Source organism: Homalodisca vitripennis, chromosome 6 (assembly GCF_021130785.1).
Source record: "Homalodisca vitripennis isolate AUS2020 chromosome 6, UT_GWSS_2.1, whole genome shotgun sequence".
NCBI lineage: Eukaryota > Metazoa > Arthropoda > Insecta > Hemiptera > Cicadellidae > Homalodisca > Homalodisca vitripennis.
The window spans coordinates 1,609,131-1,673,792 of NC_060212.1; the positions used below are offsets into that span (position 1 = coordinate 1,609,131).

The following is a 64,662-nucleotide window of genomic DNA, read 5'->3' on the forward strand; positions in this document are numbered from 1 at the left end:
ATACTAGAACCAATCAAAAAGCCAGAAAGCCACAGAAACATCTAGAAATAGAACAACCATCTGGTAAAACAGATGGCTCGACCAGCTGTAAGGAAACAGCTCCCGGTCCGTCCAAAGAACCAACAAAATAAAGTGGCAAACGCCACATCCTCCCCCTCTACCCCGGGAGAGAAAAGAAAAAAACTCAAAAGGATAAGGTAGGAAGACAAGGACGGAAAGATTAGAGACTACAACTGGTACTGGCTGTCGTTAGCAAACAGCTAGAAAATAGCTCTAGTATGGATATCCTGCACGCTCGCGAGGCGCTCCCAAAAGCGTAACGGCTAGAATCCATTCCGACTGACCACACTACTCAAGATTAAATCTTTTTTGTTTAAAGAGGCTTGAGGAAAAGCCTAGTAGTAAAAAAAACTTGAACAAAATTAATTACTTTCTGTGGTAGCTACCAATAAATAAAGGTCTGAAGTGTTGACACAAGGATGGGTTTTTTCGTTTGTTTCTACATCACTAATACGCTTGGTGGTCAAAAGGCTACAAGAGGGTGTTCCAGTAAGGTTGGGAAGGAAATTAAATAAGTGTACACTTATTAGCCAAAGCTTATTAGCCAAAGCACTTCCTAAAGTCTCCACCATCCGGGTATCTCCACCCCGGAACCCAAGGGCCACTTAAGCACCCGAATGGAAACCCCGAACGGCTGGCGGAACTCCTTGGACACCGGGAGAGTATTACTCCAGACATAAGGTCTGTATTTTTTTTCTTCAAAGATGGGAGGAACAGAAGGGATGAAGAGACCAATTCCAAAGCGAAAATTAAAAATATGAGAAAATTACACCCATCATAATATCAACAGACCCAAGTTCGTGTTGTAAAGGCTAATTAGGTAAAAACCTGGTACTGGCAAAATTTAGCAAAAGTGGGCCAGTACTCTCCTCCCCCTACGGGACGGCTGAGAAAAAAAAATTGGTGGCCAGTGGGAAAAGACAAAATAAAGTTTTATTTTTCCATACTAGTTTTTTAAATTTAGAGACTTGGAGCAAATAAATTCAGGCTCTTAAAAGGCGCGAAAGAAAAAACTGTAGAGCTACGGGAAGAGCTTAACGGAGTAAGGAAATCATTTGGTCGTGGTAAAGTGGTTTAATTAGGAACTTTAAAAACAAAAAAACAACTAGTTTCTAAGTGTTGGCCAGGAAAGGCAAAAAAAAACCCTGAAACCTACGGAAAAGAGCCTCAAAAAAAACTAACTGGGCCAAAACCCAACAAAATTAGGTTAACAATCAATAAACCTCTAAAACAATAACAATAAAAAAGCCTTCAAAGGATAACAGTAACAACAGTAAAAAAAAACACTTCCAATATAAACACTAAACAGCAAATAAATAAGATAGCTGCTGGAACATTTAGCAGCTTCAGAGACAAAATTATAAAGTCTTAAAGACACAAAGAGATAACAACAACAACTAACTACAAAAAATATAGAGACAAACTACAATCTTCAAAAATATTTTCAACAATAAAAACTAAACCTATCCATCGCTGCTAACTTAGCTGAATAACAAAGAATTCCACCTACTGCCAAAAGACTGACCCTACTAAGCAAGAGAAAGACAAAGAAAAGGAAAAGGGAAAGAAAAAGTAAGCTTGTGTTGTAAAATGTAATGGGTTGGCCGAACCAAGGATAGCAGGCTGCGCGACTGCATTAGGGAATGTTAAAAAATAAATAAAACATAAAATTCACTCCCAATGTACAGCCTAGAAAAATTGCCGAAGCAAAAAAAAATTCTCTAAACAGCCAATGCTAACCCTGATCCCCCCGTGTATATGTACTGTAAAAGAAGAGGAGTAAAAGTATCAGAGTGTTAATGTGGTGTAAGGAAGAGAAGAAAGAAGAAGAAAGGGGAGGAGGGAAAAAACTAAACTAACATCACTATGGCCCTTAAACCATCCCTATAAACGTCCCGGCAGCGGCGCTTTGGTCTTAGATAGGCCCAAAATATTTCTTCAGGTGGGAAACATGGGCCGACCTAATAAGTTTCCCTGACTTGGGGACACCTCAATGTCACGGTGACTGGAGAGGTAAAATCATGAATAACCATAGGGCGTGACCACAGAGGTTGCAGTTTGGCTGAAATTAGATTAGCCGCATTACTCAAATTTACTCGTCGAAACATCGCCAAATCACCGATACGAAAATTAACTGGTAAACGACCTTGGTTGTACTGCCGAGCAACTTTTCGGTGTGCAACCTCCAACCGATCCAAGGCTTGAGACCATCTCCTCTGCATGTCTCTGGAATCTTGTGTTTGGAGGAGATCATCCAAATTCCAATTGTTTTCCAGGGGAGAAGTAATTTTGTAGCCAAGGAAAATTTCAGCAGGAGAGGTGCCAATTGACTCATGCTTAGCCGAATTAAAAGCGACTTGGAATAAATGGAGATTAGTGTCCCAGTCAGTATGATTTTGAGAATGGAAAATTCTCATAGGCAACGCCGAGGTTTTTATTAACTCTTTCAGCAATTGACGGCTTCGGATAATATGGCGAGGTCATAACGTGTTTGATACCAAGTTCCAGACACATGTTATCGAACTGTCTGGATTTGAAACAAACCACCACGGTCGGTGACGAGTTGTGAGGGGGAAGCCAAAATACGCGAACAAGCCCTTATGCAAAAGATTCACCGTAGTAGGAGCGGTAGCATTTTTAGCAGGCAAAATCACTGTATATTTTGAAAAGGCGTCAACGATTGTAAGAAGCCATTTGTGGCCTTTTTTTGTTCTAGGAAGAGGTCCCACGTAATCAACAAACACCCGTTGAAAAGGCCTGGTTGCTAATTGAGAAGCCAAAGGGCCTACCTTAGTATTTTGAGCCTGTTTGCATCTCTGACAGAAAGGACAAGCCTTTACCCTCTCTTGGATAGCCTGCTTCAGGTCGGTAGGAAAAGAAAATTTGACTAATCCGATCCCAAGTTTTCTTGAATCCCAGATGAGCTCCGAGAGGTGACTCATGGTAAACTTTAAACAATAGGTCGTAGAGTTTGCTAGGTACCACTACTCTAGGTTTGGATTGATTAGGCAATTGGTGAACTAAAATGCCTTGAATTACAGAATAATTTTGATTGGGATTAGTACCCTTCAAAGATTTCACAATATTGCGAATTTGAGCATCTTGCTCTTGGTGGCCTTTGATGTCTTTGAAGGCTTCCGGTACAGAAAAAAGAATAAAAGCCTGTGTGTGGTCGGTTTTATTTTGAATAGTAGAACTCTGTGATGAATCGGTTTGGGGCTCAAATAAACGCGAGAGGCAGTCGGCCACAACATTGTCTTTGCCCCTAACATGCTTGACAGTAAATTGAAAGGCATTGATGAGAGTGGTCCAACGTGCTATTTTTCCTACCTGGCGAGGATTGTTAAGTAACCATGAGAGTGAGGAATTGTCAGTCTCAAGCGTGAAGGAACGATGCTCTAAATATTGTCTAAATTTTGTAAAGGCATAGACTACTGCCAAAGCTTCTAAATGGAAAGTTGAATAGTTCCTCCTCGTGTACATTTAAAGGACGGCTCGCAAAAGCTATAGGGTTATATTTGGCCCTGGATTTCCTGAGACAGCACTGCACCTACAGCAGTAACCTGAAGCATCAAGTTGACAGAATAAACGGGGCATCAAAATTTGGTAAGCGTAGGACCGGAGCAGAGACTAAAGACCGTTTAAGTTTGTGAAAAGCATTCTGTTGCTCCTCACCCCATATGAAATTTACATCCTTTCTCTTTAACCTATTCAACGGCTCACAGATTGACGCGAAATTGGGAATAAATTTAGAATAAAAGGCACACATTCCAAGAAACCTGCTAAGCTGCTTAGTATTTTTGGGTTGAGGGTAGTTGTCGATAGGGCGAGTTCTATTTGGGTTGATGGTAACTTTCCCATCTTCGAAGACGTGGCCTAGGAAATTCTATTTTATGAGAGGCAATGACCATCTTTTCTGGGTTAACTGTTAACCCTGCCCTACTAAGTCGGTCAAGGACTAAATCGAGATGTCTTTGGTGATCTTCCAGATTTTCAGAAAAAATAACAAGGTCGTCGAAATAGCAGAACAAGAAATCAAATTTCACATCACCAAAGATTTTATTTATCAACTGAGTCAGTATCATGCTACCACTAGCTAGACCAAAAGGGAGGTAATTGTATTCCCATTGGCCAGTGCTTGTGACAAATGAAGTGTACTTCTTGGAAGCCTCATCAAGTGGTATCTGGTTGTAAGACACCAAGTCTAACATAGAAAAGATCTTAGCCTTGCCTAGAAATTGAAAAGAAAGACTCTACAATAGGCATCGGAGTAGTATCGAGCTCCAAGACATTGTTTAAGGCGCGGAAGTCAACCACCAGGCGTGAAGAACCTCCCTTTTTAGGTACTAAAAATGCTGGACTGGAGTAAGGGGGAAGTTGAAGGTCTAATAACGCCTTTCTCCAGAAGGCCTTCGATATGCTCACGAATTAAAGCCATTTTCGGGGGAGCATAATGATACGGACGGCACCTGAACGGCTTGTCTGACTTGACAGTGATAGAATAAGTCAAAAGGTTAGTTTTACCCAGCTGTTTGGTCACAGTTTCGGGAAAACACCGCAGAATATTTTTAAATGTCTGAACTTGGGAATTATCAAGCCTCTCTCCAAAGATAGGTCCCAAACTAACATCCTCTGCCTGTTCATCCTCTTGGTTTTCGGCTATAACTAGTGAAGTGTCAAAGGGAAAAGACACCTGGCGTTGAGCCGCATTAATGCTCATTTCAGAGGCCTGAATGAAGTCGAGTCCAATCAAAACAGGAACCGGTAAGTTGTTAGCAACAAGAAATGGGAAAGTCCAAGAGAAACAAGCTAATTTGAAATGAAATATGGGCCAAAAATTGAAAGGAGACATCTGAACCATTTGCAGCTGTAGCCGTCAATGAAGTTTCTTCAACTTTCTTCACGACACCCTTGAGTTTAGAGAGAGTATCAAATACGCCTTTTAGCTACGTTAGATCTGGTAGAACCAGTATCAATCACAGCAGAAGACTTAATGTTAGAAAAAGCAATAGGAATTTCTAGGGGTTTGACCTTGGGCAAAGCCGGAGCTAAAGGATTAATGGGCCTAGTCTTCTTGGGGAATGCCGGCCCTTTCAGCGAATTCCCCTTTTGGAGTTTAAATTAACCGCAGGATTAGCGGAACTATAATTATGGTTTTGATTATTCCTATTATAGGAAAACCTCCGTTCCTGGTTTGGCCTACTATTGTTCCCTGGTAGCATATTATCTTGCAATTGATTAGAATTACAAACTTGGGGGTTCAGCCGCTGATTGAAAGCATTATCATTAGCCATTTGCCCTTACTTGGCCCTGCCTAGAATTATTGGGTTGAGAATGAAAGTTCTGGTAAGGTCTACTATTATTGTAAGGCCCGCTTCCTTGCCTTTGGTTACCTCCAAACGAATGGTTTGGATAAAATGTGCTATAGGGGGTTCTTTTAGCGGCGTCTCGGTCGAAGTTTGTACCCGAACCACGGTAAAATGTTCTGTTATTATAACGATTATTTTGGAAAAGATGTCCAGCGTATTGTAAATTAGTATTATCATAAGTGACATTTTTATTAGAATCTATTGCAGCTTCCTGAGATTCAGAATTGCCATACCCTAACGGAGCTTGAACAGTGTTGACCGTCAAACTCTCAATCATGGAAACCATGTTTTTCAGTTTGTTGTACTGTGGTAGGGGGGTTGAAGACCTGCAAAAGCTGCCCTAGTATGAGGGTTGAGACCGGTAAAAATAGTTGTAAAAATCTCGCCATCACTTATTTCTGGTCCAAGAATTTGGAAAATGCTAACAATGTCAGTAAGATAATCAGCATAAGGTTCTGACAGTCGTTGTTGTCTATACATGAGTTTAGACTGAATGTCTCTAATGGCCCTAGATGAGAAAAAGGTAAACCTAATTGTCTGCAGAGCATTCGGCCAGGTAGAGTCAGCACTCACGAGACCCATCCACACATCACGAAGTCTGCCTTCAGTGCGTGCCACAGCGTTTAATAGAATAGTTTTATCTGAACCTAAATTTAACTCTACTATTTTTTGGATTTTTACGAGAAATTCTGTTAGCTGAAATAAATCTGTACCAGAAGTAATGGGTACCTCTCTAAGCATATCCCGCAAAATGTTAGGGAATGAGACATCGTCCCTGTTATATGGCCTATTTTGGGTTGCAATTTCTTGGGCTACCGTCTTAGCAGTCGCTTCAATAGCATTTAAGGTCATTGTATGCAGACTCTTCACTAAACCACCAAGATCCACCGGCACTACAGGGGGGGCAGCACAGTACAAGTTCCTACTTCGTCCTGTTTTAAACTGGGATTATCCACTAAATCATCCGTTACGGGTACCCTTGGTTCATCCGCAGATTCCTCCAAGTCACTCACGACCCCTTCGCTAGACCGAGCCACAAATTCACTTAGCCTGCACACGCATGGCATCAAGCTTATCCTTGGGTTTAATTCCCCATAGCTTGCATTGTTCGCGGGCTTCCTCAATAGTCAACTTTTTAATCCAAGACACAGTCTTTGGAACATTATTTAAATCGAAGAACTTCATCTCGTAAAAGGTTCAATAATCAACAATAAATAAACACAAATCACAACAAACAAGTTAAACAATAAATTAATCAAAGACACATGAGAGCGTGGACAGATATTCCACACAAACTAGAGAGCAGTAAAAAAAATTCAGAAAAACATTAGGGCAACTTTACTGTGGTGTGTGAAAAAGTACAAGTTGTAAAAAAAAACTACTATAAATTTATAGTATTACAAATAAATAAAAGCATAAAGTACATTTCATTATTATTACCATGAAACCAAAATTCCAGTATCACCAACAGGTGAAGGCAGAAAAATACAACAAGTTTGGCTTTCAGAACAAAAAAAAAGTCGGTTGCCATCAGTCGGGGGTAGACTCAATTTGTTTTCCTCTCAAAAGGTTGAGAAAGTTCAAAGTATTCAAAAAAAACTAACAACACCTTTCAAAACCTAAAAGAATAAGAGAGGGAAAACAAAGTAAACAAAAGAATTAATCAAAAGCAAGAGCAACTGTACCGTAGAAGAGCAAAAAAAATATGTGGGAGCAAGTCGTAAAGTAGCGCTACAGGTAACTACTACATAAAGTTCAACAAGTCCCAAGTGAATAAGACACAAGCCCAAATATGTAAACTCTCCCTTTAAACTGTAAATAATTTAGAACACCCCCAAAAAAAAAAATCTCTTTTGAGGCCAAGAATCCAAAAAAAACCCCAGTGAAAAATTAAAAATTAAGAAATTAAAGACCAAAGGAAAAAAAAAAATTATTTAAACCACTTAAGGCTTAAATTAGGCTAAACTGAAATTTAGGTAAGTTAAACACCCGAAGCTGAATCAAGCAAGCTGACATATCAATCAATCCAAAGAGTCCACTAGGGTTTGGTATATTATAAAATAGTGAACCCTCAAGGTGGCAAAACTATAGTTTTAAAAGTTTGTAAAAGAAAGGATGTTTCAACATTTTGGAAAGAAAGTTTAGTTTTGTAAGTAATTAAAGCACTTATATGTATGTCAGCACGTCAAATCCAACCCAAGCTGCAACTTCATAAAAATTACAAAACAAGCCTAGGCCCATGTTACTTTCAAGACTAGTTGAAACTAAAGGTGTACTCCATATTAACTTTAACTGTTTTAATTTAAACAGGCAACTAGTCAAAAGAATCAAAGGGCTTTTAATAATAGACTATGAAAGAATTATTATTTTTACAATAACATTAAAGTTTTGAAGAAGGTTTTAGGAAAAAAAATTGCAAACTGTTAGACTAAATCAACCCCTTAAGCTTGAAACTGCCCTGAAACAATCAAATAGCATAGGCCTACATAAAAGTTTGACATATTTCTAAGTAGAAAAAATTATCAGATAAATTTAACAAGTAACACTTCACTTACCTTGTGTATAAGACTAAGATTAATTAACAAAATTTTGTAAGACTCGAATAAATTCAACACAATAGACAAAAATCATCAAATTAGTGCTATTAAAAATTTAAAACTCTTATCAACTTATAACATGTACAAGTGGTGTAAATCTGCTGGAAGAATAAATAAATAACTAAATAATTAATTAAATCCTAGAATAACAACAATTAATAGCATTTGGAACTAAGGGTAGGTGTGGAAAGGTTAAAAAATTTTAATTAAATCAGATGTAGAGATGAAATATCAGAAGGAAAGCAAAAGTTATATAAAAAAGAACACTTTTAATTATAAGCCAACCCAAAGTAAATAATCTGGTGAAACTGAATGGGGGTTTCAAAATGATTAACCAGAAAAGCTAAGAACTTTAAAAACAAAAGGTAGGCTATACATAGGCGGCAGTACAATACGCAGTCACCAACAGCATCTATGAAATCCTTCGACTTTACTTGCACAGATCTGAGCCAAAGTTTAAATTAAAATACTAAAAGGTGCTAATTAAAGTTTAGAAAGCACAAGTAATTAAGTACCAGGTATGTTTAAGGCAACAGGCTACACTGTAGGTGGAAAGTAAAAGTTAGGTTAAGAGTTAACTTGGTGAGAGAAAAAAAATTTATTTAAAATTGGTTTAAAGTAAAAATTTTAAGCTAGAAAAAATCAACCAAATTACCTATGCCTAAATAATTAGTGAGAATAAGTTACTAAAGTTTAAGAAATACTGCCACTCACATGTTCAATTATTACACAACTAGGCTTAGGTAGCAGTTGGTTGCAAGAACTGCTTGGCTCAGACCTGCACATTTAAAAACAAGCTACTTCGAAAAAGTTTAACATTTTGAGTAAAAAAAAAGGCAGTGTAAGGAAAATTTAGAAAACTAAAAAAATTTAGAAAAACGTCTACCCCTTTAAAAAAACTTAAAACTAGGACTTAGCTCTCATAGCTGTGTAGAATTCCTCCGCTCCCACCGGCAAGCCTAGCCTTCCATTTCAAACCACGCTCCTGCTACCAATATGCGACGATATTCGAAAACCGAATTATGGAAAGACTGGGTCCTAAATATTAAACGAGGTCGTGAAACGTTGATTGGAAGGTAGGCATACGATATTAACACCAAAACACCGTGCCGGTTCGTAGAGGGAGCGGGCAGCCAGCTTTGATTTTGTAACTCCGACCACAGAAAACTCCAAGATGTCCTTGCCCTTTCGAAGTCCAGAAGAGAAGAGGACAAGAAACCTAATTCCCGATATCTAGAAAACCTGAAAATACTAGAACCAATCAAAAAAGCCAGAAAGCCACAGAAAACATCTAGAAAGAGAACAACCAATCTGGTAAAACAGATGGCTCGACCAGCTGTAAGGAAACAGCTCCCGGTCCGTCCAAAGACCAACAAAATTAAAGTGGCAAACGCCACAAGGTGATTATAGAAAAAGAATTTCCTGAATGCCAATAATTACTAAAAATGCTAAAAGTATTTGAGTTGAGTATTTATTGTGCTCCAAGGTGATAGTGAATTGTAAAAGAAAATCAGATTGATTTGTTATTTTGCCTGTAAGGTATGTTAGCTAAAACAGCGGTTCACGAAACTGTTTCCAAACCACAGGTTACCTACAAGTAGCCACAAAGATTTTTATGAATTGTGCATAGTAACAAAATTATAACTAGGCACTAGCCCTAAAACATATATAACATATGCTTTCAGGCTATAGAGTCAGGCATCCTTCTACAGGGTGGAGCGCGGTAATTTGCTTTTTTGCACTGCAGGCTGTGGCGGCACTGTTGGTCGAAGAGAGGGGAGAGTGGGCGTGGCTTATAGTAGCTGAACGGGAGATTTGTATTCCTCCGCGTTCCAGTTGCCATCATGCAGTGGATACGAGAGGAGAGGTCGTTTTATGTTGAAGCGTATTTTTCAGATGCCCACTCGATCATTGCAGTGCAGCGTGCTTTCCGTTTACGATTCGCTGTTCCCCCACGCGGACGTGTTCCTGGTCGGCAATCAATTGCAAATTGGGTAAACTGCATTCAGAACAGCAGGGAATGTGTCATGGTGTACGAAGGGGACCTCAGAGAAGGATTAAAACACCGGAAAACATCAATAGAGTTAGAGCAGCAGTACTGCAATCTCCAAAAACGCTCTACTCGGAAGCAATCACTTGCTCTTGGCATTTCAAGACGTTCTCCCCACCGGATTCTTTATGATGAAACTGAGATTTCACCCGTATAAAATGTGCGTGGGTCCATAATTGACAGCACGGGGACTATTTGACACGGCGTACTTCTTGTGAAGACATGCTTGCAACTATACCGCGTGACGCAATTGTGTTCTTTTCTGATGAGGCACACTTTCACCTCAGTGGGTGTGTCAACAAGCAAAACATGCGCTACTGGAGTGAAACAAACCACAGAGAAGTCCACCAGAGACCTCTGCATTCGGACCGCGTCACTTTGTGGTGCGCCATATCACGAGTAGGCATTATTGGCCCTTACTTTTTTCAGAATAACCGTCGTGCCATAACTGTGAACTCCGAACAGTACATGACTATGATACAGGATTTTTTTCAGCCGGCTCTTGAGGCAATGCAATTAGAGGATACATGGTTCCAACAGGATAGTGCCACTGCACACACAGCGGAGGGTTACCATGAAATTGTTTGAGGGCAAATGTTTCCTGGACGGCTTATCTCTTTGAGGGTGCTGTGAACTGGTCGGCACGCTCACCAGACTTAGCCCCATGCGATGTTTTCCTTTGGGGTTACCTGAAGTCGAAGGTGTGTATCAACCGTCCCAACACCTTGGAAGACCTAAGGGACAAAATTGAGGCTGAAATTGGCAGAATACCAGTCGAACATGCATTATTAGAGTTAATGTAAACTTCAGAAAACGTATGCAGCAGTGTGTGGATGCCGAAGGTCGACATTTGCCAGATATATTATTTAAAAACCATGTAATTTTAAAATTCCCTTTCTGATAAATATAATTATAATAAAATATAATTTTTTCTAATGTTCATAATTTTTTTATTTCATTTCCAAATCAGCAAACTACCGCACTCCACCCTGTAACAACTGATTTGTTAATTTAAACATCTTCAGTTTGGGAAACTCATTACTCCTTATCCTGATATGGTTGTCTTGTGACACGGTATCAGAAGCAATATTGGGATTCGCAATCCTGGCTCAAAGACTTATCTTCATATTCTTCACAGAATCCATACTCATTACACAGGAACCAGCAATTTTCATTATTTATTGAGTAGGTATTTTGGTTTTTATCCATTTTTCGATTGAAATAATTGTTACATTTATTTTTGAAAAAAAATATAACTAATCTAATTTCATTCATTCCGGTTTCAGGCTTACTATAGGTTGCATCGTTGCTTTTATAACTATGTAAAAGGTACTTACGATGCAACGGTTAAAGCTCACGAAGGAAGAATATTACACTTGCAAATATGTTTGTCATATTTCCACATTTCTGAGAGATAAATGTTCCATAAGCTGTGAATTTATGTCGACATACCTTGGTCAGAGAGACGCTTGTGCACATGCATTAGCTGCACACAGTAATTCTATCTTACGTGGTTTTGAACTTTTAATTACAATAGCATGACATGTTTATATTCCCAACATCACTGTTGTGGTAGTTTGTTAGTAAAAATCTGCACCTCATATTTAAAAATAACTATAACATATTATTCTGCTTAGGACATGTATCATTATTATAGTTATCTTAATTTCAGCTTAATAGCTTCACAGTGTTCCCTAAACCATCTTCTCGCCCGTAAAACCCAACGAGCATAGGGCTATTATGCAAGATCATAAACTAATATTGGGTTGTAAGGGTATAATTGAAGCTATGCATTCTGACCTGAAATATAATATATAATAACGAAAGGTATAAACTCAAAAAGGGACTAAAGGGAACAGCAGAGTGTATTTTAAAATAATTTAAAACTTTTTTAGAGTAACTTTCTTGAAGAATACAATGGAAATTACGATAAAAGTGCGTATTTTTATGGTTTAATAGACGATGTGAGTGAAATTATTTTTTTATACAATACACATGGGGTCGAAAATGTTCCGGTTTAGAGAAAAATTTAGATTTTATGAAAATCCTCCTTGTAGGCTATACGTGGTGGTTCCAATAATATTGGGACATAAAAAACTAAAATACTGAAACTAAAAGCATTTATTCATTGTTAAAAGTAAAATAAAACCACTTCTCATGCAAACAGAAAAGTAAAAAAATACTAACAATTTGTTCAGCCTCGAAAAAAAATGGGAGAAATTTAAAACATTTTCTGTTATAATTTTGTTTCACATCATGTGATTATCTAACGTGTTTATAGCGAAGTTTTTTTACCAGCTTTGCATGTTTGGACACTTGCCTACTAGGGAGGGTTCCAAAAGTTCTGAATTTTCTCGGAAACAATACATCTGCAAACCCGATGAGAATTCGACAAAAGACGTATTCACTTTCCTCTGTCAAACCTGAAATACGTATGAGCTTTTTATCGGAATCACCCTGTATATAAAAAACCTTTTTATCCTTTACTGTATGCTACAGTTAATAAAATATAAATTTATAAATATTTATCCATTATTTTATTGTGTATAAATAATTTTGACACATTTATAAAGATTACCTTTCCAGAAATATATATTAATTGAGAAGGAGAAGAATTCTCTCATTCAGTAGTCATTGCGGTGTCACGTGACAATATCAGCTGTTGGTGTGATGTCACAGCGAAAAGTTACCGAACCTCGCTTCAGTTGCTGCACGAGTAGAGTGGGTGTTGTTCATTTGTACTTTACTTAGGAAATGGCGTAAAATGTCTCCGAACTCATTGAACTTCTTGAAACTTCTTATTCGTTATTATGATCCAGGAATATTTCTCGGGATTATTGTTACTGTAAAGAACTACATGTTTGTAGTTTCTGATATTGCTGTATATGTATATCACTAGCACATTTTTAATGTGCATTTCGAAAAAATAGCAGATTACTAACTTACCGTCCCTTCCTTTCACATTTACATGATGAATCATAAGTAAGCAATTATATATTTTATGGAAACAACCCTATGGACTGAATATTGTGCATACAGTGTTTTTATTTACAGGCAACATTTGATATTTAAGGGAAACACTAGAGAATATTAATAGTAAAATAACCATGGTGGTATACAAAAACATTCAAGAATAAATACATTTTTAAACTAACTGACTAACTGTCACACAATATTTTGACACTAGACTTATGTTAGCTAAATTTTTAGATTAAAATGAGTTTTAAACTTCAAATTTCGCCAGCATCCCCAATGAAGACGATACCATGTATCAATGTGTATAATCAAAAAACACTGTATAGTTCATAAGATGTTAGTAGTATGTATATTATGTTACATGTGTGCTTATTTTAGTTTCATAATATGCAATGTATTAAATACTTTCAATAGGTTCTGCTAGTTATTACAACTCTTATTTTTAATATGATTGGTATTAATGAAATACCTTATTGTAAAGAAAAGTAAACAAATTTAACTGTTGAAAAATATTCAACAATTGTGAATATTCATCAAAAAAATTTATTACTTCTTAAATTGTTCTCTATTGCCATAATCAATTTATTATTGATGTTTATAGAGTTTGCATTAGATAAATATTAATCCATATTATGTTAATTGCTAGTGAATATTCAATTTAGTTTATCCAAATCAGCTATTAATTAAAATAAACACATAAAAAACAGATCATTTATCAAGTTACAAAAACAGTATAGAAGACTGTTATAAAAAAAACTCTTTCTACTAACCTGTATAACGTTTATAAAACCCCTCTGTAAATACTAACCCACAACTGACCCCCCACCCTGAGTTTAACTAGGAACTTGTACACGGTTGAAGTTTCAGTTGGAACCAACTGCGCATTTTAGCTTATCCGATCCTCAACTATACCTTAATCCTTAGACTTTACTATCTCTGATCGTATAGTCACTTTGAAGGAAAATGCATAAACAAATTACGTAATAAACTGTCGGATTTAAATATGAAAACTTATATTTTCATGGTATCAAATTTATATGAATTGATTTAAGAAAAAATACTTCCTTCTCTAATCCTTCACTTTATTTATATCAAGTTATTCCCAATTGTTCTTTCTAGGAGATTGCTTGGCTCTAATCTCCTAACGATAACTTTTCCATCTACTCTTTTGATTATGTTTGTTCGTGTTAGTTTAGATTCCGTATGTAATCATTTTATTTTCTTTTGACAAGAAGTTTGTAAGAAGATCCACAATAGTATGAGAGTTAATTAATCAGGTTTATGTTCAATTCATACAATTATTTTGTTATGCGAGTTAACCGAATATGACAACAAAATCGTAGAAAAACACATTTTTTTTAAAAGTAGTCCTAAGGATGCTCTGAAAGATATTGAATGTAAAACGATCAAGAGGTCATATTATTTCTTGCATTGATGCTGATGATTATATTTTACATAATAATAACAATATCTGCCTTTATAAATCCCTATGGGATTCAAGTCTAGTCTAAAGAAAGCTTAAGGGTTATTAAATTGTGGGCTTGTGTAGAGGACCCAAGTAGAAAAAAATGTACTGGACGCTAGGCTGATTCCAGTAGTAAAAAAGATACGCTTTCAACGAAATTCTCATTTCCTGAGCGAGAAAGGGATTAAATCCAACCATATAAGTTTATAACATTGAGTGTAAGTACTGTAAAAATTTAAAAAACTAGATGGTATATTTGTGATTTATTTAATATAAGATTTTAAATGTTTTAACATAAAACGCATTGATTCTCGAACTTATTAGTAAACTGAGTTATATATTTTAAAATTTTTACTATACTAAAATATAAGATAGGTAAATTGTCACATCTTTCGTCAACAAATTTCCAGCACACCCAACGAGACTACTGGTAATATATGTTGCAATACTAAGGAATGACTTGCAATGAAACAAACAAGTCTATGATGAGTAATTTCTTGTTTTACCATTATTGTGGTGTGCATTGGTTCAGGACTTAGCAACAACAGGGTGCAAATCAACGATGTTCGCGCCTGCGGGTTTATGCATTATTTGACCCAATTGCTGAGCCCAGGGTATTTACAATGTTTGGTACATATTTCTCTAAAATTATGTAATAAGATATAACGTAAGGTTTAACTGTGCGGAGAAAATTTTTGACGTCTATACTTCAAATACTTTTACTTAATAGATAGCTTTCTTTGAAACCACGCTCGATGAAGAATAACATTCTTACTACTTTATTTTGTGTAATGCACAATTTCTCGTTTGTGTTTAATGTATCGTGTAAGTATAGGCAGCCTGTTGCAGTTTGCAATGTTCCGTCTAAATATTGATGAGATGGACGTTTTGTTGGAGAAATATCAAACTAATTATAACAAATAGAAACATATTCGCCATAATTTTTTTTTCTCTTTATGTTTTATACGAGAATTACAGAAAAGTTCGATAATTATTACATAGAATGTTAACGGACGTTACTTACCCCCAAATATAGTAACCATGACAGCTTTTTAGTTTTTGCTTTTTAATTATACAAAGGTTTCTTCAATTCTTCGGGTGTGAATAAAAAAACAAAAACATAAAATGAAAATTTGTCCACCCGTCCCCTCAAGGAGGCAGGCTTTTGCTATATGGTTATCAAATTGGTTTTATGTAAAAAAAAAAAAAACAAATTGAGGCATGTTCAAGTGACTGGTCCTTTGGAAAAAGCTCCTAGGGATGTATGACTTTATTTCCAAAACTACCAAACTAAAACAATCACAAGGGAAAAAAATGGAGTGTGTTGTTTGTTCTGGGTTGTTCCCTCGTCCACGACGAATATCACTGATCACGCACCACCATGTTCTCAAGTCTGGTACGCCGGGCTTGGGACATAGGATAGAAACGGAGGGGCCATTGTGGTGTTTGCGTTTCCCTCATTAGTACGTAGGCTATCCAGGCGCAGGAGCTATAGTTGCCCTGATATCAGATGGGTATATCTATTAACATTGATTCTAACATAGAATTCTACGGCCTTGGTAAATCTTGTAGTGAAAACTTTTAGTTAATCAAAACAGTTCAGTACTTGTCCACCCCATTCGCTGATACGTTAAAGCACATAGCAGTCATCTCCTATGTCTTAGAATCACCAGTAAAGCACGTGGAGAGCTAGTTAGGTGAATTAGTTCTGGATATTGTGAATATTCTGCAACTTTAACGTAATAAAAAGTTATGTTCCAGTAGTTTAAAACAGGGTCAAATATTGTCAACAACCCTGTAAGACTTTGGGGAAAAAACTGTGATGTTAGTTTTAAGGTGATCCTATATAGTATATAGATACTTAAATTCAATTGGATAATATTAATAATGTAAAAACCATGCCTTTAGATAAGTAAAATCATCTATCAAGTAAAACAACCAGTTACGCTGTTGAAAAATTCGATTTCAAGCCTAGAAAAAATTGAAAAGTACTACGATATCAACAAAAAATAACAATGAAATGTATTCTTGAAAAGTCGATCAAATTTAATAGCCAATACACAACCACGATACATTTAAAAGGAAAAACCATTTAGATTTATATATTATAATTACCATATATAGCGATATGACATCTTGTTTTCATACATTATGGTATGTATTCTCCTATGTAAACGGAATTGAGCCCACATAATAGAAACCTTATTGGTCATTTTTTTCCCCCATAGATCCCCTCCCTCAATACGATTGTGTAAAGAGGTAACTAATAATGGAACAGTAACGAGTGTGATGTTAAGTATGGATTTGAGTAGTTAATACAAAATATAGCAAAAATCGCATTTGAAAACAATTTAATGATTTTTAAATATATGAAAAAAAAAAAATAACCTTCCTACTTCAATATTGGATAACTGGTTAACCCGTCTTTCAACAAAAGGTCTCCATGAATTAATTCTCTAACCTCTTTTAAATATATATATTTAACCTCTGTCTTTAGATTACTTTTAAAGGGTGAGCCCTTAGATAATATACTCGTGTTTTGACTGTTGTGAATTAGAAGTTATCCTAAGATACTTAGCCAAATAATGATATTTATCCTTTTAAAATGTAGCTTATTTTGTAAAAAAACTTATTTTTATTTAGTGACAAGTACTTTCGGAGAAAACCTAAATATAAAAATATTCTAATTTATCGTAATACACACAACCCCCCCCGCGGTTTTAACCGAGAGCATTTATTCACAACTGTTCGCCTCCAATGGTCGTAAAAAGTAAAGTGCTCTGTACAAAGTATCGTGTTTCAGGTGAAGAAATGGAGTCGACCGGGAAGAAATTTCATGGAATAAAACCATTCAAGTTTTGTAATAAGTTTAAAAAGGGTATTTACAGCCAGAGAATATTTAATAATAAAACAATGTAAAAGAAATCCGTTATACAAAAAGGCTCAAAAAAAAAACTTTTACCTTGGCTTTAATGCTTCATCTATTAAGTTTTTTACCAATACTCGTATGAAATCTTAGAAATAAATAAATAAAAATAAATTCCTGAAAGTAATATTTGTTTGAAGACTAACAACACTTGTGACAATAACTTATTATTCTTCCATAAATAATAACAAAAACCTCCTATTTAAAAATGAAAAAGTTTCCATTTCATATAATTTTATGTACAAGTATATTTCAATTAAAGCAAAAGATACAAAAACATGTTCTTATTTTTTTAAATTCAATACTTGTAGATTCACCAGAGTATGATTTTAATATAAATATAAACACTGTCTTAAATGTCGGTCACTAGTATAATATTTATTCCACTAAATTAAAAAGTGAATTTTTTAAAATAATACATATTTAAGATATAAAAAAAAGTATATTAGTTTATGGCTATTTATAATCATTATGATAACAAAATAGTGAGACTTTCCCCGTGTTGGATAAAATTCGTTTTATTGTCGATAAAAAAAAATATTTAGGTTAATAAATTTTAAGGATTTAATTTGGCTTAGAATATTGTGCTGAAAATGAATGAAGGAGAAAAAAAACAAACATCAATACATTTCCGTATTCTTTCAAAAAACATAGAGGCTCTTTTGGGTGTAGTGGTAGGTATCACTCGCCAGTAACAAGGGTAAATTCCGGGGGTCAATTCATGTCCTTAGGCCAAGGTAACTAAAAGTTTTGTCTGGGGATGGGGGAAAACTCTAAACACAAGTAAAAAAAAAGGTTTCTATTTTAACATCCATTATAACCAATAATTTCAGGTACCTTATTAAAGAGCTCTCTATGTACAATGTAACGTAGCTGTACAGTAAACCTCTGTTTGATAATCATTTTAGTACACATGTAAATTCGCATCCTCCATTTTTTAAAAAATGGGTGGGAAAAAGCTATTCATTTTAGAAAAGGAAAATTTCTACGAGGGTAAAGTGGAAAAAATTTAAATGTAGACTTATTAATTTTCCGTAATTTTAAAATTGACAATAAAATAAACTATAAACAAAATTTTGGAAATTTGGGCGGAGGAATTATTTATAAATTTTATTTAAGAACACCATAAGTTATCTTGCCCCCCCCCCCCCCCACCCCCCCCCCCCCCCACCCCCCCCCCCCCCCACCCCCCCCCCCCCCCACCCCCCCCCCCCCCCACCCCCCCCCCCCCCCACCCATGATGTGGTGCTATAATTATGTCTTGTGGGGCTGTTACCTCTGTTACTTGCTGTACTTCTAATTCCTGTGTGTTTTTAAAATTCTTGGATGTCTAACTGCCACTGTTCATTTCATAGGTATTATATGTTCAATGTGATATTTGGTAATTTTTATTGTTTTATTTTTATAGTTTTAACTCCACGCAGTTCTGAAATAGGAATATGTTTCCTACCAATATAGGGGCTGTTTAGATCAGGTGTCACATAAAACGTGTCTTCAAGTATTACTTTGCCAATTTTTATGGCGATCTTTGTTGAACCCAAAAACTGTTAATGGTATACCGTTAGCCGATATCAACGAGGGTATGTTGCTAGTATTTAATTTTGTTTCACAAACTAGGTCTGCTCTAATAATGTTTATGTTACATCCTGTATCTATAATGCAGGGTACTGGATGTCGAGGGTTTGTGGTCAAGGCTACGTCTATTGTTAGGACAGGTATCTTCTTCTTGGTTTTATTTTCGCAATTAAATATGAGTTCATAAATATCCTCTAATAATAATGTTTTATTTTTCCTCGGTCTGTGTATCCTGTCTTGCGTTATTTCTTGCAAGTTAGTACAATCTATCATATTTCTGTTTCTTCTGTTGCTCTATGTGATTTAAAATCTGTATAGTGTCTATCTCAATGGTTTCTTCCAATCCAGTATGTGTGTTTACCTCCCCCATACTACAATCTGGGTCCTGTTTTACGTGCGCTACCCCCTTTAATACACTAGGTTTTATCTGTCGTGTGAAATTTTCTGAGACTGCAAGGTTTCTTGTAAAGCTGGGTTTATTTATATTTGTTGTCCCCGAGGGGTTTGGTTCGCTTAGGGTTGGTGTTGGATTGAAGACAGATTGAAGTTTTATGGTGTGTATAGGCTTTTGCATAATAGGTTGTTCAATTTCTTCCATCTTCTTTAAGGGTGGGAATTCTTTGATTATAATCTATGGCTTTAAATATCACTTCTGAACTGGTCTTTCCAGGGGTTGATAGTGGTATTTACTTTGGGGTTAGTTGGAGTAAATGTCATAGAATTATACATTTGTAAGTTTGTCGATTCCTTTGGTTTAAAATCTATAGTGTTATTTGTTTTCGCTTTTAGTAAGGGGGAAGTTCGGTAAGGGGTTAGTATAACCTCCCACTATTTCCCGTTTTTTTGTTGATTCTGTTTTATAATAATTAGACTTGTAACATGATTCGATATTGTGGTTTGTTCGCTTGCAGTACCTGCAGAAACAGCTCTTGTGTATTGTTGGTTTTAGGTGCTAAGCGGTTACTTTGGGGTTGAGAAGTTAATGAACGTTGCTTGAACCAACATTGTTCAGTATTATGGTTGTTCTTTACGGCAAATAGTGCAATACCTATTTTGTCTAGCAGGTTGTATTTGGGAATGGTTTTGGTCTTCTCCTATCACTGAAAGTAAACGTGTTTAATCATAGGTGGCCTTTGGGTTTGTTTGGGGTAGTTTTGGGCTTTCCATATGTCTATTTCTGGTGAGGACTAGGTGTTCTATCATATCTTGGCTTATATTTTGAGTTTTCCATACGGGGATGGAGACCTTTCGTACCTGTGGTTATGATTTGAAATTTGGTTTGTAGTTAGGGTAGCTACTAAATTGGTTAGGGTGTTAACTTCTGCTTGTAGTTTATGGATGATGTTTTTTTCATATAAGGGTGTACTATAGGGTCTGTTTGCTGCAACCCTATTTGTATCTTTCTTTGTTTTTTTTATTTGTGTTAGAACTAGCTGTTCTGTAATTTTTTAAATTAGTCTCTAGATCACTTAAGGTGTCGTTTTTCAGTCCTATAAACTCGTTCACAGATTTCTGGTTTTTTTTAGTCCCTGTATGATAATAATGTATAATTTTGCTTGTCCTGTATTGTAGGGTCATATCTTCGGCATGTTGTTAATATATCTAAAAAATAGTTTAGTGTTGGCTCGTTCTCTCCCTGTATTTTGTGTTCTAAAATCATTTGTAGACTCTGGGTTTGTGCTAATGGAGTGAAAGCCTCTATGAAACTTTTAGCAAGTTGATCCCATTGTATGGCTTCCCCTAGTTGTTTTTTGCTTATAATATTTGAACCAAGTTAGTGCTGTGCCTGATAAATGCGCTGGGAATAAATTAACTTTAGTGTTATCTGTCCATCTGTTTGAAAAGTTGCTGCTGCAACTAAGAATTTGTCTAAAAAAATCTTGTGGATTTTCGCTCTGGAGACCTGTGTAAGTCCCAGCTGATATTAGCGGTATGATTTCCCCCATGGTTGCTGTGTTCGTTCTGTCAGGTAGTGTGAGTGGCTCGTAATGTTGTGCTAAGGTTGGGGGTGCTTGTGTCTTGATGTCCGCCTCAGGGTTATGTTACTATGTCGTATAAATTTGTTCTCTGCACTAGAAAATCCTCGATTGTAGCTAGATGCTTTATAGTTTTCCCTGTCCTCTTCACTTAGGTGAGTTTTTCGTGTAGTTTAAATAATTAAATATGGTTTTAATATTAGGGTGACTTGCGCTTATACGTGTTAAGTTCTTAAGTGCCGCTAGGATAGGTCTGAGGTCTGCTACAGTGTCTGTGTCTCTAGATAGAATTCCATATTCATTTAATATTTTTTATTATGTCACTTTTGGAAGTCCTATATGTGTCTAATGGTATTAAATCTTCATGTAGTATGGTTTCCATTTTAGTTATACATGGTCCATTGATGTACCTCGTTAGTTTACTTGGCGTTACTCTAATTACGGGTTTGAAAAATATTTTTGAGTTATTGGAAATTTCATTTATCTTTTAGGTAAATGAGTGGTTTGTCACTGAAAGTAGGCTATTTTAGTTAAATACTTTCTTATAAATATTATTTAGTTCTAATTTATACCTAGCCTATGAAACTATGTGCTCGCCAACCAACAGCTGATATTGTCACGTGTCACAGTAAATGACTACTGCAAGAGGGACTTCTTCTCCTGCTCAATTAATATATATTTCTGGAAAGGTAATCTTCATAAATCAAAATTATTTATACACGATAAATAATGGAAAAAATAAATAAATAAATTTATGTTTTATAAACTGTAGCATACAGTAAAGGATAAACAGGTATTTATATAAAGGGTTGATTCCGATAAAAAGTGCACATATTTTCAGGTTTTGATAGAGGATGTAAAACAAACTCTTCCGTGTTAAATTCACATCGGGTTGCAAATGTATCGTTTCCGAGAAAATTCAGAATTTTTGGAACTCTCCCTTGGAGGCAAATGTTCCAAACATGCAAAGCTGTTACAAAACTTGTTTTACTTCGCTATAAACATGTTACATAATCACATAATGTAAAATAGAACGTTAAAAAAAATAATACAGCAAATGTTCTAAATTTTTCCCAACTTATTGATGCTAAACAAATTGTTAGTATTATTTTTTTACTTTCCTGTTTGCATGAAGTGGTTCTTTTACTTTTAAGAAGGAATAAAATTTCCTCGTATTTCAAACGGAATGTATAGCTTTAATTAACTAATGTAAGGTTTTGTAGGGTTGGTTTAGTTTAAGATTAAGGTTGTGACATATTTTGAGCAAGGGTTGCTGTGAGAGGATTTAATAATAGGTTAGATTGGCAGTACAAATACCCTCAAATGAACCAACACATTTATTTGTGACAACATTTCATTAAATTGATTAATTGATTGCGTCAATCGACATATTAAGCACAAAACTTAATGTCTTAATACTTTGAAGACATATTTAATATTAAATTATTCATTACAATTTATTTTGAATTTAATTCATTATAACATTTACTAGTAATTTTGTAGTGTTGCAATAATAATGAGTTCATGGACTAACATGAGAAACTTTCTTTAAAATAGCTAAACATTTACATGAATTTATATTTTCGAAATTGTGAACATTTAAATAGATATGGAATTGAAAATGATTAATGAAACCCTAAAATATTACTAAGTTCTTAAAATTACTTACATTTTATTTCACATCACACTTATTACGCCTAGAGATATTTTTCCGCACACGAACACAAACACTCCCGAACTTCACTTTTCGAATTCCCGGCCTCCACTTCCACCTCTCCTCCTTGTTCTTCAGTTTTGATTGTTCTTCTCCCGCCAGCTCATTGACCACGCTCTCTGCCAAATCTCTCCATCATAATTGGTGAGTAAACAATTTTCCATATCAGCATGGCTGTCCCTTACATTGTCGCACGGTTTTTACAAATAAGCATTTCCTGTTTGTTCACCATCGGCGTCTGGGCGGATGTGCGTATCTACTTACATCCGGAGGATGTTTGTCTCGAATTGCAATACGAGACTTCCTTTCCAGCAACTATCTGTACATCTATTCTATGAATTTTATATTACTAATAATTACATTAAGTCTTACACTAACTAACCCTTTCTAACCTAATATTAGTTAATGATCTGTATAATAGCCCTATGCTATGTTGGGTTTTAACGGTGAACTATATGGTGTAGGGAATATTATGAAGCTATTAAGTGGATTGAAGCACAGTTTATACAAATAAACTCAAATATAAGGAGGTTTTAAATTTTAAGTAAATGGAAAATATCTTAGAGTAAAGCGATCTCTTTATTTTTTAATAGTTAATATTGGTCCATTTTTAAATCAAACTGTATAAAACATAATTATAGTTATTTTGGATACATTTTCGATAAAAGAAGATCACGATTTATTTCACGGGTTATCTTCTTAACCGAGTTTTGAAATAAAGGATAAGGGCTAAATGTATTCACGCCTCAACATTGACGATCAATACGGTGACAGTTAAGGCCAGGAAGTACGCCATTAGTGCTCAGAGCGAGCTGCATTACTGGAGGCAGGGAGGGAGTGATGTTTGATCGTTATTGAACGTTTTTTAAACTGTGCAGTTATTATATATTACACAATATTAATACTTCCTGAAAAATACACATGGAGTGTGTCAAAAACATGGCAGCATTCTATGTAACTTATCTGTCACGATTTTTTTTTCTACGTTCACAATTTTCTAGTATAAACAACTTATTTCAAATTATATAAAGGCAAGTTTGTTTTCATTGGCAATAATTAGAATTCATCATGTAATTTAGTATATATATGAATATTCAAATATCGAATTTGTTATTGGTTGAAAAAACTAAAAATTCGAAGTCCTCCAGATAAAGCGAAAATTTTATATTTAACGTATAACGCTTAAATGCGTTACACAAACTTGTGTTTCGTAAAATTAAGCGCCGTTTACAAAATTTTGTGGTATCAAATTTTATTAAAATTAAAATTTTATTTACTTTCCTGATTTTCCTTTAGGCTTTAGAAGTTGATTTATTTTATTAAAAAAACTATACTATAAGGTGTACACAACAGGAAACTAATATAATATATATATATATATATATATATATATATATATATATATATATATATTATATATATATATATTGATTAAAATTGAAATGGGATAACAAAGTAATTGTATGTCGTTAACTATTTGAAATAAGCTATTTATTTCGGTAATGTGAGAAATTATTTGATAAGTTTTTTTATTATCACTTTTTTTTAAGGCGAGACAGATCCCCTTTTAAGCCTTATTCTGTTCGTCCTCATGGCCCACTGGCCTGTGCGAGGATCTTATCAAATAGAATAAGGGTGAGAGTCGATACAGTACAAGGTTGATAGTACTGATGAAAAGTGCAACGGTCACCGATAGGATTTGAACCTGCGCTATCTCTAACTCAGACCCAAAGTCCAACGACTTAGACCGCTAGACCATCGGCACTCCCTAAATACATTATAAAATAAAGTTAGAATAGTTACTGCTAAATAAATTGAATACTACCTAAAGTTAATGTGTCATAACTGTACGAAACCTGAACTTGTAGAATCAGTTTGGTTTTTTCAATTCGTCATATATTTTTACATGCATATATCTCGTTACAGATTAATATAATTTTCCAAAACCCTTTTAAACTATCCGTTTGTAAACAATAATGGAACTTGAGCTGATAAAATATAATCAAGTAATCTTGAAATACTTACTTAAAGTGAAAATTTATCTTTTAGAATTTCAAAGTTTATGATAGTAGACTAGGGGTGGTCGTTTTGTTTCCTAGACAGCAAACAATCTTCGAAAAATAGATTTATTTCTAATAGTTGTTACGGTATCGGAAGACTTTTCCGCTTAGGATAAGAATAAGAATGTTCAGTTCAGCTTCAGTTTCACCGTCCACTTATTGCAGCATTTGAAGTGCACTCAATTGTGTACCTGATGAGATAACGAGAACACCACTTCATCTTGATTACATTTCATCAGGTTTGTCCAGGTGTCTCAAAGGTCGAAACGATTGTAGCGAGTTCGTTTTGTGCTTCTTCGTCACCGACTGTTTTGTATCACTTCAGATTGATGTTGATTACAACATTCCAGGAGTCCAATCTGTCACAATCTGTAACTGTCGTTAGAATTCAAAACGCTGCAATAAGTAGAAGGTGAAATGGAGCTGAACTTAATATTCTTATTGAATCAAACTTTCCTAACATTGATCTACGATAAGTGTAGGATAAGAAGCTGAAAAAACATCTGATTGCACTTATCCCTAAACGAGCATTTCCACCAGCTTTCTAAATGTTAAGGAAACAGGATTTTTCCGGACATTTGCCATCGTTCAGTGAAACAAGAAATCAGTAACACTACGTTTCGAGATCTGCAATCTGATCTCTTCTTCAGGTAAAGAACTAACCTAATACATAATCACAAAACTATTTTAAAATAAATAAATCTTAACAAAACGTTGTGGCACGCCTAGGTCAGGAATCACAACCACCATGTTGTTTGTCAACTTCACTAACTGTATAAACATGCAATTAATAAAGAACTATACACAACACAAATCATTAAAACTAAAACACGGAATACAGGTCACAATACGTCTTTATTCGTCTACTAACCACCTACGACTGACCAGAGGGCGCTAGCCAATGGTAATCGCCACGGCAGACAAATGTTTTTTCTACATTTTTAATGTCTAAATTTGTTCTAAAATATGTTTTTGAGAAAGATTTTTAGCTTGCAAGCGCCATCTCAGTTAAGATCTATTAAGACCGGTATCGGACTTATACGTAAGTCATTTCACATTGTAAGGTATGGTTAGCCCTGTTCCTATCCAACATGTTTAGGTTAGCATCAGTGACATGAGTGAACATTCCGTGGAAAATATTAGGAGTTAAAAAAAACACAATTTTAAAATTATAGGTCTTTTGAAGTGTAAGAAAGCGAGTCATAATAATTGCCTAAAATGTATTGATTGACTATCAAAATTTTTTTCTCGCACTAATGAGCCTTTGCTTTGTGTTAATAAATATATAGTTTACATAACTCCTAATCAGATAGCACATTTTAAACAATACTTTATGATGTCACTGATACAAATCCTCTTACATCATTGATCACTGCCTGAATCCAAATCATAAAGAAAGAATGTTGAAATATATAATCAACTATTATGTTCTGTATTTTTTATAATTTGGTAAAGAGAATTTCTATAAAATTAACATTTAATTAGTTTTTAATTTCGTTAATATTTTGGTTGCAATCTCTAATGCTGGGGTAAGGCTTAGCTTGACATTTTGTTGTAGTTTAATATTTATGTTATATTTACTTATAATATATTTATTAACGTATAATGCATATACATGTTAGCAGTGGCATCCCCAATAAAATCTTCTCATTATCGCTATTGAAAAATATGCTTTTCTATACTAGCTTTTATTAATAGGTATCAATATTTCATATAATACTGCCCTAGTTTTGTCACACTCCATGGACTTTTGAACATTTATTAAATGTACTTTTATGTGGACAAATTCGTATAAATCACAAAAATATATACATTGTCCTTTGTTACAATAAAAACTGTTGTTTTTGAAATGGATATCTGACGACATTAAAAATACGTCGTAAAATTATATAATATGAAGCATAACTTTGATTGCGGGTTCATTTGACCAACGTACGTACATAAATTTATATCGTGTAGATTACAATAGCAATTAACCTCGTGTATAGCCAATTATTGCATACTTTCACAAAGTAGGTCATGCAATACTGTAATTGGGTATAGTGTGGTGTGGGTTTACTATGATTGTTCCCAATGCTACTAACTAGGTTCAGTCCTTAAAACGAGTTTTGTTGTTAAATAAACCACACAATGGTATGATCAAGTAAGTCATTATAATGCAGGCATCAGATATCATTATTTAAGCTTTTTTTCCACTCATGCTTTGTATTTCAAAATTTGAAAACTAATTACTGTTAGAGTACTTAGTGGCCGGGTAACCGATTTATGTTTACAAATTATATGATTTATAGGGTATGATGATTAGGAAAAGTCCTTTTTATACTTTAAAATCTTTATTTCTCTAAATATTAAAGGAAAGAATTAGAATATATAGTTAAACATCAGTTATCTATTTTTCTATGAAGTTGACAACTCAAATTGAAATTCAAAAATAATTTTTACAGGGAAATGTGCTAAATCTTTATAATATCGAATTTATTACTTAAATAGCACATACCCGCAGCTTCGCCTACAATTTAAATGTAACATTCCGTGTATTTATCTTAATAGCTCCCACGATTTAAGATCAATGTTGAGGAACTCCAAATTAAAATTTCATAATTTCCTTAGTGTGAGCACTTGTGATGTAATATGATAAAGTCCTATGATATTATATATATAAATATTTATCATGATATATATATATATACAAATTATAACATTATTAGAGGAGACAGATAGTTTTATATTTTATTTTGCATAACAATGGAGTCGCAGAACTCTATTATTCTTTCGAAAAAAAAAGGTTTTTTAAAAATCCACCTATAACTAATAAGCTTTTCCCTTTAAAATTTTCTGAATATAAGAGCATTAGATTATGAGCTATTAAAAAGCAGTATGTGTCCCATCTATTCAAGGATCATATTTCAATTTGTAGGTACAGTAAGTATATGAAATTCATTCAAAATTTTGATTAAGTTTATTTGAATTTTACTATTCGCCTGCAGAATAATTTTGATTGTGTGTTTAAAAATATATGATTTATAATGTATCAGTTACAACGTGTAAGGAAATTGTAGGATAAACTTAAGCATTTCATGTTTGTTTGTAGCACAAGAAACTTAATGAAGGTGCAAACATCTCTTAGGCTTCCAGTGTAAAGTTTGGAACTCCAACAGACCAATTTAAACTCTATAAGTGAGGACACCGAGTTTGCTTGGTTACAGTTGTCAGCTCCAATTCAACCTACATGATTTCTTGAATATTAGTATTTTATAAAAAATATGGAGAGTGAAAAAAAAATTAAGAATATACAGCTATATTACATTTATGTTTTTGCAATTACAGTTCTTTATAACTTCTTATCGGCATGTCGAACGTTCATTATACTATTGAAGTATGAGTATATTCTCAATATTACTCATTTCCACTAAACTCGTCACTAAAAACAGGACAACAAACAATTGCAGAAAAAATCATAACGGTTCACCTTTTTTGTCGTTTAAAATTTAAATTTTCATTACACTTTCGTACAAGTTGTGTAAAAATATAAATAAATATTTAAAAAATGTTCTCAACGATTAATTTTGTATATAAATATTATGTACAATGATTATTTGCTTTTCAGCTTTAGTATTAACACATCAGAAGTGAGCTAAAAGGCATCGTGGTACAAGTTTGGTTGTTACTTTTGTTTAAAGATTGTTTAATCACCTAATGCCATATTCCACTAGGCTTTAAATGAGAATACATTCTATTAAGAAATCCTTGAGGTGAAATTTTATAAGCAGTGCGTGAGTGAAAGTTATAATATGGTACTTATAGGGTAATAGTTGACAACTCCAAGGATCAAAACAGAATTAAACACAGCATCTTATTTTACTATAGATGAAGTGTTTAAAGTATTATTTACTTAATTCCACTTAAAGTAGTATCCACTTTGTGGCCCTATGGAGATCTAGTTACTTGTGGAAAGACAGTTTATCCTGGAACGAAAGGAAAGAAACATTTTTAGTGATAGTTTTCTCTCACGATTTGTGTAAGGTTTTTAGCTATTTTCAATATTTTTCTCAGCACAACTGAAACAAATTCATAGTTTTTACAAATTAAATGATAATTGATTAACGAAATAAAACAGAAACTTTTATTTATAAAATATTACATCATATTCCAAATCACTGCTTGAAGCATAACTGTATTATTATGTATGAATTAAGTATCACAATATGAACAAACAAAATATGAAATACCGTTAAAATGAAAGAATTTTGTGATGCATGAAATCCTCATTGAGATTAATGGATGGGTGATTAAGCCACAATGCTATCATTGAATCACTCCCAGAGAACAAATCAATGTTTTTTTCGACAAAAGGCATCATAAAACTTTTAACGTATTAATAATAAATTTTTTACGTGTTCTGGTAGTAAATAAAAAATGGATCTTATAAATAAAGTCTGAAATTAAAAAGTATTATTGAATTAATATCCTTATTGGCTCACTTAAGAACGAAAAGAGTTATTTGGCAGTATTATTTTGAGCAGAGTCTTTGAAAGAGTTTCTGTCTTTACTTATGCATTTTCCGAATATATGTGATTTATAAAACCTAGGTATAACTCTAGGTTCCAACATGGATTGAACAATGAAAAATTGTACTGTGTTATAAAGATAAATCATTTAATATGAAAAAAAATTAGAAAAATCTGTGAGCCAAGTTGATAAAAAGATAAAAGAGATAACTGTAACAACCCACATAAAACATAACCAGAACAAATATTGTACATATTAGAACAAAAAAAATGCTTTCTGTGTTAGTTACAACATAAGTCACGTTTGATTAATGAAATATATAAAAATAAGGTTAAAATTTATTAAACAATATGGAATTAGTATGTTTTAAATTAATTAATTTATTAATAATTTAAATTTATGTTTGAAGATACCCTGATATCAATGCAAGATGTTTTATCACTTCCTAGTAATGGTAATCACAGATATTTCGATATTTATTCCATATGAAACTTAATTTACTCTTGGCATATCAGAGTAAGAATCCATCAAAGGCGTTCTGTAGCCTGTTTTAAGGAAATTACCTTTACAGCTGAACCGAAATTTGCGAAATCATCGTTTTGCTCGTAGCTAAGTCAGCTGATTTTCACTCTCCCAAATATTACTTTCCTCATGTAAATATCTCCTTTCCTAGGATACAAAATCCCGGGTTTGGCTAATAAGAACAACTAATAAGTACTGTTTTAACGCCAAAATGGATCTTATGGAAGAATAATTACCAGACTCTGAAATGTAAGATCGTTTTTTAAAATATTTCCTGTTCCTTTCTTGTCACAAAATTTCTAAAGTGGGGCTCGATCTTGAATTCATTGTTCAATATGGCTGAGTAGTTAGAAAAAGTTGTACAATATTTTTCGCTCCTACTCTTATATATTTATATTAAATTTATTTTATTTATTTAGTTTAAATTAATATTTAAGTCACATGACGTAGTAACACATAGAGACTTACATTATTAGATCCAACCTCAGCGGCGTCTTTTGTGAAAAACTAGCTTTGGGGTACACCTTCATTGCGTTATCAGTTTTATGAATCGACCTTCAAATATTTGAAACATCTGGGCTGTTTTTCCAATTGACAGGTTTTACTAAGTTTTAGAAAATTTCTAGTACAAGCGTTTTAATATAATATAATATCGCGTAAAAGGTGTACTATACGAGAGTGTTCAAGTTAATATTGATAGGGATACTAGTGTGTTTCAACTGGTAAGATCCCAGTTAGCAGTTGAAGCTGTTAGTTTATATAATATTGTGCTTAGTGTAGGTATTAGAATACCGATGTGGCCGGACTGTATATATGTACAGATAGCGCAAGTGCAACTATTGGCTGTAACCGTAGCACTTTTATAAGTTCCATCAAGCCTTGTACTGTATTGAGTCTACCCTACCTTCTATTTATAAGATCCTTGCATAGACCAGTGTTCCATGAAGACCGGCAGTATAAGACAAAATCTCATTAAGAAAATAATACAATTATAAATTTAAACATGAGGAGTAATCAATGATTCCATGGACTTATATGGAATAGTGATCCTGTACTACACAAACAAAACGTCCTGTATCCTCTACAATATACATTTTCCATGTAATTCTTCCAAGTTTTGTAATAAGCTTTTATTTTTTATTTCTGTATGTTCAATAAAATACGAGTTCCATATATAAAACACTTTAAAGTTTCGTGACCTTGTAAGACTTCCAAAGTACACAATGAAATCAAAACAACTTACAGAACAATTACGATAGCAATGCCTTAATTAAGCCATATCAATAATTTAATAACCTTATATATATATATATATATATATATATATATATATATATATATATATATATATATATAAAATGTTTAGGGAAAACATATTCCACTACAGTATTGATTATATTAATGATTTCTAAATACAGAGTTACTAAACCTTCAATCAACAAAGCATTTATTAGCTAAGACCTACATCTTACTTATTTATATTTAGATCGACTCAGAATATTCTTAGGCTTTAAACATATGCTGGAGATATATTTAAAATTGTTATAATTTTAATGCCTATTTTTTCCTTATTTCCACTTTATAGTCCTTGGGAAAAACACCATGCGTTAAAGGCAACAAAGAAAGTGCGTCGTGGACCCTCTGGGCTGTACGTTATAACGATGTAATTTTTATCAAAGGTTACAAACATATCTCATTAAACTTATATTATGAGACATTCGTTATTATATTATTTTAAATATTAAAAACCAAATCCTTACATAATTATAATTGTATTTAAGTATATGTAAGTGGGAGATCCGGGTTCGACTCCCGGCCGAGCTAGTACTTTTTGTGATTCAATGTGTATTGAAATTATATATATATATATATATATATATATGTAAGAATGTATATATACTTACATTAAATTGTATAAGTAGCAATTGCCTTATTTAATTTCAATAAAAATTGAATCGCAAAAATTACTTGCTCCGCCGGGAGCATTACGCATTACTATGTGTTGCCTGAGGTCTTTGAGGTTTAGTGCAAAATGTCAAGACTATACCTCATAAAATTCTTGACAGATAAGACATACATATGCATACTGAAAGGAATCCTTAAGATCCCTCCGAAAGCGAAAGGAAAATTACTCCGTCAGAATACAGAATAAATTGATTTCAACGACACTCACCCAACTTCCATCATGTGTACATGAACATCATACTGTTGGACATGCACTATCATAGAACTCATTTATATATATATAGAACTAAATAATTGATCCAAACTTTAAGTATATAGATGAAAACTTTATATATTTAGCTAAAAAGATTTGTATTCACAATGTGTATTTATTAGATTAGGTATCCAGTGTTTAAATATTAAAAGTCTACCACGTCATTATTAAATTAATAATTTGTGGATTTAGTTAGCTACATATGTTTGTACGTCATACGTTAAAATCTCTAAGTATTATGAGCGTGTACACATTTTTTATTCTTGTTATTTCTTGGTGCCATCACGGATAACAATAATAGCAATGTCACAACATTTCATAGCGCTTACCCGAATTCCATGGAGAGAAATACGCCTCCATCAAGCTCAGTGTTGCCTTGGTATTAACGAAACTTTATGCACAATTTAAAGTCTATAGGTCAGATTATTTGTGAATTATCGTGCGTTCAGAGAGAAATGAAAACGTTCCATCCCGCCTGTCTTCGATAACGCTCGGCCAACAGGGAAGATGCAACACCAAGTACACTACCGCGTACCAACCTTCGCTGAGATGTAGAGCAACATTTTTTGCAACACACGAGCTCTTTTCATTATTTTACGGCCTGAAAATACATACAGAAATATTGAAAAATATTTCCAATTTTTCGGCAACCAGAAGAGAAATATTTTATCAGCCCAGTGGGTAATAAATACGCTTCAATGATGCTCAGCCATATGTATTGTTGGGAATGCGTCATGATAACACTCAATTATGTCTATGTAAAGATTAAGTTTCATATAAGCAATTCGAAACAACAGGTGATTTTCTCTAGATCTTTTTTACTAATACATTTTCATATTTCTTTATTAATTTTAGCCTAATATAAATGTTTAAATAAAAAATGTTTAATTAAGATTGGGAACTAATTCTCAATAGCGCTATAAATAAAATTGCTTTTACCGACTGTAGCATAGATTTTTCACTCTATTATTTTTTTATCGTAATAAATACATTTTTCCAGATCTTCCAGTTAAAGGATTCAGTAACGCTCAGCAAATAAAACTCAATAAGAAATGCTAAGGTCGCGTAGAAACACCAAAACTCACAACAGTTAAGAATAATATATGTTCACGCACTTATTACTACAGTCTACGTTGTAACTTTGTTACTACATTGGTCCCTTTGCTCGCGTTAAATTTAAATTGGCGGTAAAGAACTTTCTCTGCCAGCTACCACGTATAAAGTACTAAGTTATGTAAATTGTAACCATACATATGAAAGTGCTTCTTTTTAACTTTTCTACTCCACTCTTCGTAATATGATTGCAATATTTCAACATTACATTTACATTAGGTTACTTAAAATTGTGGTATATGATTCTGACATATAATTTATAAAAAACCAAAACAGTCAACTGAAGCTGTGTCTAGTATACTACAGGACCTACAATTTTTAATTTATAGTCATTGACCACTCTGCTCTAAAAAAGGCATAGTTTTCTGTTTTTAAAAGAACACGATCTATGCAATAAATCTATAAAAATTCCACTCCGTATTAGTCAATTCGATCAGTAATTTTTAATTTCCCATAGGCTTCAACACCCCATGATAATATATAATAGCCAGAAATATGTCTATCCAGCTCAGAACCTACAATTATAATACCTTGCAAATGTTTTTTTTTTTGGCTTCTAGCCTTCGTCTCCTAAAAGATCTAGAGCAGCCTTCCAGCCTTCCTGCAGTCCTTGGCCACGTACGTCGTTAAATTGCTTTATGGGTAGATTAAATTTCAGTTAATCCTAAAAAAGTAAAACACATGTCTCCATGTTTCAAATCACATTAACAATTTATATTGTTCTTGTTGCTTAAAACATTGCTGAGGATGTTTCAATAGTCTTTTTAATGCTATAAAGGTTATAAAACTGATATCCAGGTTTGCTCAAAACTAACAGAATGCACTTTTGCCAAAATCATTAAAATTTCATGTATTTAAGAAGAAAATACGAACCGTCCCCTGATATAAATGAACCGTTGCTCAAAATGGTTCTATGAATTTAACGTTTCCGAAGTTCTCATGGACCCTCTTACCCGATGATGACACTAGTTGTAGCCTACACATTAAATACAACTGGTAACCCAAACGTTTATTTTGTATTTACTAATATTACGTTCAATAAGCGGCATAAACGAAAACAAATGAGCATCATATAAAGATCAATCAATCTAAACCATGTCATACCATGTATTATAATTCCAGATATAAAATAGTGATTTCAGCCATTGCATGCTACAATTTGCTGATCATTTATTAGCAGTTAAAATGTTATAGAGTTTTATTTTTAGTGATTAGTCCCAGTAAACCTTTAATATTCCACTATCATTTGTTCTAGTCAAATACATTTTTGTAAACAAATTCAAAAACATTTACCCTAAATTTGACTGTTTTTAATTTTTTTCATATTATCTCATAGTATTTAGTTATTATTATTTCTATACATGAAATAACAAAATTTTAGGATCTAAAACAAAATAAAATGATTTTTTATTAATGTAAACCTTACAAGCTGTTTATTTTTTATCCATCCCCCTGTCCCATTTGATATACGAAAACTAACTTGCTTAACATTTTCAATTAGGGATCGCTTTACTATAGTAAATACTGAATTCAGTGATGTTCAATTTTACTCTATGGAATTTGGTTGGGCGTAGCCCAATATTCTTACATTGATTTAAATGATGACTATGATGATAAACAAACTGAATACAACAATATGATTTTTAAATGTGAAATATTAAGCATGTAGCCTAAGCACCCATAAAAGACAACACCCTTTTATGAATTTTTGTGTAAACTTTTCTTGTTAAAAACGGCAATGAAACAAAAAATGTATGAATTAAAAAGTTAATGTATGTTGTGGAAAGATATAACGAAATTTTGTTTTTAATATCTGAAAATGTTATTTATAATAAAATTGATTTCTAAATAGACAGAATGAATTAATGTAATTATAGGCAGATATACAACCATGTAATTTTAAATTACATCATGGAATCTATTGTCATTAGTTTCAACACAATTGGCTGACATTTAAACAAGTTTTATTTTCTATATGATTCTTTCAATATTTGTTTGCAACACAAAATATCAGGGATAACATAGGTGAAGCCAATTATGTGACCCTTAGTGTATAAAACTAATAATTTTTCAGCTTTGGGAGACACAAATGAGACAATGTTACAGAAGGCTTCGCTTTGTTTGATCAAAGATATTCATTCTCTGACTGTGCGCAAGTTTCTCGTTAATTCACCGGTATTTAAATATATACAATATCTAATACTTTTAAAGACAAGAAATATTAAATCAGTCGTTATATATATTTTGAAGGACATATTTTTTTGAGGTTTCTGTATTAAAGAGAAAATGTATTACTGTAATTTTAAAGGACTTTTACAAACTTGTTAGCTCTACAATTTCTAGATGAAATCATTATCCAATATTATAATTAATATACATTTATAGATAAATTTAAGATAAATTTCTTAAGTACTTTTGTATATAATTTTAAATAAATTAAATTAATATTCAAATAATGTTGATAGCATTCCATACAGCTGAAACTTTTTTCTAGGGAAATACAATCTGAGGGAAAGAAAGTGTACAACTATGCTGGTTTACACGAAAGATCGACCCTAAAAGGAAAAGTAAAGAATGTCTTATTTTACCAGGCGAAGTTAGGGCTAAGAAGACCTCTCTAACACTTAACCTGGGGACCAACGGCTTAAAGGTGACTTCCGAACCACCAACAATGGCCGGGCAGGCGGGCTGCTTTCAAGGACAGGATCGCTCAGCGGTCACCTAACCAAGCAGCAGCCACGCTCGACGTTGCTTGATCTGGTTATTTTGCGATAACCGCCGTACCCGCTACACTGAGCCATTGGCTACCCTAGATGATTCCATAAGAATTAGAGCAATACTCTACTATCCGTGTCCTTAAGAATAGACAATGTAAGATATATCTCTAGAAAATATTATCGCATTATACTGAAATGCTGAAACAATTTTGAAATATTATTATTTATTACACTTTTACAAAACTATATTGCCAAGTATTGCAAATATGAACAACAAAGAATTGTTATAGCATGAAGTTCGGCGAAAATTCCTGGGAATTTGACGAAAAATGTTTTGATTCACTTTACTAAGTATTTATCTTAATACAAAGTATAGCTATCCAGAACATAAGAACTATATTTACGAGCATCGCACTATTCCTAAACTGCAGTTTTATACTTCTCAGCTATAAACCGCTTTCTACCATAAAACCACTCCCGAGGTTTCCTAATCTGTCTGCTGCACAAGATGGCTAATACTAATAACCCAGATAATACCTGCCCCATTCCCCCACAATATCCTCCCGTTCTAAATTCAAAGTTAAATAAATGCCCTTTCTAAGGATTTGAACTGATTTTAATTATTTAATTATTTGCTTGTTGCGCTAAAAACGATAGGCGAATAAATGCATTAAGAGAAAATAGTGATCCGAGTGAATATAGCAGGAACATTTCAATAAATGAAACAAGGAAAGGACACTTATTAAAGTTTTATGCTAAAAATTTATGGGAAGACATAGCATAGGTCACATGAGGAAGAGATGGGGAGGGACCTAAACTAATTATGTCCAATTTTTAAAGCCCATTTTAAGAATACCTAAAAGTTTATTGTTACTTGAGATATAAGTATTACCTCTTAAAAGTTTAAACCAACTGTATCTTCTAACTGTGTGTAAAAATATATGAAGGGGTCGAGGGAAAAAGGGGATAAGTCCATGTTTTTTTCAAATTAGAGATATCAATGCCACTTTATTCTTAGGTAGCAAATACACAGTTTATGATGAATTCTTGTGCAATAAACGGGACCAGTCCACCAGAAAAAAATAAATAAATAATTACGCTCAGGGCAAAGAAAGGGATCAGTCCACGGTCTAAGGGCAAAGAAAGAGATCAGTCCATGAAACGAACTACGAAGTTGCAATAAAGGGATCAGTCCTCGCGCTCATTTGGATTTCCCATGGTCCTCTGCGCCACAGACTGGTTGGGACTTGTCTTTTTATGGACAATATTCTTAGTTTGTTGCTTGCTTTCTTGCAGAACAGTTGATAAGATAATTATTGTGTGAATTTCAATTAGTATATTTCCTTATGGTGTTGTGAAGTGTTTTTTTAAATTCAGATTTTGTTTTGTATAGTGATTGTGTAGAGTGAAGTGTTGGTAGGTTATATAAGTACAAATTATAAGTATAGTGACATGGAAAACATTGATGTTGATGAAGGCAATGGGGTTAGTAGGGGAAGTAGAAAAAGAAAAGCCTTTGGAAGAATTTCTGATGTAATGAAAAAAATTAACTTATCGAGTCATGAGTTAGGAGAAGACTGCCATTGTAGGTTAAAATGTTTTGAGAGAGTGCCAGACGATGCAAAAAAATCAGTCCTAAATGCCTTTAACTTTATGGCTAGCTCTGACGAACAAGACTCCTACTTATCCGGGCTAATCTCTGTTGTACCTGTTGCTCGTCGACGGAATAGGAAACCTGAAGAAGAGGCAAGAAAAAATGAAGCTACTTACAAGTACAGAGTAAGGGGGCGAATTGAAGGTGAAACAAAAGAGTATGATGTATGTAAAAAGGCGTTTGTGTCATTTCATGGAATAGGTAAAAAGAGAGTTGAGCGTATTGCTGCTGCATTAAAAGACACTGGATTCAGCCCAAAAAATAGAAGAGGAAAACATGAGAACCGCCCACATAAAATTAGTGATGAAGTTTTAGACAAGATTCGCACTCATATTACGTCATTCTCATCTAGAAACTCTCACTATGGGCTGAGGGACACCAAAAAAGTTTACCTTGACCAAAACCTCAATGTTAAAAAAATGCACAGATTTTTCCAAGAGAAAATCCCCCAAGTTAAAGTATCTTTTGACAAGTATAATGAGATTTTTTGCAAAGAGTTCAACATTGGATTTGGATATCCACGTATAGACACTTGCTCGGCTTGCGATGAGCTAAACTCAAAAGTTAGGTCCATTGAATTGGAAAGAAATAATTGTAGTGATTTAAATCAAAGAGATGAGCTACAAAAAGAAGTAGGGAAAATACAAACTGAACTAAATTTGCACAAAAGAAAAGCAGATGCTTTTTATAATAGGAAAAGAGCTGTGACAAAGATGTGTAGAAAAAATCCACAAGAAGAACCAATTTGTATTGATTTTGGACGCAACCTGCCCATCCCAAATGTCTCGACGAATGACGTTTATTATAAGCGACAATTGTCTTTGTATGTTTTCAACATAACAATCTTGTCAACAGGTGAATCAATATTTTACTTGTTTACTGAAGCAGCAAGGAAAAAAGGAAGCGATGATGTTTGCTCTCTTGTACACGACTTTCTTTAAAATCACTCATCAATGAATGTAAAAAAGCTTCACATATTCTCCGATGCCTGTGGAGGCCAAAATAAGAATTTTACAATGTTCAGATTTCTTCACTACCTTGTACATTTTGAGAAGCGGTTTACAAGTGTCACAGTAACATACCCTATTCGTGGTTACAGTTACCTCGACTGCGACAGGCACATGGCTCTTCTAAACCCTAAAGCGTGGTTGGAAACACAAAAAGATTGGCAAGAACATTTTGAGGCAGCTAGAAGGAAACCAACTCCGTTCGTTGTAAACTCCATTGATCCAATCGATGACCAAAATCCAGCTACAAAATGTATTTTTATGAGTTGGACCAAACATCTCGAATCATTTTATGCAAAGAGAGAATTCAAAATTAGGCCAATAAGGGAGATTATGTTTGATGATAAGAGCTTTGAAAACATGTTTTTATCGGCACACATATCATGGAGCTTGGGAATCTACAGGAATAACTAGCTGACCCGGCCACGCGTTCCTGTGGCTCAGTAACTATAGATTAAATTAATATTTTACTCATTATCTAAATACAATTAAATTATTATTCACTAATAAAGCTGAGAATAATTTAAATCTAAATCTATAAATGAGGTAGATAACATTGATTTTGAACAACTGTTTTGATTTAAAGTTTTTTTCTTAAATTATTAAAATTGACAATTATCTCAATACTAATTTGTGCACAATATTCTTGGTTAATCTGTCTTTTGCTAATACAAAACAAATTTGATGACTTTCCCACACGTGAACAGGCCACATACAGTTGTCCATGACAAAAACACGTATTTTCTAAATCTAAAACCGCAAGTCAATATTGTTTGACCTTGCGATTTGTTTATGGTCATCGCAAATGCTAAACGAATGGGAAATGTAAGCCTTTTGAATGGTATTGAACATTCTGACGCTATTAATGGAATTCGCGGCAACAGGACGATTTCGCCTTTAAACTTTCCAGTCAAAATTTTTGCTTCAAGAATATTTCCAGTGATCCTCTTGATAACTAAACGTGTACCGTTGCATAATTTAGGCGGGTTTAAGTTACGGAGAAGAATAATTGGTGAACCAATTTTTTAATTGCAGATTGTGTGGTGGCATTCCTGGTAAATCCAGAGAATTTAAAAATTCGGTGGGAAAGTTTACGGCTTCGTTTTCGTCAACAACTGTATCGATTGATTTAAAAGGCATCAAATCACTGGGTAATAATTGTTGTATCTGGAAGTTAATTTTGTCGACATCAACGTTTCTTGCTGCTAAAATAGCACGATTACAGGCCAATCATGATCTAAATAATTATTTAATATATCCGGGAAGACACTCTCAATTAGTTCACTTTTCGTCTCAACAACAGTGCAGAAATTATCTGGTAGTTTGATATACTGAGTATCTTGATATAGTTCAACTTCACCGTTTCCAATATCCAGCAATTGCTTAGAAAATACTTGTGCCAATGGATCATTTTGCATTTTGTACTCGCATATTCACGGTCAATCGAAGAGTCTCGACGTTTCGCCATAAAAAACGATTGTTTTAGACATGCGTTAATTTCGTCTGCAAAAGTAGAATGAGGAATAACTGGTAATGTCTGTCGGAAGTCACCAGACAATAGTAAAAACAGTACCACCGAAAAGTTTATCGTTGCCTTTCAAATCTTTCATACTTCTATCCAATGCTTCAAGTGAATGCTTATGGGCCATTGTACACTCATCCCAAATTATAATTGCACACTTTTGCAACACTGAAGCCATTCCACTTTTTTTTTAAATGTTACACACTGCATTTGGTTTGTTGTGAATGTCTAATGGCAACTTCAATGCTGAATGTGCTGTTCGTCCACCATCTAGTAATGTGGCAGCAATGCCTGACGATGCAATTGCCAATGCAATTTTTTGTTGCGACCGTATCTTTGCAAGGATTAATGATATTAAAAATGTCTTCCCGGTTCCACCTGGTGCATCTAAGAAAAAAATCCACCTTGTTTAGCATCAACAGTTCTTATAATTCGATTATAAATATTTTCTTGTTCAGTTGTCAATGATGGCTCATTATTCGCAATAATTGAAGCTAAATCAATTTCATTGTAATGTGTTTTCTCGTTGCAAATCAGTGTTAAGTAAGTCAGTGGCCGGACGATTAGGTGCTGGCATACCATAATGACTAAGTGGTAAATTTGCAATTAAAATACATAAATCTTCAATCAACACTAATGCTTCATTATACATCTCTGGTGTGAAATCTAGATTTGGACATTGATTTGTTTGTTTGGCTCGATTACAGGATGTCTTCAGTCATATAATTTTTATATTTCTCCCATAAAGTCAATGAATGTGTTGGATAACATGTCGTCAAGATTATTGCAAATAGTTGACGCATACTATTGGGTGTGGATGTTAACGCTGCATCAGCAAGTGTCAAGTCCCAATGATTGTCTGCCTCCAATAATTTCAATTCACAACATGCATCTTGATATGTATTGAACACGCGACCATTAACTGTGCGCAATAATTCAAAAGATGTTGGTCCAGGAACATTTACCAACAACAAACGCAAAAAGAAACATTCACGTTGTGTGGGATGTACAGTGTAAAGCCGTCCCAATGTCTTGGCTTTAAATAAACCTGGTATTGATGGATGTGGTGTTCCTTTTTTACGTGGTTCCCATTTTTTGCTTACATTATTCCACGTAAAATAGCATGGAACTTCGGTATACAATAATGTTTTTTGCGAATTGGCCAAACACATCAGATTTTTGACACAAAGTAAAAAATTCAGTTAAAGTCGTCTTTGGTGGCTGAAGTGCTTTTTGGACAATATTTTTCCAGAAAAATATACTCGCTGACCATTTTCGAGATGTACTGCAAGATGCTGAACAGGAGGATCTCTTTCGTGTATGGGAAAACTAAAAATATGCCAGATAGCCTCGTTACTACTAATATATCTCCCCATTTGGTATCGTGTTATTTCGTCATTTCGGTTAATATTTTTGTACTTCGAATACGGCCAGATCACTTCCTTTATTAACGTATTTGCAAATGTACTTAATGGATTTCACGGAACTACAAAACTCGACATTAATATGAGCCTTATACGTTTTGGAAAGCAGTGGTGAGTATGGAACTACCCACCGATTATCAATTTCAACTTGATTTGTAGAATTTGACATTTGCATATTAAATGTACGGCCACCATGGTTAGTGTCTCTACGGCGATACAATGGATAACCATCGATATCCGTAATAGTATCATTCGTAAATGGTTTTGGGAAACGTTTCTTACATTTTCCATTCTCCATGCATGGCGACGTCATGTTAAAAGTACCACATGGTCCATGGATCATCTGACTGGTAACAACCTCAAACAACTCTGGGTCAGTTGATGAATCCGGAATTTCAGCAGAAATTATTTGATCTATTTCTTCTGGACGAATTTTATTTTCAAGCCAAATCAAAATGTGAGCATGAGGTAAACCTCTCTTTTGCCACTCAATAGAATACAGCCAGCAACACGTATTACCAAAAATAGAATATTTAACGATTAAATCAATCATAGATTTCAATTTTTGTTTAAATACACATGCAACGATATCATGGCGATGTATTGATTGTTGACCTGATAATAACAAAGTTTTTATTTCTTCCCAATTAGGGTTACACGTAAATGTAATGAACAAATCAGGTCGACCATAATGACGTACGTAAGTCATAGCATCTTGCATGTATTCTTGCATATTCCGTGGACTGCCTATGTAGCTTGAAGGTAAAATAAATACAGTTCCAATATCATTGATGCTTAAGTTTTCGTCGACGTTTCCGATAATAGCATCTCGTAAATGGATGTATTCCTCTGATCGTAATTTAGCTTGATTGAATCTAATGAATCGTAAACGTTCACTTTCGATCTTAGCGTACATATCTACAACGTATTGATGGTACAGCTGACGATATCGTAAGATATAATTGTCTTGATTAAATCTAATCATCAATCGGTGCGCATAGTAGTTCATTGAACTAACTTTTTTATTTGTTTCATTACCAGTGACTGGATCACGCTGTTTGATGTTAATGTGATATTCATCTTGCCCTTGCCAGAATATCAAAGGATACTGAAGTGCGTCATATGAACGATGTATATCCGAAATTACACTAACAATTCTATCTCGACGTGTAATTCTAATGTCTCTGTTGTTAGATGGATCACCAACCATAATAATAGCAACTTCATCTACAGTTGGCGCGTTGAACCTGCCAGCATGTTCCCCGGATGGTACTTTATCGGCTTTGATGACAATTTGACAATTGTCACTTATTAATTGTGGTGATACCCTTTTAAATAGTTGAATAAGATGATTATAATTTTCGAAAAAAACTTCCAACGATTCCACAATTGCTCTTTCTTGTGCTTCTTCTATGAAATTATGCAGGCACCTAGTTGTCACACGATCCTCATAACTGCCCATAAAATAAATTTGAAGAAACTTTGAATCCTCATCAGGCATCGGCATTAGTGACCCAATCTTATGATACACTTGGCCTTGGATTTTGAATGTCGTTTCAAAATTACGTCCATCAGATGTTAAATCGCAAATCTTAGTTGCACCAAAAGATGTCATTTGAAAGCAAGAATTAAATTTACGTGTCTTACATAAAAATAATTTCGAATCGTCTGATTCGCCAGCAAGAAGTGATTTCAAAGGTTCTGGTGGAGTAGGAAGAAGTGGCAGTACAATTTTTCCTGATGCACAACACATTCCAGTTGTTTCATTTCGAAATTTTAACGCGTGGCAATATTGACATATTTTATCCATCGCACCAATTGTAATTTTAGAATGTGCCGAGTAATTAATGTCTGGTTCATACTCAAACGCAAGGCGAAAGAATGATGCACGTGTTAATACACGACTGGTTTGTTGCCTCGTTCTTTCGAGTTCTCTAAATCTGGCTATATTCTGTTGTCGCGCAGTTCTTGCCCTTAATACATTTTGTCGCAGACGTTTATTACGCTGTTCTTGAGATTCTTGACTACGAATTTTTGCTGTTCTAATTCGTTGAGCTGCATTTCTTGCTGCAGTTTCTTCTTCTGATTCTCGAGCTCGCCGAGCGCGCTGGAGTCGTACCTTTCTGCTACACGGATTGTTGAGGTTAGATTTCTTCCGCGGCATTATTCTGAAACTGAAAATATTTATAATTGAAATAAATTAATAAATTAGATCGAAAATTAATGAATGTATTAATTAACAATTATCAGATTAAAAATCAAAATAAGTATCTTTCCGGGAGATAGTATTTACTCGTTTAAAAAGGAACTGAACTGCAGTGACACTCGACGCCAGTATTTATATCTGGGCCTTGAATTTCCCGAACGTTCTAGTGCGCATGCTTCGAGAAGAATCGATTGATCGATTGTTCGAAATAGTGACTCTCGAAGGTTCGAGAGAGAGCTTTATTTAGATTCAGAGCAGATCTCGAGAGCGAATGAGATACTAAAGCTTTGGACATTCTAATCAGAGATGGCGACTCGATAGAATTTGATCGCCAGATTTTGAGACATTGATTTGAATTTGGCGCCAAGACTTTAATAATTCTCTAATAAAAGTAGTACAAAAATTTATCTGTTAACAATGATAATAATATTGTAACATAATACACAGAATAATTATAAAAATATCAGTCACAAACAATTAAAATAAGTACGATTATGTCGTGAATATAAATAAATATTACGTGGAATAAAGTTGTAGAATTTATATTCTAAAAAACAGAACACAGCGCTATCTATTGGGTGTATTTGCAACTTAGATGTCAAACAATATTGAAGAATTTGATCGATAAATGAATTAAACCGCCATCTATGAGCACTTCATAAAACTAAATAGTAAATAAACACTTGCTTAATAAACATTTAATTAATACATTTTATTCGTTTATATTCACGACATAAGCGAATAATTCAGATAATAACTATCCTATCTTCTAAGTTAGACTAAATTACGGATACATGTGAAATTTGATTGAAATTGGTTCAGTCGTTTTGGAGTTTATTGGCAACATACATCGTGACTCAAGATTTTTATATATATAAGATAAAGAGGAATCAATCAAAGAATCTTGCAGCTGAATTCACACTGCCTGAGGCTAGCTACAATGGTGAGTTACTATTTTAATACAATATTTTGTATTTCTTTGTATCCTAGATAAATGATGTAACTAAACTAAATTCTGTAAACGGCCTTTGAAGTTTTAAAATTTAAAATTAAATTGTCAATAATATAAACATTAAAAAACTACTCCATAATTTTACAGCAGGTATGTGCTATGTTTCAGGGCCACTTCCCATAAGTGCGGCTAAGTATGCTGACCTGCAGCACTTATCAAAGTTTTGTGGTCCAGAGGCACAGGACATATTCAGGAAGTTGAAATATAAGTAAAAGTGAAAAAAAAAAACACTTCTTTAGGATGTTTTCTTTTTTAAATGTATCTTATTTTATAATAATGTAACAATAAAATTAAGTTCTGCTTTGAAAGTGCATGGTCTAGTCATTTATGAACAACAACTGGGGAATGAAAAGAGATAAGTCCGTTGTACATATCCCCTTATTTCCCCCAGTATATGTAAAAATATTTCATAAATTACTTAAACAAAAAGTATTTAACAAAGGTTTTATGCACTTTTTGCGCAAGTATAATGTTTCATATAACTTATAACATAAAAAACCGGCTTTAACTCTTTATTTTACGTGAAAACAGTTGTGTACTTAGGTTTAGATATCGTAAAACTGCTGTTCCTGAAAAATTTTCAAAAGTGGACTTATCTCTTTCTTCCCCCGACCCCTTCATATAAGAATACATTTAATTTTTTTTGAGGTTTATCAAAACAATACATCCCTACAACGTGATTACTCTATATGCTCATTATTGTTCCAAATAGTTTAGTTTTCAAGAACGGATAGGTGAATAATGTAACAGTGTCTTGAAGGTAATACGTAAATGATACGAGTTTTAATAAACGATATTTATGAAAGGTAAATATTAAGGCACTAACTATTTGTAATTTTGTTATGTTAATCCGTACTATAACAATGTTTTGGTGTCGCTACCATAAAATAATATCTTATTGTACACTGCGGACAAGAAGCTAACGAGATCCGTTTTAGTGTTTAGTTCTATATGGACTTTGTGTATAGCTTTCAAGAAACTTGATATTCAGGATGGATGGAGCCAATAAAAGTTCCCTTTACTCAGTTATTTGAATTTCGTAACGGGGCAGTCTATTATAGGACTGGAGACCCCTCATGTTTTGATTTGTATCTCCTAGTGCACAAATACCAACTACTCGCAATCATCCACCACAGTAAATCAAACTATGGATCAAGCTATCATTGTACTCATCATATCTATAGTTGCGGTGATTGATGTGTCACTCCTGGACATCATTAAGTTTGTCTAGGTGAGTGACACATCGATGTCTGTGTGCTCTTTGGAGGATCTATTGATAAAATAGGAACAGAACGATATACACCGTTCCGTGCACTTAATAGCCTAATAATTCCTTTTACGTTCAGGGAATAACGATAAATCTCAAGATAGATTAATACTTGTAAATTACTAACAGTTGGTTAAAACGTTTATTTGTACTTCCAGTAAATTAAATAATGAAAGAGATTTCTTTAAAAAGGAACCTAGTGCATTGTTTCCTAATTAGCGTTAAAGAAAACTGAACACGTATACACCTTGAGTCCTGTAATCGTTAAGGACGCGACATGCCCTTTTTGAAATCATGTCGTTCAAAATCCATCTGTACTGTAAATATAATACATGTATCCCAGATGCCTGAAACTTGGTGTATAATTTTCCTTCGCTGAAGGAAGGACTGTATTGATTTTGGAACCACACGTTCGAAGAACAGTCTATCCGCCAACCGATTAACCTCTAGGATAAATAGTGATATAAAAGTCATTGATAATTTAAAATTGGTACATAAGTTTTACTTGTGCAAGGAAAAACGATATTCAATTTGGATGCAGGATTTAAAACGGCAGTCCTTTCACTTATGCGACACTCTTCCGTGAGGTTTTAGTAGCGTTCTTAAATGAATTGTTGTACCGATTTTTGGATTCCAATAAAATAGAACTTCTCCAAACTATTGATTATTCAATTAGAATAACTAATCTAGCAAATATTTATTAAATGCAACAACCATTATGCATCCTTATTATTAAACTATGTATAGTTACACAACCAAAAATTCGTTAGTTTACACATTCTTGATTTTTAAGCGATAATATTATACTCCAGTATTTATACTATTACTAAATATTAACTTCGATTTTAAGAATAACTATATATATAAGTATAATAAACGTAAAGGATCGTCATAATATTGTTAACCAAGAACGGATTATAAATTATAACTCTTTACCACGATGTCGTAAAATGTAAAGTGGTTGTATAATGTTCGAGACGGAAACACTAACTCAGGGGCTAAACCATCCAAGTTTGTAACAGTAAAAGTTTAAAGCCACTCCGAAGTTAGATAATAAATAATGTGAGAAAAAAAATTTGCCTTGGGTAATCATATATTAGCTTTATACGTGTATTCAAAAGGTAGTATTTTAATGAGAAGAGAAAAACAGTACAATTATGTGATATGAAACATATAAACACGCAAAATAAAAATTATTAAGGAAAATAACAGGCCACCTTCTTTCCTCGAGTCTGAAAAACAAACATTGTGTAGTCTTTAGTTTGAGGCAATATATTTGCTATTCGAAAAATAATTTTTATTTTGAGTGGGATCATGATGACATACAAGATTTAAAAATATCATAATTAATCTTAAAAGTTGGTTTTGTTCCATAGAATATTTTTAAAAGTTGATATCAAGTTTATTTTTAATTGGACGTATACATTCTATTTAAACATAAAAAAATCTGTACTTGATTTCATCAGCAACGATTTCCTAACGGTTTATGCTTGTTTATATAAAGTTTATTACAATTAGGTATTTATTATTAGACTTATTATTATGTATTAGGCATACACTAATTGTTCTTGAAGTCATGCAATAAGTAAAGAAAAATCTTGAGATATTTATCCAATCAAATCTTTGCCGTGAAACCAACCCCCTCTCACAGGGCATCAAAACCCAAGTGAATCATTTAAACAGTTATATCAACATAATATTAACTTTTCATAGTAATAAAAACTTGAGAGTAACGTGTAATTGATACTTTGGCATGTTTCCTGAACCACGGGATCCTTTTAATGGCAAAAACAGAAATCTAGAAAGCCATGAATTAACTTAAAAAGAGTCACTAGAAAAACAGCACCTTAAAGAAATATACAGATCCTTTAAGAGGTATATGAAAACCTCAATACACTTAGCTTTAAGTAAACTATTTTTGGAATTTTTCCTGATTTGTTTCAATTATAATTAAGTTTTTCAAATAGAAGTAATATTTTAGGCACAGTAAACTGTTCTGTATAACATAATATTTGTTTGAATAATCCAAACAAATAATGATGTCCAAAAATTAGGTTTTAATTATTTTTTATTTAAAAACATTTAATAATATTCAATTAAATAATGTTTCTGTACTTTTAATTAATGGCAGTAGATAATATTTAAAAAATATATGTGTTTTTTGGTTACACACCAATAGTTTACTAATTCCACACGCAGGGTATATAGAAAATTTTCTTCCTTAAGAAAATTCCTTGAAGGAAGAGAACAATTTCCACTTTAGCGTTATAATTTAGGTCATTTTGAAATTTGTGCACAAAAAAGTTGACGATTTAAACTTGAAATACTATATTATACAAAATACATATACCTTAAGGAAATTAAATTTGTTTATTATTTTCAATCTAAGGAAATAAATAAGTTTTATTAGATTATAATTGATAAAAAATTGCATAATTTTTAAGATAAAATTTCTGAATTTAATTGAATTTTCATATATTAAAACATGCCTTATCTTTAAGGTCGTTATTTAGGTCTATACTGTAAAAATTCATACTGTCGAAAAGCTGTTATACAGGTTTATAGATTTCAGTTTGCTGGAATATATGAATAATTTGGTGTTTTTCCAAAACTGAACATATGATAATGTACATCTCAAATGGTCCTACACCCCTCAAATATAATTCTTTAAGATGAGTGACTAGAAAGCAATAGTGGACAATTATTAAAAATTATTATTGTTAATTAATGCATGCAGTTTTTTAACCAGCGTCTTTATTTTAAATTAAATTACATCTTTCTATTATCGTTATGACCTAATGTTTTAATATATAATATTTCAATTCGGATCATATATAATGAAATAAATCCAGGTTTAGAAAAAATAATTCTATTATCAACAAATATAACGTTACGTTTTTATTGCGTTCAGTAAACAGAATTTATAAAAAAATGTTTGATATCTAATGACTATATTTGTATTTATGTAAGAAGTATATTACATCTTAGAATTCATTGCATTCAGTAAATGAGAATATAAAGATATCAGGATGTCATCAGTAAGTAAAATTTAAAAGTCTGGTGTAAAGCTTATATGAGGATAAGTTACACAGGAAACACTGAGCGAGAGCGATAAGTGGATTAACCTACAAGGTTTCTAGTTGTTCTTGAATATTACTTCTGGTTTACAATAACTTTCTTAAGTCACCTTTAAGGAATTCAAAGCCAGTTAAGATAGCTTTAACCTCTACTTCACTTGAATTTATACATTATGATCTATTTAATTTTCTGTAAATGATTTAATGTCTAGATATGTAACTTATATCTGAGTGTCATATTCATTTATAGGTAATTTATTATATTGTAATATATTCTTTAAGATATAAAATCTACGTTAATAGTCTTTTTCGGTTACACACATTTATCCTTTGTGGGAGCTCCAGATTCCAGAATTCGAGTCTGTCATCAGATTCCATACGCTTCATTAAGAGGTAGGTGACCTGGAGCTAAAGTTAAAATTCCTATTATTATTTTAGTTTACCAATCGTTTTTCCTGTTATCATGACTTTCTTGGTAAACTCTTATATGCTATTTTGCATTTATAAGCCTATATTTTACACGTTATTTCCCAAAAAGGATTCTGTCCATATTAACAAAATTAATTAAGTTGCACTCAATATTTTGCCTTGGTTATATTTCATTAATTAACTAATTCATGATATCTCTTGCTCTTCTAAGGTTAGATCTATTTATGTCAGTGAATAATTGTGTAGACATTATTGTTCATAATTTTTATTAGGACCGTAATTCGATTTCACCAGCAAGTTCTAAATTTTTTTCAAGATTTTACTGCATTACTTTCTTATTCAGTATAGATAAAATTCTAGAATAATTTCTTTACCCTTGAGACAAAGGATCTCATAAAAATCGAGATCTAGTGAATTAATCAATCTAAGCGTTTGAGGATATTTGGTTTAAAAATACCGAACCTCTATCCACGATCAACGTGTTTCTTTTTTATTTATTCAAACTTGTCGTGTTTTTATCTTATTTCTTTCTTTCATTTTTTTATAAATAATTCATCTTATGCCAACTAAAGTATTGTAAGCTAAAACTATACAAAATGTTGCAATTCGGCCTTTTAACAACGCAAAAACTGATGATAACACTAAGTCTGCGCTAAAAATTGGTTAACTCCATAATAAGGACAAACTTGATTGTCTAAAGTTTAACTTGGTTTCATGATTGGTGTTAAATTGCTGGTCAGAGTTTACTCGCTATATGTTTTGCTCTCTCTGGTCAGATTAATACGCACAATTATTTATCTAGAATTACAATAATCAAAGTTACTATCGTTTAAAAAGAATACATTTTTGCTCCCTGAAAAACGTATAACTACAAGCCAAACTTTAAATATTAATATAGTTCCAGACTTTGCCCAAATTCAATGTCACATGTAAGAACTACATACAGATACTAGTAATTTGCATCCAGTAAAATTTTAAGTTTAATTTGATTTTAGTTGTTGAATTCAGTCTCCTACACTGGTTGAGGTAGTACCCTTCATCTGAGTACGCCGTAACACATTCTCCGAGTACAATCCTATCTAATGTAGGAGAGACTGAACTCAACTTCTAAAACGTTCCTGGCTATGATCTTTATAGACGACAACTTGTCCATCTCCTCACGAATCACACGGATTATCCGTCCGGGACTCTAGGGTCACGAGTCTTCGCGCCACTGACTAGAGACAGATATCTCCAAACGTATTACATGGATTGTGAGCTGACGTCACATCTGAGACTTTCACCATTATTTATGCTCTCAGTGAGAGATTAACTTTCAACACGAAATTTAGTGAGTTTAAGTTACAGAGCACTAACTCTATTGACCGAGTTAACTGAACTTTTGGAATCACACGAACACTATGGGTTCGGCTGTTACCAGCTCAAGCATAGTGGTGTATGCTAGCAGGGGAGACCTACCTCCTGTTTTGGTCATGCTCATGCATTCTATACTAGTGCTAGGCACTAGAAGGGAATCGAAACATTGAGATTCGTTCTCAGTATAGATTTTCCACCAGGTCTTGTTCCCGTTTATAAAACGAAGACGCCCTCAAAATAATGGGGTTGCTAAACTTAGAGGAGACCGCTCTCCTAACAAACATATTTGGTTTGCCAAGTTCGAAAAAAGGAATAAATTTTTCGATTGGTGTAGCAGTTTCTATGTTTTTTCCGTCTCTTCAGATACAAATAAACATCACATTTCAGCAGTCTCTGTGTTACAGCGTACCCAGATGAAACTCGAGAGCTTTCTCTCTCTAAGAGTACATTCCAAGCCAGTGTAAAACTTTCTTGGTTAAGAAGATGGTGGTATAATGCAAAATCAAGAACTTTTAAAGTCCTGATCTTTTATATAAAACAGTTTAAGCTGATTGTGAACCTGATGAGACAATCAAAGTTCACGTTCAAATAGATACTTAGTCACATACGTACACGTTCACGTAGTCTAGTATCCCTAATCTCTAAAACGAGATTATCTTAAGTTTATTTGTTACCAAACTTATTTTTATTCAATTCAGACTAACATATTTCCAGATTACAGGAGTCAAGTCTGTGATAGAGCCAGATTCCAGATGCTGTTCTAAGAGGAAGGTGATCTGAAGTTAAAATAACCATTCACAAAACAGTTATGTTTGTTGTAATTACTAACAACACGCAACCAATTTCTTAATAACTTGCATTAATATTCTTACCTGTCACAACAGAGTAATGCCAAGATACGTATGTGACTTTTCGTTTAACTTGAAAAGATAAAATAATAATTTTAATTACTCCACAAGAAACACCAGACTTCCGGTGTGAACTTTGATATTCAGATTGGTAAGCTTATACGATACTTAATTCTGTTGCTAACTTCAAGGAAACCACATGGCTTTTGGTGGCAACTTTCTTGATATATTTAAGGCTTTAATAATTAAAATTTACTTTCTTAATATCCACGCATATCTTTCTTCTATCTCAAGTATTCAGATAACAGGCACCTGATTTACATTATGTATGCTTGATTTCATGAACTATAGTTGTAATAAGTATTTATACATAGGAATGGTTCCTCTCCAATAATGATGTATGGATTATTATTTCAATCAACTGTTTATCTATAATGTCTTAAAAACTAAAGTAGGATATTGCAAAGTTGTTCACACTTCACGAAGCGTACAGTTTAATATTCGCTGTTGTACGAGTATGTAGATACTTCCCGCCAACAACGTGACTAGGTCATAGGTTCTCCTTCATCTTACCCAGGTATTGTGTGGTATAGGAAATACCAGCACATTATGTATAATATAACTCGGTTCTAACACAGTATACCCATGGTTTTTACAACAATGGAACCTAATTAAGTATTTTTATTTTATACTATTACAAGTTTGACCATGTAAGTAAAACATATAGTTCCAGAATTGAACTACAATGATAATATGTATATAATTATAAACACTTTAAAACACTTTTTAAACTTTTGATTTTCATAATATGTACATTTCGAATTCTGGGAATTAATCTTTTAGGTACTAGAGTTAAATTAAATTATGAAAATAAATAATTAAAACCAAATATTCATGTGTATTTTTACTACCTTGGTGGCTAAATTAGTTTTATTTAATTTTATGCATGATCAATGTATATTGTTTAATCGTCTATCGAATAATACAATAAGAAAATTGTTATTTTAATAATATATTGTGATTATTTCTGGCACTTCAAAATGTAGTAAATTTCAAAATGTTCTAAAGTAGACAATAGGCGACTTTTTTTTGCTTGTGTAAAATTTCAAGATCGCTTTCGATATTAGTGCATGTATGGCAGGTGTCATTTAAATGGTCAGCATATTTTGAATTTGATGATGTTTTCAATGCTTTTATGAGTTCATTAAATCTAATTTTGAAGGATCGGCCGGTTTGTCCAATATAGTGGGGATTGAAAATCGTAGCAAATTAATTTGTATACTCCACTATTGTTAAAAGGTTTATAATTATATACATATTTAACAAACACTTTTCGAGGCTGTTATGTTTGTTCTAAATAACAGTACTTATGCCGGGGGCGGGTGAATCGAAATAAAGAACACTTTTACATTTCTTAAAACACGGCCACACGAGGGGTGGTGTGGCAAGCGAGACTGGGAGTTCACTGACTACCGGCTCAAGGAATGCTCGGACGAGGCAGTGACCAAAGGAGAGGGGGTCAGGTGATCTCGAGTAGCCAATGCCGTTTATTCAAAATCATACGATTAAAACAGCCGACACATTACGTCCATATGGGGTGAGGTGCACATGTTGCAAATATATCTAAACTTACTAGATAATGATACAAAGAATATTCATATATAACAGAGGCTACATCTCTAACACAATAATAATAGTACACTTTAATATCGCCAAATTTTATTTTATTAAATAAATAAATATACACAAAAATATTTTAGAATATAAGTAGAATTGTTAATATATCGGTGAATTAGAAATGTAATATCTCAAGAAAGGACCCGAAAATGTGGGTTGTGGTAGAGATTTTACAGCTGATTCTCTGGAAGCCGATTGTGATAACTGATTACAATAGTGTGGAGTATTTGTCAGTTAATTTCATCAGCATTGTGATTGAATGGTCCGACATCAATCAGTGGCTTTGAATATGAGGTAATGTAGGTTAAAAAGCCGTAGTATTTAATGCTCTGATCGCGGTTTTTGCGACGATTTTTTATCTTTAGCGTATGTTTGATTTTTGTTTAATTTTTAATGTCCAAAAAATCCTGAGTTTGAATATGAAAACATTTAAAATTTCATATGCAAATTAAAATTGTTATAACAGAAATTTTTGCCAAGCGATCAGGTTTTCTTTTTCAAGGGAAATTGGTATTATTTTAATAAAATTGGATGACACACACTTTAAGTATAACTAAATTATAAACGGAAAATTGCATAATATACCAAGACTTCAAAAAGTAATGAATTCGATTTAAATTCTATTTATAGATAGCTTGATATAGAAATTTAACACTTAATTGCAACTATAAACTAGTACGACAAGTTTTTAAGTTTAATAATTTTGTAGGGATTGTAGTTTAATATTAGCTTAATTTTGGATTTTTGATAACTGTAACAGGAACTTAAATGCGTAGCACGAAGATCTTTTGAAGGAAGTTTAAACAAAATTGTATTTATTTATAATTATAATTTAGTATAATATGATTTATTTTAATTACATTTGGAAAAGTTTTATTTCATTTTGTTTTATATCAAAATATTATTTTAGATCGTTTTTCTAATTTGGAGAATAGGTTTTAATTTAAATTAAATATTTAGAAAACCTTTTTCCAGAATGTCTTTTTTAAGACAATTGAACCTGTAATAAATTATAGAATTAAAGCATATTGTACAATATTCGATACAGAAGTGTAAAATTATAAAAATATTTTGAGAAAGTATTCTCCTGTCTATCTTGAGTAATAATGAACTATAGTTTTATAATGAACTATAGTAAATATAAAACTATAAACAGTAGTTCTGATATACATTTTTTGAAATGACAATGCATATTAAAAACATTTTGTTCTTACAGGACTGCAACACACCATTTCAAACCCTAATCTATCTTCTAATTTGGTTTATCTGACTCACCCTGTATAATTTTCAACAGCAAATAAAATTACATTTGAACAAAATGTTATATAGTTAACTGCTTGGCCTGCCTATGATCTGCCATGTATAATGTTACGTGATATTATAAATGTAATTGTATGTAGTCACCATTTATGTAATGGTCTGAACCATGTGTAATGGATGTAAAATAAATTTTTGAACGAAATCTTTAATGAATCGGAGCGTGGAATAAGAATTAAACACCCATGTACCGTAAGCGAATAGAATAAAGAGACTCAAGTACAAACTGTACGTTGTAAACCCAGGAGGGTTGAGTCAACTGATTGTAAAGTAGGTCAAAACGTAGCCTAGTGTTTGTTTACTATGGCAGAGATTGTCGTGATCTTGATTACATGCATTTCAGTTAGTAAGAAAATCATGTTTATCAATATGATTGTAAAAATTTTATGTTTGAATCATAAAACTATTTACTGTGTAATTTAAATAGGAAACTGCAGTTTACAATTCATTTCGTACGTTTCCGTGGATCATTGATCTTTTTTTAAATAGTGTGTCGTATACTGTATAATAAAAACGCAGGTTTTAAATGTTTCAATTGCTTGGGATTTGCTTGATTCATACCTAAGGGAATATATTATCATATTACCACTTTGGTACTTGTTGCCGTTATCCATTAATTATGTTTTAACTGTTATTGTTGTAGACGAGATTTTTATAATGTTTATATTTAATTATAGAGTAATTTTTAGCAATTTAAGTCCTGGAAAGTTAAAGTCTTTTACTATTGTAAAATGTGTTATTAGATCTAAACGATAACAATTTTGTTATACTTTATTATTTATTAGTATAAATAATTTTTTTTATTAATTCATTAAAGACTTTTTACCCATATATATATACTATAAGCTATAAAAATGTGGTAAATATCGTAAAATTCTACAATCGACGTCATTAAAATATTCATTTTGCTAAGACCGAAAGTATATTAATTTTAAGGGCTAAATTGTTCAACAATATTTGACGAGGAAAACAGAGAAGCCTGATGCCATTGGTGTTATATGAAACACTAATTAAAATGTAGGAAAAACCTTAACGTCGTTAATAGCAGGATGTAGCGTATATAAGTGAGATTAATTGCAGCTTTGTACTAACTAGTTCAGGGAAAATATGTTATCCTTTAAGTTATTACATTATAGTGTTGTTTGATATTCTAATTTTCTTATGCTGTAAAAATGAATAAATAAAAGGTACCAAAACGTAGCGTAAATAATTGGAATTAGTTTTAAATTAGTTCATAATAAATATGGAATCAATACGTTAAACCTAAAAAGCAAATTAAATAATCCAGATGTTTTATTAAGGCCACTCACAAATCATTTGCAGTTGGTTCTGTACAGGATACATTTATTGCGGTACCAAGCAATTTCAAACTAGGTTTTCCTTGATTGCTTTCATGAAAACTGATGTTTCTTTAAAAGGATTTGTCATAATTGATTTAAACTAAATGTACTGATAAGCAATGAAAATTATAACTTATCATTAAACAGGAATTCAAGGGCAATTTGTATTTGTTTTTTAATAGTTGATTTAAGCTCAAGGAAATAGCGACGCTGCACCATCTCTATCAACTAAATTATAGGTTAAATATTGATAAGTACTATGAGAACTTTTGTTTTAAAATTATTTTTACCTAAAATCAATCCTTACACTAATTCCAAAATATTTCAACGTTTTAAAACCTGAGAGCAAACCATAAATGTTTTAATTATAGTAGTAGCTTAATTCGAGGTAAGAATGCCAGTTAATCCTATTCTTGATTATGTCAAACTTTTTAATATTAGGTATTGTACCACACATTTGCAGGAACATACATTCAAATGCACAAATTTATCTCATGTTTAATATTAGACAAAGAGTTGGACAATAAAAACAAGGACAGTGCCAAAATACTTGAGAAATATAAACTTTTTTTACACTTAGTGGAAAGCGTAGTCAGACGTGACAAGTTAAAACATTATGTGGCATGTAATTAATATGCCACATAGTTATTTTTTGTGTCAAAGGTTTTTCATAATCTGTTTAGCAATCACAACCAACAATACCTGTTTTATTAACTGTGTGCCACGTTTGTAAGATCTTCGATCCTCGATAACAAAGCTTTCCATTATTTTAATCTAATTGTTATTTTAAATGAGTGATTGGATTGTTTAGTTAGAATCGATTTGAGTAATTGATAAGAGGATGCGTACTGGATAAATTATGTTTATGTGCATTAATATAATTAATAATTGTAACAAAATGTGTGTATTGTTTTAGAATAGGTTGAAAAGACTAATTTCAATTTAATAAAATATTATTAGTTACCTACTTTAATCATTTAGTGTATAATAGTGTAAACGTAATTTAGATTTGGATTATTTTTAATTTATTCCATCAGAATCAATAGAACACCACTTTCTTGACACACACACAAAATAATGTTACAGAAACGAAGATTGTCTACTCAACGTGCCAATTTCACTTTATTACAAATAATTAAAATGCAATACAAAATTGGTGCATTTTATACATGTAAATATAATAATTTTATTTTTCTACAACTTGTTCACACGCACAGAAAATACTATAGTCCATTAGTATATCAATCATCACAGATATTTATATAATTTTATATTTATTATTCATACAAAAATTCATATATTAGCACTTTTAATAGTTTTAAATTTCCTTTAGCAATTAAAAGTAAATATTTAATATTTTAAATTTCATGTTTTAATAATCGTATATATCAATAAATCCATAGTATCTGTGTATTGTGTAGTTTAAAAGTCATAGTACAAAGGTCTAAATTAGAATAAGGATAATCTTTGGGTTTTACAATTACACGTAAATTATATTTTGGTAGTTTCTTATAAAATTTAATTCTATCAAAAACAAATTTAATTTTGTATTTTGAATAACTTTTTCATTCATATATTTTTTAGTAATAAGATAATACTTAGTATTACATAGCCTACACATTTCATATTTACTCATAAACTGACCTATGTTATAATAATACTAATGAGCCGATACCTTTTTTCCTTTATTTAATATTATAGAACATTTTGAGTTTAAATACAAACGAGTCAGATGTATCAGTTACCGAGAACAAGTATTTCACCATTTTGTTTAGAATTTACTTGCTTTCACTTTAAAACAGAACAGGCCATGCATTACTTTAGGAGTTTAGTTGCAGAAATTTTAGATTTTTAGATTTTTCGACAGCGTTTTCTTGCTTAAAATCCATTCCAATCCTCGAGTTATCTTAATTCTGCTATCAGCTTATCTTATTATTATTTTAAGTAATTATTTCTTTTTAATGTCAAAACGTTTCTACTATGAACTTTTCCGTAGTAAAATTGTAATTTGTGCTTCTCTTGATTTCCACTAAATGTTTCATAACTATAACGCCTCACGTGGCACCCAACTTTAGGATAGGATGAAATAGCGAGTGACACACGCAACATATGTAGATCAACTATAAAATCTAAACAATTGTGTGTGCTAGTTTTACTCCACTGTTATCAAACTAATATCTGAACCTGAGGTGTAGGTGATTAAGACTAGTTTGCTACTGGTGGAACAGTTTATGGGTTTAAATAAAACAATACGAAACAGGAATTTAAAACCCCTGTTACATAAAGCACCTGTGTACCAAGTTAACAAATGGAAGACACTTCAGTACAAACTGGACGTAGTAAACCCACGAGGGTTGAGTCAGCAGATTGTAAAGGAGGTTAACACGTACACTTGCCAATGTCTACTATGGCACATACTGCCGTGAATCTAGTTTACACTGTGTATTCTATTTCGTCTTCATAATGACTACTTGGAACAAGAAAAATTATAACTTTTCATGTTTGATGTTAGATTTAAGTTTTGTGTAAGCACACTGTTACATATTGGTGACAAATTAAAAAATAACTTATTTTAAGTTGCTTTGTTCATGATAAAATGTAGTGTATCATAATGTGGACTTTGAGGACAATAATAAGTCAAGTCCTATCAAATTCCTTCCAAGTTTCCCATTAATTTTCCTGTCCTAACTTGTCTTGCGAGTATGAATTGTCCAAGTTCCAAAGTCTAAAGTCTGACAGAGGACAACTCCGATGATTATAAACTTGTTTAGTTCTGTAAATATATCTCTAAGTATAACTATGCGGATAGCTAATAAATTTGCTATTAATAACTATGGACTATGGACATGACAATCAGATCATAGCTGCAACGTATACGTGTCCTTTTACATTATCATTATAGATATTTTACAATTCATTTCACCTCAATATAATTTGGCAAAAGTTTTTTTACTTAATTTAATATTATTATAAGATTATAAATTATCAAATAAGCATGCTATAACAGTTAATTTAATATAATAACGATAGGAGGAAACCTAAAATAATAAAAAAAAATAAATTAACTTTAAATACCAAGACAGCACCTGATTGTCAATAAGCCATTGGTAAAATAGACAAATTTGATTGATTAAATCTTTAGTTTAAATGGCTCCCAAGAGACCAGTAATGATTTATTATAGTCTAAGTGCATACAAATTGTTTAAAAGGATTAATAACGTAAAAATAAAAAGTTAATTTCATTTAAAATTTATATGATAACATATAATTTAATGGTGACAATTGCAATCCTTTTCATAGTTTCAAATAGTTACAAGTACCCTACCCGGAATATGAAGTCAAAATAAAAATTGTATTTTTTATAAAAATAAAATATTTTTTGTAATAAAGAATGTAATAAAAGTTCCTTATTGCTTTTTATAATGCAAAGAATGAAGACGGATGAATGAACTGCCGTTTGATCTTTTGAATTATAGTTATTATTTGGAGGAAGAGGAAATTATTTAATAAATCTCAAATCTAGAAATTATATCATGAACTATCTCACAAGCATTCAGACAGTCTGAATGTAGAACATTTACCCTAAAAGCAAAGATTGAATCAAGATAAATGTATGATAACTTTTTAAGAACTTTTTATTTAACCTACCGTAAAGACCGACAAGCGCTCTGAAAACTACATGATTGTTAGAAGTGCCCATCCATTTTTCTTTTTCGTTGTATAGTACAAATAATAATATATTAACATTTGCTATAAATTTTAAGTGACTATAAAATAAAGGAAATCTGTATAAGAGGCAGCATAATGGAAGATCCGAACAATGCCAATTGCAATAAAAAGAGTATTGTAATGGAACATCTTTTTTACTTCCTAGGTAGGGAGTATTAGGTAATAACCTTTAAGTTCTTTATTTCTGAAATATTTCACACCTAAATATTTGGCAGTAATTATTCATTAAAGTACTTATTCATCATTTAATGTCTGTCCTAACTAATTAAATTACAAAAACATAACATTTTTTACTAGTGGTTTTCTTAGCTTTGCATGAAGTTTCCAAAAGTAACGTCCTGAATAACTAGTGAAAGCACTTATCTCGTATATATCATGTATCAATATTTTTTTCCATTAACTCGTCGCCAACTTTTAAAAATTTCTCCAGCCCGACGTGCTTTCTATATTCCCAGTGTTGGTATGTATAAGTGACAGATTTAAGATGTGTTGCAACTAGCAGAAATAGTAATGAATTAATTTACAGTAGTTTAATTGGTAGGTTTAAGTAAATCTCCGTCTTATTTAAACTTTGAGCTACTTTGTTGAAACGTAAAAACATGGTGTGCTTTAACCTAACAACGACTAAAATACAAATAATGACTGCTCCACTGTTTAACATAAAGTGAGGTTATTATTTAATAACTGTAGCTGCAGCGATAAAAAAACATACACCAGAGATATGACATAAACTCCAGTGGAGAAACTTCATTTACTCGACAATGTGTAATGGGCGATACTTGGGGATGGGATGAGATTTTCTATATTGTATATTGTACACGTTATCATCCTTTGACATTCTTTCGAAGGTTAACCTATTATTATCTGTACAATATTTCATGTTTTTTTTATCAGATCATTAGTGAAGCCTGTATCTCAAGAACTGGAAAAAGTCAATTTAGTATGTATGTATTCTGTCAGTTCGGGCGTAATATTTGTAACTCACTAACGACGTATTTCCAGACCCATATATTTTATGTTATGAAGTTTATATTTACTGTTTACATTATTATTACGTGTAAAATTAACTCTCACAGTTTCTGTATGCCTTCGTTAATCATCCTATATATCCATAAACCTGAGAACTCTTCTTAGGAGAAAAAGGGTAGATTTTCAGTCTAAGTTATATCTGGCTCCATAATACGTTTGTATTGTTTTGTTGAACAAGAAATATAAACTAAACATTTGGTATGAAATATTACTTAGATCAGAGCGTGAATACTCCTGGCCTTATATTATACTTCACTTGTCTAAAACTTGTTGAGTTCATAATACACGTGTTTGACAAATCCATACAAATATATCCCGATACAAAAAAATTGTATATTTGTTTGTAGTTCTCGTTACGCTATATCGGTCAATAAACAATTACTTTCGGTCTAAGATGTTTCCAGTGTTGTAATTGAGTTTACCTTGGTGTTCCGACGAAAACAAATATATATATATATATATATATATATATATATATATACATACAGGTATGTAGAACTGAGAAAAATATTATGGTCTTTCTAGAGGAAGATTCTTCCTATTTGTGGTGCAGTATATGGTAGAAATTATTACCAATTGCCATGAAATACTTCAAAATAATCATTTACAGAGTTTTGCGGCTTATTTTTTTTTGTACGGTAGTCTAGAAAAGAATGGATTGTTAAATGTTGAGGCATGTTAGTATTTATATCTCTGTTATTTGTTTAAGCCAGGGTATTAATTCAGTATTGCAATATGAAGATAGCGTACAAGTTTGATGTAACTTGTGTGAAATTATTCACACCTTTGTTTATTAAACTTGGTTCGAAAACAGTGCTTGTGTAGTATTTAAAACGTATTCCGTGATTTATATTTGCCATTGGCGCAATCTGGAGTAAACGTTAGATGGTAACTTGCTATATTCATCACTAACGATCAAGCAATGTTATATACATTAAATTTAAACAGAATGTTACAGACTCTGAGGCAAACTTCAACGGAAAGTGTCAGCAGGTGTATAGTGTCGCCTAAATATGGATTGAAACCATAAATATTAACATTTTTTCCAAATTATTAAATTGTCAGATAAATTTTATGATTTATCTCTACATTAAACTTTCCTACCCTTTAAGTAATTTTATTTTTGATAAAAAGCAGTCTAGGCGTATTCGATTTTAGAAAGTATCAACACATTTTGCGATTAATTTTTGTACTTAAGATAAAAATTTACTTTTTACATTTACACGATACAACTGTAACAAATAATATGATACAAATAACAAACTAATAAGATAACACGGTATTGGTATTAAGTGGCAGAGACAAACTTGTAGGAACCGCGTTTTCTATAAAAAAGGGATATAGATGTTGACTACAGTGCTTACAGAGTTACCATATATTTCTCTTGATTACTTGATTAGACGTACGTAAAAGAAGATAAATGAAATTTTGTACGAGTACGATTTCCGCATACAATCAGACTAAACAAAACAAATCACCAGGATAGTTTTAATTAGATTATCAATAATTATTTTTATGAATATTTACATACATTCCTTTAAATAATTAAAGAATTCTAAAATACAGTAAAAAATATTTTTCTTTTTCTTGAAGTCAACTAAACATAGGTAACAGAAAAATTTATTTTAAAATCTTTCTTAAACGAAGATCAAGGATAAGTGCGAGTAAAGAATGGGACTTGGGAACTAATTATTTAGTACGATAATATAATATCAATCATAGTTACTAACAAAATGGTGCCAATAAAAAGTACCTTTATATCACAGAGTACCGTAATTTTCTGTTTGTGCCATAAGGTATGCCATTTGACTCTTGTCGAAGAAGTAATTTAGAAGCATGGCCTATTTATATAATACTGTTTATGGTTCTACTTGAGTTTATGGATGTCCTTAATTCATGTAACTAACGCATCGACAAAATATTGAATGGTTATATGTCCACTGTTGCTTTAATGGTGTAATCCCCTTCCCCATTTCTTTTATGATAATGGCCTTGTATTGGGAAGAAGATGCGGTTTATACAGCCCAACAGCCACCATTATAAGGGAGACAAGGCGATTGAAATGAGGTCCGACCTAATGGAAGAGCCGCGCAATTCCAGACGCTATGCACCGATTATTTTAATGGCACTTCGTTGTACCGTTTTTATAGTACATATATTGAATTTTTATGGAGCTAATATTTTATAAATTAAAACAACTTTTCGGAAATACTTGGTTTATTCCGAAATTTAAGTTCACCAAAAAGTTACAAAGTTTACAAACTTTTGATTCAATTTTCTTCAAAATGTCACTCAATCGAACAAATCTAATTAAGAGTCTGATTAAAAGGTATTAAAATTAAAATTAAACTAAAAATGTATACTTCTCCAAAAAAAATGGTTTAAATTAACAAAACAAAATAAAAAGTTCTCTTCTCAAAATACTCAAAATTAATATAATACAAAACTTGATATTTACTTTATGACCAAAATTTAATTCACAATACTTCAAAAAATTGAATTAAATTTTCAGACTCTGAAAGGTGGGAAACTTTAGAAATTTTTTATTACAGTATTATAAAAATAAAAGATATTAACTATACGCTGGTACGGGACTTACTACTTTGAAGATTCGGAGGCAGATCGGAAAATAAAACGCACTAAAAATTTAAATACTTGAAATTGAATTTACAAGCAATAAATAATTACTCTAAATCCCAACTATAGGGTTAGAGGAAGAAAACTTCAGCTTTCGACCGGTACACCTTCTCCTTGAAACTCCAAAACTCGACTGACTGCTTTCTCTCTCTGCAGCGAGCCGGGTCGGAACGTATCACCGTCGCTCGATCAGCTGATTGACCGGTCTAACTGAACAAACAATGTCCACGCACTGCGTCTAGTTAACAAGAGCCTACTTCCTACCGCGATTCAGCATAAATGAATTAGAGCTATGGTACATCGTTCTCAATATTCTTAGAGTGCTTTACGACTAAAATTTATTTTGTCAAGGAAAATTTCTGTTTAAAATTATCTTATGTACTTCACTGTTCATCCCTACTTATAAAAGGTGATTAACAAAATCTCCATTATCAATAACATCTATTAATATATTACATAAATACTTTATAAATCAATGAATTGTACCCTACAACTAACTCGTATTATTTATTAAATTTTGCCAGTATAATAAAAAAAAACAATTGTACATAATCGCATATAATGTTTATTCAATGTCTGTATTTGACAAATTTCACACATTACGCTATTCATAAACTTATTTGATAATAGGTAAGTCAGTAACGCAAGTGAATGTCTATCTGCTTCACCGATCTAAAGTGTAGTATGGATTTTATCTCAGATTAATTGGGGCCAACTTCGAAGTAAGGTAAGCGAGTAAATCATTTTAACGTGAGTTTGCCAATAATTATTTTTTAAGTTAAATTTTTAAAATCGTAAATGAAACTTATCATAAAATTGAACTGATTTTCCATTTGGAAAGGTTGTGTCAAATACTATAAAAATCTGCTGTTGAATGCTTAATGGTTCCCTTACGAAACTTTGAGTGTCGAATGTGTTGAAGAGATGAAGTAAACTTTTCAAACTTTCTTAAAAACTTCATTATATATGTTACGATTATCCAGATTTGCATTTTTGGCGCTAATGGTTATTTTGCAAGTGTACATTTAGTGCCTGCTAATAATGTCAAACTTACCTATAATATTAATAAAAATTTGAATTCAAACCAATTTGAAAAGTTAAGGACGATTTTCTTTACACTTCTATGTTTTCCTTATAATACTTTTTATAATGTACATTAAGTAAGAACAGAAATGAAACTTTTGCTGGAGTGTAAGCTGTCGTTACAGATAATCAACCTCATTAGCGGCCATTATTCTAGTTTATCTCTACAGGGTTGGATTATCGTAATTAACTCATTCTATG

General features: G+C 32.6%; 1 protein-coding gene across 1 annotated transcript; it reads right to left on the reverse strand.

The window, feature by feature from the left end:
- Positions 1-6,322: 6,322 nt before the first annotated feature.
- Positions 6,323-43,651, reverse strand: LOC124365131. Its single transcript, XM_046821082.1, has 2 exons — positions 42,885-43,651; positions 6,323-6,479 (listed from the first exon to the last, which is right to left on the reverse strand). The coding sequence occupies exons 1-2, from the start codon at positions 43,616-43,618 to the stop codon at positions 6,323-6,325; spliced, it is 891 nt and encodes a 296-aa protein (XP_046677038.1). The 5' UTR covers positions 43,619-43,651.
- Positions 43,652-64,662: the final 21,011 nt, after the last annotated feature.

What these genes read in the sequence shown, in the direction of transcription:
- LOC124365131 (XM_046821082.1), bottom strand. Translation starts at nt 43,618, where the DNA reads ATGCCGCGGAAGAAATCTAACCTCAACAATCCGTGTAGCAGAAAGGTA. An exon ending in GAGGATCGTGTGACAACTAG is followed by an intron (nt 6,480 to 42,884) that starts GTGCCTGCATAA and finishes ATGCGTGTGCAG; the next exon opens with GCTAAGTGAATTTGTGGCTC.